Source organism: Thermobia domestica, chromosome 12, assembly GCF_964235325.1.
Source record: "Thermobia domestica chromosome 12, izTheDome1.hap1.1, whole genome shotgun sequence".
NCBI classification, from domain to species: Eukaryota; Metazoa; Arthropoda; class Insecta; order Zygentoma; family Lepismatidae; genus Thermobia; species Thermobia domestica.
Window position 1 is genome coordinate 39,368,748 of NC_137465.1, and position 72,089 is coordinate 39,440,836.

General features: G+C 35.4%; 1 long non-coding RNA gene across 1 annotated transcript; it reads right to left on the reverse strand.

The window, feature by feature from the left end:
- Positions 1-7,627: 7,627 nt before the first annotated feature.
- LOC145665694 (uncharacterized) lies at positions 7,628-46,288 on the reverse strand. The gene is made up of 3 exons (XR_014127599.1): positions 46,125-46,288; positions 22,796-22,865; positions 7,628-7,741 (listed from the first exon to the last, which is right to left on the reverse strand). It is a non-coding gene; the product is annotated as an uncharacterized LOC145665694 (long non-coding RNA).
- Between the last annotated feature and the right edge of the window lie 25,801 nt (positions 46,289-72,089).

The window sequence follows — 72,089 nt, forward strand, 5'->3', positions numbered from 1 at the left end:
CTGATTTCAGTGAACACAACCTCTCTAATAATGACTCTGTACAATGATTGAACATATGAAGCAATTGGTGTCCCATCTACGTCGTATTTTTCGATTTGTCCTTTTTAAAAAATCATTTGATAAAAACTTCTTTTATAGACTCGAAATTTGAAATTCCTTCTGTTGAAGAAGAAAGGCAACCACAATCAAACTGTTTTCAATTATTCAACTTTAAAAACGTTTCCTTCGTTATCGTTACTGCAGTTTTCTTTCAGTCCACTGGCGCAAATCCCGGGGGGATGAGGGGGACATGTCCCCTCCAATCTTGGAACTGGGGGGACTGTCCCCCTCAATAATCGGATTTGAAATATATTTTTGGGGAGAAATGTGATGATTTATGTACGATAGACACAAAGGAAAGTGAGACGAATAGGGATGGGCACGAGTCGAGCTAAAACTCGACTCGACTCGAAAGTCGAAGTGAATTCGAGTAGAGTTAAAGGTAATTTTCTCGAGTCGAATTCCGAGCCGAGTCTCTGTTTTGAGTTCGAGTTTCGAGTCGAGTCGAGCTTGATAAACAGCTCGCTCGTTTTAACTCGTTTTGAAATCATAGTTTGATTAGACTGGAAAGCGAAATCTATTAGAAATGTGAGCAGTAATATGGAAAATTTTTAGTGCTGCTCACAAGATGGGACACTCCACGCATCTCGTCTCGTCTCGATTAACAAGATGAAAATGGATTTTTATTACAAGACACCCTCAAATGCAGTGAGCACCAATGTAAATACCGGTATATACTGTAGTTCTTACCACCGAGACTGAGACCTGCACGGTCCAACTTTTGAGTCGAAGTAGAAGCCCAACCCAGATAGTGATGTTAATTGGTTCACCGAGCAACTCGAGCCGGCTAATTTGAGATGAGGCACCGACTCGGCTCAGGTGAGCCATCGGCTCGAGCCGGCTTGGTTGTGGTGAGCCATCAGCTCGGTTTGTTTCGGCTTGAACCGGCTCGGTTGACTGAGCTGTTGGCTCGGCTCGATAGTGAATGAGCTGTGAGCCGAGCCGCTAGAGCCGTTGAGAACCCCAAACGCGTGTCGAGCAGGTTTGAACATGTTTGGCCGGCGCTCTCTAACTTTTAACTATTTTTGGTTCGAGCCTGGATACTTGCTTCTCTGGAACTCAAACCCAGAACTTCGTGAACGGTGTTCTTGCCTCGTAGACTTCACGACTTCACGAGGTCAGCAGTCAACTAGTTATTAGTATTCAGATACAAACCGCCTATCATTCATGTTTATACACGGTGTTATAATAATAATAATAATAATAACAACAATAATAAAGTTGTAGTAGAAGCAAGTATTATTGATAATAATTATATTGTCTATGTAGGACATTTGAAGAAAGTACTTGAAACTACACACAGCATTTGGCTCGATTTAGCTCGTTTTGGCTCGACTCGACTCGAGTCAAATTCGAGTCGAGTTGCAGGAAATTTTTCGAGCTGAGTTCTGGAGTCGAGCTCAAACACGTCTGTTTCGAGTCGAGTCGAGTTTCAATGAAAACTCCCTCGAACTCGCTCGTGCCCATCCCTAGATTCCCCCTCCTCAGAATAAGTTTTAAATCTGTCCGCCTTCCAATATTGAACATTTCTTTAATATATATATATGGAAGCAGTCTTACCCGTCCCCCCAATGTTGAAGACAGATTTGCGCCGCTGTTTCAGTCTAAAGCTGCTTATCGTGAAACTTTCAAAACGGCCGTAAAATATCTATTATCGTTTGCCGCTATATATCTGTGCGAGACAGCACTGCCTGATCTTGTACCGGTACCCCTCACACTAGAGGTGAGCGTTCCACTATTGATCCACTGTGTCCTTTGATAATGAATGTTTGTGATATGTCATGACGAGTAATGAACACAATATCCTGTTTCAGTGAATGAAACAGAGAAATCTATCTACTGGACGAAACTTTTCAAATGCTGAACTCTTCAAACGTTTGCTTTTGTGACTTTTTTTTCTTTTTTTTTTACTTGTGGATCTCAGAACACAAAATGCAATACTTTCAGGATATAATCTTTTGCAAATGTACCACCATATACCAAACATTAATCATCTTAGAGAGGGCAGTCTTGTTGAAGGGGAGAAAGAATATAAATAAACTTATGTTTGTATACTTCGAACACTATTTCGTGTGAGGTTATTGAAAAGAAAAAGCTGAAGTTTCAAAGTAACAACGTAAGTAACACATAATTAATTTCTGTCAATATTCCTCTAGTTCAGGCTCGAAAAATCCTGGATGCCAGGTAGTCAAGGCGATTGAAAATAGGAGTCTGGCTCCTAAATAAGTTAAATCAAAAATAAAATGAAGGTCCCATAGGCGTGCGCAACGTGAGTGCCAGGGTGCCTTGGCACCCCCATTAGACAAACTTTTTTTTAAATGTAGAATTATTACAAACTGAGAAGAGATTACGTGTAAATTATTTCCCCTTTGCATGTGTGCCGTGCGTCGCCGACGCAGCGTCGGGTGCAATGACGCTATCTTTTCTTAGGGAAAGAGGGGGGAGGCGACATTCCATATGGTGGTACTTTAGATCTGGCACCCCAATGTCCTGCGCACGCTAGTGGAAGGCCCATGTATGAAATTCTATTATTATGGTGCCTAGGTTAGAGAACCGGCGGCCTAAAAATTCTCGAGCACTTATCTTGTTTATGATTGTCTTTCGGCAGCCTAATCATATGTCTGCCTCTATTCACTACAGCTTTCTTCAGCTTCAAACCACCGCGGTGATCACAAAAGCATTTCCCTTGTAGAAATACAGTAAAGAAGTAAAGCTCTATATAATACGATTCTTGTAGCATTAAGATAAGAATAGTTGTAGCAAATGTGTGGGGTGACCAATTGCTAATATGCAGAGTAAATAGTAGAAAAAATGAAAGGATGTAATAGGATATGAATATTTTTAAAGGGATTACGAACTTTTTGGTGCAGAAAGTGCTTATTTGTAGCCATAGTACAATAGCATGGAGATTCATGACAAATCTTCAAAATAAAGAAAAGCTACAATATGATGGCCTAGATATTCTCAATCTGTGCATGAACTGATATAGTGCTTAGACTCTAATATTTGTGATAATAGAACATTACAAATGACCATTAATGTATTTCAAACTAGGAAAATAGGTCTTATTAACATGTTACGTTTATATACAGTAAGTGCAGTACTTATTTTACCATTTTTCCTTTCACTACTCTACTAAATTTATTTGTAGTTTGCAGTAAGAAACTGTAATATGATAAGATTAACTGAAGCTTCCAATGCGACTCACAGAGCAATACGGACTTGTGACGTCACCCCAAATCCCATGTCTGTGCTGCCGTGACGTAAGCAGCTCTTTTGTCCATTGTTTGAAGCGTTGTATCTCCGTAACGAAAAAATATTTTTCTGAGAGTTTTGGTATGTGGTATATTGAAGACTAGTTCTACACGATGGTGTCTTTAAATTACAACCTTTGGTCAAAAAAGAAATGTCCATTCCCTGCTCTTGGTCTGTTAATATTGATCCTGAATACTTGAAAGTATCCACTTTATCGAAAATATTATTTGATATTTTGACGCATCCAAAATTTGCAGTATTACGATCCCAGTGAACTTCCATGTCTTTAGTTTTTTCTGCATTTACCTCTAAACCTGCAAACATTTAATAATGTCTTTGCATTTCTTTCTATTTTTCTCCTATCAGATTTACATAATCAACATACGCCATAACCTGGTGAATACCATTCAGCTCTAGGCCCTGGTTGCTTTTCTTCTGATTTTTCTTATAGCGTACTCGAAGACAAAGTTTAATAATAATGGAGATAACGCATCTTCTTGTTTCAGGCTATTCTCGACGTGAAAGCTTGTGGACAAGAATTTTCCTACCCGGACTTTACTTTGGGATTCATTTAAATATATCTTAATCTAATTAGGTTTTTCGATATTCCAAATTCTGCAAGAATGTTGTATAATATTTATCTCCTAATAGAATCGTAAGCCTTTCAAAAATCAATAAATAATTGTATTCTTATTTCTTTTCGAGTATTTGTCGAATGGTAAATGTCTGGTCCATAGTTGATTGATTTCGTCTAAATCCACACTGGTAATCTCGAATAATTTCATCCGCGTGTGGGATCAATCTTACTAATAAAATGTTTGAGAGGATTTTATAGGATGTTGACACAAGATAAATGCCTGGATAAGTATTACAATCCGCTTTGTCGCCTTGTGAATTGGAATAATGATTCATTCTTTCCACTTTTGTGCTAATTCCTCCTTGTTCTAGAGTTTGTAAGGAGAATGAGTTTGTGTATCTTGTTCCACAATTTTCCCCTCTAGCTAAAATTAACTCAGCCGGAATTTCATCTACACCCGGGGATTTGTGTTTATTTAATTTCTTTATAACAATTTCTACTTCTGTTCGACTAGGCTTTGAAATATATGGTTCTGCTGTGCATTTCCCTTTCCCCATGAACATTAGTTTTTGGCTGCGAGATGTCTTTCCATCTATTCAAGATGCTATCTGTATCATCATTTTTCCATTGTTCCATCATTTCTAGTATATACGAGGTTGATACCCTTTTTTTAAATTCGTTGATGCGTCTCGATTTTTATTCCTTTACTATTATCTTCAAATTCATTAATTTAAGCTTTCAAAAAGTCGCGTTTCTCTCTTCTAAATATTTTGGAAGTTTTCCGTCAACGAAAGTTAGTGTAATTATATCGTTCAGATTTTGTAGCCAACGCAGTTTCGCCTATTTTCCCTTCTCCGTTAGTTTGCTGCATTCCTGGTCGAACCATGATTTTTTCCTACGTATTTCCGCTTGCCCCAATTTTTCTCTTGCTGAAATTTTAATGCTATTCCTAATTTGAACCCAAGTATCCTCAACATTAGTGTTCTCAAAACCTTCTAAAAACTTGAATCTATTACATTTAAATCTGGTATTCCCCTCTCGCCTGGTTCCCCTCTAATTTCTTTAAACTTAACCTCTCCGTTTTTAGATGTTGAATACTCTCTTTATTCAACGATAATCTCTCTTGTTACCTCTACTACCAGATAGTGAGTGACCAGTGTTACAGTCATGTCCTCTGAACGAGCGAACATCAAATGCTGGACTGTCTTCTTCTATGTACTAAAACGTGATCAATTTGATTGTATATCGTTCCATCTGGCGAGGTCCATGTCTATTTATGAACGTCGAGATGTGGGAATTTTGTACTTTTCACGATAAGGTTTTTGAATGTTCCAAAGTTCACGAAACTAACACCGTTGTCATTACTTTCCCTTTGCGGACTTTCTTTCCCTATAACCGGTTTGAAAATATTCTCTCGCCCTACCTTCACATTGAAATTCTTTAATAGAATTTTCATATCATATCGCAGTACTTGGTCGAATACCTGTAATGCTTCTCCTTAAAAAATGTCATTTATATCGTCCCCTTATCTTCTAATAGGGCATGTACATTTAAAACAATAATATCACACCACCGACCCTTAAGAATAATAAAAAAATGTGTATCATTAACAAATTCAACCCGTTTAATTGCTGATATTGAAAGAATCGAAATTAAAATGCTATTTGTGTGGTCACATAAGAATAAAATTACAGAAGTTTACAATTATTACTGGAAATTAATGCTCTCACCCATTTCGAACGTTTTAAAAGCACATAGTTTCTAATATATTGACATTTCATTTCTTATTGATAGTATGGAATGTTACCAACAGTTGTACTGTAAATTTCCATAACTGATCTCCAAGTGGATCTGTATAACAACCAAAAGTAGTTTTGTCAAGTTAAACCGAAAGTCCAAAATAGGCCTCTTGAAAACAGCTCTTATTTATAAAAGAATACATAATGATCACTTCTGGCTGTTGCAATGGTCTGTCGAAGCAGCTTGATCTCAAAAAATCAACATAGTGTAACAACAAAAACTGCTTCTGTTATATGCAAAAAGAAAAAAGGAAGGAAAAGCTTTATGTGGTGAGTGTAGGGGGGCGCCGAATTCTACGTCGACCCAGGCGCCGAAATCTCTAGCTACGGCTCTGCTTGAACCACTCGACCGATCTCGTTCAAATTTTCAATATAGATGAGGGTCGGGCCTGGGATTGTTTTTATCATTTCACTTTGACAGTAAAACTAAAGGCAGGGGGAGAAGGGTGAGTTATAACAAAATAGATAAAACTTATAATTCTTGAACCAAACAACCAATTTCGATCAAATTTTTATTATAAACGAGGTTCAAGCCTAGGACATTTTCTATCATTTCCCTCTGACGGAGCGACGTAGGGTTAGAGGAGGAAGGGGAGATATACAAAAATTAATATAAATAAAAATAAAAGTGACTATGTTTGTGACTTATTAACTCTTAAACCACCCAACCGATCTCAATCAAATTTTCAAAATAGATAGGTTCAGGACTGGAAAGATTCTTATAGTTTTACTTTGATGGTAGAACCTATTGGGGGGGAGAGAGGGATAAATATATATATATATATATATATATATATATATATATATATATATATATATATATATATATATATAATTGAAAGTGACTGTATTTGTGACCTCGTCACTCTTGAACAACCAGATGAATATCGATCAAATTTTCAACATCGATGAGGTTTGGACGTGGGATGGTTTTTGTCATATCACTTTGATGGTGTAACTTAGGGAGGGGGAGAGACATTTAAAAGTGATAGATAATGACCGATATTAGTGTGGAATCTATAGTTTTCGGGGTCAGTGAAATGAACAGTAACACTTCCGATGCTGTTCAAATCGAAATTCCGCAAGTTGGAGGAGGGGGGATATATATATATATATATATATATATATATATATAATGATCGAATATGACGAATGTTAGTTTCGAATCGATAGTTTTCGGGGTCGCTGAGTTGAACACTGACACTTTTGATCGCGTTTACGTCCAAATTTAGCCCCGTAACTTGGCGGAGAGGGAGATGCATAAAAATGATCAAAAGTGATCAATGTTAATGTCAAATCCAAAATTTTCGGGGTCGCTAAATGAACAGTGACACTTCCGATCCCTTTTAAATCCGAATTCAGCACCGCAACTTGAGGGAGCGGAAGGAAGAAGATATATAAAAATGATCGAAAATGATCATTATCAGTGTCTAATTCATAGTTTTTGGGGTCGCTGAGATGAACAATGACCCTTCCGATGCCGTGCCCAGCACATGTTGGTAGAGGAGAAGATACATGAAAGTAATCGAAAATGAACGACATTAGTGCCGAATCCATAATTTCCGGGGTCGCTATGATAAACAGTAACACTTCCGACGCCCTTTAAATCTAAATTCAGCCACGCAACGTGGATGGAGGAGGGGAGAGAAACATATAAAAATAATAATCGAAAATGTCCGATATCAGAGAGCATTTTAGTAGCCTAATAGTAAAAAGAGACTGATTAACGGAATATATTACTATTTCTTTCTTACTTTAACCAAGTGAAGCGTGAAATTAATGCCAGTTAAGAATAAAAATAAGAAAAATTTCGTTATACAAAAACTGAAATATTCATATCATTTTGATTTTTTTTTTTTTTTTTTTTGTATTTAAAAGCAAAAAATTATTTTACCTTAACATCCATTGACAGTCCTTGGATAGCATTCATAAGTAAGCACTGACATAAAGGCGATACCAGAGTGATCTAGAGGATTCAGTGTGGAAACGTTGTCTTCGATTGCCCGGGAATCTTAAAAAAAAAAAAAAAACTCACAGCATATGAACAAATTATTTTACTTTGTACTTAACATTACTAAAGTTGTTTAAACTATGATATAATTGTTAATTAATATTACTTAATAATAAAAACATTGTAGTAATTATTCACAATTTAAAATAGTACTAAGTGTAAGTTGTTTAATGTACAAGCATTGTTTATGATTGAAAAACTACATACAGTAGAAACTCGATTAACCGTCACTTTCTGTTATCCGTCACTGCTCCGGACAGTACTGTACTTTAAATGTGCCGTAATTGACGCCGTGCGCCGTGCAGAGCACGGAATAAAGTGTAAGCGAAATGGACTGAAATAGTCATGCGACACTTCCGGTCATGCTAGTTTCCACACAAAAGAAGCAGAAGCAGTTCACTACCAGTTCAGTGTTATTCTTGTATGTAAGTACAGTACAGTAATTTAAATGCAGTATAAACATGTATTATTCACTTGTATAAGGTTATTTATTTCTTCCAGAACATTTTAAATCTACTTACTGTAGAAGTTTATAACGATATTTCTGTTATCCGTCTATTCGCTTAACCGTCATAGTCCCGGTCCCGGGGGTGACGGTTAATCGAGTTTCTACTGTATTTTGAAAAATGCTTTCCTTAATATTATTATACACTAGTAATTATAATTCAGAACTGAAATGCGGTGAAGAGTTTTAGCAAAACTGTGCTCTTGTGGCATTGCTGGAGGACAGTACTCAGTTTTATCTGTTTTTAAAAGTTTTGTTTTATTACAATGGAGAAGCGGAATGTGCTGTTCTGTAGGAGATTGACCAGTTTATATCGTTCAGAATTTTGAAGGTATTCACCTTACATGAAACCTCGTTGCAACTTGTGACCACCGAAAATATTCTCTTCAACTCACAATACTATCGACTATCGCCCAACATCGATGTTTAAGTTGGAGAAAACTCCAATGATGCACGGGTAAGTGTATTTAATTCCTATTTCTCTCTGCAAACTGTTCAGACAGAAGCAACAATGGGCGGACGCCGATGGTGAAGACAAATTTTCAGCACCCTAAAGCCACAGAAATCTGTTGCACACGATTTATGTTGCAGAATATCATGAATTCCTAATTTCCGTTCCATTTCCTCATAAAATGCAGATGTTCTTTGATAGAGTACAATCTGGAGTCCTCGAAGTATGTTCCATTCACTTTTACGTTTTTCAATCTTACGTATTAACAACAATCACTTATGCGGAAATATTTCCTAACTTGGAAGAGCATAATTGTATCGGCCTTTGCTATTGCTGCTACGGTATATTTGAACCTGAATGGGACAACCAGCAATGAGATGGATGTATGTTTCATCCACTGTGAGTAATGTCTGCTATTTGCATCCGAAATGTGCTCTTCAGAGAGTTTTCCTCAATTCGTTTTTATTCTGATGCATGGAGTAGATGTTGTCAATGACGACGCTAGAAGGAGGGGCAAATACCGTCCAAAAGCTTACCCAATCGCACCGACTGTACCCCGAACACTTATTGTAGGTACATTAATAAAGAACTGTCCTTTTCGATAGACATAAAAATAGCTCCCTTTCAGAAAGGTCCCTGCCCCATCTCCTATAATTTAAGGTGGCATCGTCACTGAATGTTGTACGAGGAACTTCGGTCCACACCTCAGCCTGAGTGTTTACAAAGGTCTGTGTACACAGTTAAAGATGCATTTGTTTTGCCATTTTCACTATTAAACAAATAAGTAAAAGAAAGGCATTTATTATTATGTACTGTAAATATGGTAAAGAGGAGACACATACAGACGATAATACATTTAAATATGATTATTATTTAAAATACCTCTATTTAATTACCTTCGAGAAAACCACCTCGAATACAAAGAAGGCACTGAAATTTTAAATAGAGAACTTCCTATTAAATGTATCTCTTATGTTTGTGCTCTTTACCATTCAATTTGATATATGGAGTGGAAATTTTTTACTACACTGAGAAAAATTCGCTATCCGCACAGCGGTATATCGTACAAATATACGCAATCCTTATCTTTACAACAGAAATCACTACGGAGCATATGTTATCCTATGCTACATAGGCACTGCATTTAGATGTTATATCATTCCGTTGCAGGATGTCTGACATCTAACAGTTTTCCGTATATAACATGGATATACTTATGTTACATTCCTCAGCTATATGTTATATATGTCCATTTGTATGTGAGATCCTGACCGCCTATATCGTTTCATACGGAAAGTACGTACACATGGAACACTTATACAGAAAGTATTATAAAACGTTTGTTTCCAGTTATGTATGTTTGCTGTACGTTAACCCCCCCCCCAAAAAAAAACTATAGGATTTACAAATTCAAAATACGATTTTACGTATGCCACATACATTTTTTCTTAGTGTACTACAGCTAAAAAGAAGCAATGAAATAACTTCCATAAAATTGTCTTTCTTAGAGGTAAACAGAGGTCTAAACTTCAATTCTCATCTGCAAGAATAAGACCTTCTGCAGTATTCCAAAAGTCAGATCTCTACTAAAATTATCCCTGCAGTCTTTACATTAAAACTATGCATCCATCCGACCCTATTTTCGAGAAGACTTCCGTCCCTGGAAACCTTAAAACTATATTAAAACCTAATATCGGTAGGAAACAAACTATACGCATTAAATGTAAATCATATTTTAAACAGTCATTCGAAATTTGAACCAATGCCACAAATTTTTTACTCTAGTGATGAGTTAATTGGGGAAATATTAAATATATTCCCTGTATCTGTAATACTGATTTGTAACAATAAGACCTTCTGCAGTATTCCAAATGTCAGTTCTCTACTAAAATTATACCTGCAGTCTTTACATTAAAACTATGCATCTATCCGATCCTATTTTTGAGAAGACTTCCGGCCCTGGAAACCTTAAAGCTATATTAAACCTAAGATCGGTAGGAAACACTTAAACTATACGCATTAAATGTAAATCATATTTTAAACAGTCATTCGAAATTTGAACCAATGCCACAAATTTTTTACTCTAGTGATGAGTTAATTGGGGAAATATTAAATATATTCCCTGTATCTGTAATACTGATTTGTAACAATAAGACCTTCTGCAGTATTCCAAATGTCAGTTCTCTACTAAAATCATACCTGCAGTCTTTACATTAAAACTATGCATCTATCCGATCCTATTTTTGAGAAGATTTCCGTCCCCTGGAAACCTTAAAGCTATATTAAACCTAAGATCGGTAGGAAACACTTAAACTATACGCATTAAATATAAATCATATTTTAAACAGTCATTCGAAATTTGAACCAATGCCACAAATTTTTTACTCTAGTGATGAGTTAATTGGGGAAATATTAAATATATTCCCTGTATCTGTAATACTGATTTGTAACAATAAGACCTTCTGCAGTATTCCAAATGTCAGTTCTCTACTAAAATTATACCTGCAGTCTTTACATTAAAACTATGCATCTATCAGATCCTATTTTTGAGAAGACTTCCGGCCCTGGAAACCTTAAAGCTATATTAAACCTAAGATCGGTAGGAAACACTTAAACTATACGCATTAAATGTAAATCATATTTTAAACAGTCATTCGAAATTTGAACCAATGCCACAAATTTTTTACTCTAGTGATGAGTTAATTGGGGAAATATTAAATATATTCCCTGTATCTGTAATACTGATTTGTAACAATAAGACCCTCTGCAGTATTCCAAATGTCAGTTCTCTACTAAAATTATACCTGCAGTCTTTACATTAAAACTATGCATCTATCCGATCCTATTTTTGAGAAGACTTCCGGCCCTGGAAACCTTAAAGCTATATTAAACCTAAGATCGGTAGGAAACACTTAAACTATACGCATTAAATGTAAATCATATTTTAAACAGTCATTCGAAATTTGAACCAATGCCACAAATTTTTTACTCTAGTGATGAGTTAATTGGGGAAATATTAAATATATTCCCTGTATCTGTAATACTGATTTGTAACAATAAGACCTTCTGCAGTATTCCAAATGTCAGTTCTCTACTAAAATCATACCTGCAGTCTTTACATTAAAACTATGCATCTATCCAATCCTATTTTTGAGAAGATTTCCGTCCCCTGGAAACCTTAAAGCTATATTAAACCTAAGATCGGTAGGAAACACTTAAACTATACGCATTAAATATAAATCATATTTTAAACAGTCATTCGAAATTTGAACCAATGCCACAAATTTTTTACTCTAGTGATGAGTTAATTGGGGAAATATTAAATATATTCCCTGTATCTGTAATACTGATTTGTAACAATAAGACCTTCTGCAGTATTCCAAATGTCAGTTCTCTACTAAAATTATACCTGCAGTCTTTACATTAAAACTATGCATCTATCCGATCCTATTTTTGAGAAGACTTCCGGCCCTGGAAACCTTAAAGCTATATTAAACCTAAGATCGGTAGGAAACACTTAAACTATACGCATTAAATGTAAATCATATTTTAAACAGTCATTCGAAATTTGAACCAATGCCACAAATTTTTTACTCTAGTGATGAGTTAATTGGGGAAATATTAAATATATTCCCTGTATCTGTAATACTGATTTGTAACAATAAGACCTTCTGCAGTATTCCAAATGTCAGTTCTCTACTAAAATTATACCTGCAGTCTTTACATTAAAACTATGCATCTATCCGATCCTATTTTTGAGAAGACTTCCGGCCCTGGAAACCTTAAAGCTATATTAAACCTAAGATCGGTAGGAAACACTTAAACTATACGCATTAAATGTAAATCATATTTTAAACAGTCATTCGAAATTTGAACCAATGCCACAAATTTTTTACTCTAGTGATGAGTTAATTGGGGAAATATTAAATATATTCCCTGTATCTGTAATACTGATTTGTAACAATAAGACCTTCTGCAGTATTCCAAATGTCAGTTCTCTACTAAAATCATACCTGCAGTCTTTACATTAAAACTATGCATCTATCCGATCCTATTTTTGAGAAGATTTCCGTCCCCTGGAAACCTTAAAGCTATATTAAACCTAAGATCGGTAGGAAACACTTAAACTATACGCATTAAATGTAAATCATATTTTAAACAGTCATTCGAAATTTGAACCAATGCCACAAATTTTTTACTCTAGTGATGAGTTAATTGGGGAAATATTAAATATATTCCCTGTATCTGTAATACTGATTTGTAACAATAAGACCTTCTGCAGTATTCCAAATGTCAGTTCTCTACTAAAATTATACCTGCAGTCTTTACATTAAAACTATGCATCTATCCGATCCTATTTTTGAGAAGACTTCCGGCCCTGGAAACCTTAAAGCTATATTAAACCTAAGATCGGTAGGAAACACTTAAACTATACACATTAAATGTAAATCATATTTTAAACAGTCATTCGAAATTTGAACCAATGCCACAAATTTTTTACTCTAGTGATGAGTTAATTGGGGAAATATTAAATATATTCCCTGTATCTGTAATACTGATTTGTAACAATAAGACCTTCTGCAGTATTCCAAATGTCAGTTCTCTACTAAAATCATACCTGCAGTCTTTACATTAAAACTATGCATCTATCCGATCCTATTTTTTAGAATATTTCCGTCCCCTGGAAACCTTAAAGCTATATTAAACCTAAGATCGGTAGGAAACACTTAAACTATACGCATTAAATGTAAATCATATTTTAAACAGTCATTCGAAATTTGAACCAATGCCACAAATTTTTTACTCTAGTGATGAGTTAATTGGGGAAATATTAAATATATTCCCTGTATCTGTAATACTGATTTGTAACAATAAGACCTTCTGCAGTATTCCAAATGTCAGTTCTCTACTAAAATCATACCTGCAGTCTTTACATTAAAACTATGCATCTATCCGATCCTATTTTTGAGATTTCCGTCCCCTGGAAACCTTAAAGCTATATTAAACCTAAGATCGGTAGGAAACACTTAAACTATACGCATTAAATATAAATCATATTTTAAACAGTCATTCGAAATTTGAACCAATGCCACAAATTTTTTACTCTAGTGATGAGTTAATTGGGGAAATATTAAATATATTCCCTGTATCTGTAGTACTGATTTGTAACAATAAGACCTTCTGCAGTATTCCAAATGTCAGTTCTCTACTAAAATTATACCTGCAGTCTTTACATTAAAACTATGCATCTATCAGATCCTATTTTTGAGAAGACTTCCGGCCCTGGAAACCTTAAAGCTATATTAAACCTAAGATCGGTAGGAAACACTTAAACTATACGCATTAAATGTAAATCATATTTTAAACAGTCATTCGAAATTTGAACCAATGCCACAAATTTTTTACTCTAGTGATGAGTTAATTGGGGAAATATTAAATATATTCCCTGTATCTGTAATACTGATTTGTAACAATAAGACCCTCTGCAGTATTCCAAATGTCAGTTCACTACTAAAATTATACCTGCAGTCTTTACATTAAAACTATGCATCTATCCGATCCTATTTTTGAGAAGACTTCCGGCCCTGGAAACCTTAAAGCTATATTAAACCTAAGATCGGTAGGAAACACTTAAACTATACGCATTAAATGTAAATCATATTTTAAACAGTCATTCGAAATTTGAACCAATGCCACAAATTTTTTACTCTAGTGATGAGTTAATTGGGGAAATATTAAATATATTCCCTGTATCTGTAATACTGATTTGTAACAATAAGACCTTCTGCAGTATTCCAAATGTCAGTTCTCTACTAAAATCATACCTGCAGTCTTTACATTAAAACTATGCATCTATCCGATCCTATTTTTGAGAAGATTTCCGTCCCCTGGAAACCTTAAAGCTATATTAAACCTAAGATCGGTAGGAAACACTTAAACTATACGCATTAAATGTAAATCATATTTTAAACAGTCATTCGAAATTTGAACCAATGCCACAAATTTTTTACTCTAGTGATGAGTTAATTGGGGAAATATTAAATATATTCCCTGTATCTGTAATACTGATTTGTAACAATAAGACCTTCTGCAGTATTCCAAATGTCAGTTCTCTACTAAAATTATACCTGCAGTCTTTACATTAAAACTATGCATCTATCCGATCCTATTTTTGAGAAGACTTCCGGCCCTGGAAACCTTAAAGCTATATTAAACCTAAGATCGGTAGGAAACACTTAAACTATACGCATTAAATGTAAATCATATTTTAAACAGTCATTCGAAATTTGAACCAATGCCACAAATTTTTTACTCTAGTGATGAGTTAATTGGGGAAATATTAAATATATTCTCTGTATCTGTAATACTGATTTGTAACAATAAGACCTTCTGCAGTATTCCAAATGTCAGTTCTCTACTAAAATTATACCTGCAGTCTTTACATTAAAACTATGCATCTATCCGATCCTATTTTTGAGAAGACTTCCGGCCCTGGAAACCTTAAAGCTACATTAAACCTAAGATCGCTAGGAAACACTTAAACTATACGCATTAAATGTAAATCATATTTTAAACAGTCATTCGAAATTTGAACCAATGCCACAAATTTTTTACTCTAGTGATGAGTTAATTGGGGAAATATTAAATATATTCCCTGTATCTGTAATACTGATTTGTAACAATAAGACCTTCTGCAGTATTCCAAATGTCAGTTCTCTACTAAAATCATACCTGCAGTCTTTACATTAAAACTATGCATCTATCCGATCCTATTTTTGAGAAGATTTCCGTCCCCTGGAAACCTTAAAGCTATATTAAACCTAAGATCGGTAGGAAACACTTAAACTATACGCATTAAATGTAAATCATATTTTAAACAGTCATTCGAAATTTGAACCAATGCCACAAATTTTTTACTCTAGTGATGAGTTAATTGGGGAAATATTAAATATATTCCCTGTATCTGTAATAATGATTTGTAACAATAAGACCTTCTGCAGTATTCCAAATGTCAGTTCTCTACTAAAATTATACCTGCAGTCTTTACATTAAAACTATGCATCTATCCGATCCTATTTTTGAGAAGACTTCCGGCCCTGGAAACCTTAAAGCTATATTAAACCTAAGATCGGTAGGAAACACTTAAACTATACGCATTAAATGTAAATCATATTTTAAACAGTCATTCGAAATTTGAACCAATGCCACAAATTTTTTACTCTAGTGATGAGTTAATTGGGTAAATATTAAATATATTCCCTTTATCTGTAATACTGATTTGTAACAATAAGACCTTCTGCAGTATTCCAAATGTCAGTTCTCTACTAAAATCATACCTGCAGTCTTTACATTAAAACTATGCATCTATCCGATCCTATTTTTGAGAAGATTTCCGTCCCCTGGAAACCTTAAAGCTATATTAAACCTAAGATCGGTAGGAAACACTTAAACTATACGCATTAAATGTAAATCATATTTTAAACAGTCATTCGAAATTTGAACCAATGCCACAAATTTTTTACTCTAGTGATGAGTTAATTGGGGAAATATTAAATATATTCCCTGTATCTGTAATACTGATTTGTAACAATAAGACCTTCTGCAGTATTCCAAATGTCAGTTCTCTACTAAAATCATACCTGCAGTCTTTACATTAAAACTATGCATCTATCCGATCCTATTTTTGAGAAGATTTCCGTCCCCTGGAAACCTTAAAGCTATATTAAACCTAAGATCGGTAGGAAACACTTAAACTATACGCATTAAATGTAAATCATATTTTAAACAGTCATTCGAAATTTGAACCAATGCCACAAATTTTTTACTCTAGTGATGAGTTAATTGGGGAAATATTAAATATATTCCCTGTATCTGTAATACTGATTTGTAACAATAAGACCTTCTGCAGTATTCCAAATGTCAGTTCTCTACTAAAATTATACCTGCAGTCTTTACATTAAAACTATGCATCTATCCGATCCTATTTTTGAGAAGACTTCCGGCCCTGGAAACCTTAAAGCTATATTAAACCTAAGATCGGTAGGAAACACTTAAACTATACACATTAAATGTAAATCATATTTTAAACAGTCATTCGAAATTTGAACCAATGCCACAAATTTTTTACTCTAGTGATGAGTTAATTGGGGAAATATTAAATATATTCCCTGTATCTGTAATACTGATTTGTAACAATAAGACCTTCTGCAGTATTCCAAATGTCAGTTCTCTACTAAAATCATACCTGCAGTCTTTACATTAAAACTATGCATCTATCCGATCCTATTTTTTAGAATATTTCCGTCCCCTGGAAACCTTAAAGCTATATTAAACCTAAGATCGGTAGGAAACACTTAAACTATACGCATTAAATATAAATCATATTTTAAACAGTCATTCGAAATTTGAACCAATGCCACAAATTTTTTACTCTAGTGATGAGTTAATTGGGGAAATATTAAATATATTCCCTGTATCTGTAATACTGATTTGTAACAATAAGACCTTCTGCAGTATTCCAAATGTCAGTTCTCTACTAAAATCATACCTGCAGTCTTTACATTAAAACTATGCATCTATCCGATCCTATTTTTGAGATTTCCGTCCCCTGGAAACCTTAAAGCTATATTAAACCTAAGATCGGTAGGAAACACTTAAACTATACGCATTAAATATAAATCATATTTTAAACAGTCATTCGAAATTTGAACCAATGCCACAAATTTTTTACTCTAGTGATGAGTTAATTGGGGAAATATTAAATATATTCCCTGTATCTGTAATACTGATTTGTAACAATAAGACCTTCTGCAGTATTCCAAATGTCAGTTCTCTACTAAAATTATACCTGCAGTCTTTACATTAAAACTATGCATCTATCAGATCCTATTTTTGAGAAAACTTCCGGCCCTGGAAACCTTAAAGCTATATTAAACCTAAGATCGGTAGGAAACACTTAAACTATACGCATTAAATGTAAATCATATTTTAAACAGTCATTCGAAATTTGAACCAATGCCACAAATTTTTTACTCTAGTGATGAGTTAATTGGGGAAATATTAAATATATTCCCTGTATCTGTAATACTGATTTGTAACAATAAGACCCTCTGCAGTATTCCAAATGTCAGTTCTCTACTAAAATTATACCTGCAGTCTTTACATTAAAACTATGCATCTATCCGATCCTATTTTTGAGAAGACTTCCGGCCCTGGAAACCTTAAAGCTATATTAAACCTAAGATCGGTAGGAAACACTTAAACTATACGCATTAAATGTAAATCATATTTTAAACAGTCATTCGAAATTTGAACCAATGCCACAAATTTTTTACTCTAGTGATGAGTTAATTGGGGAAATATTAAATATATTCCCTGTATCTGTAATACTGATTTGTAACAATAAGACCTTCTGCAGTATTCCAAATGTCAGTTCTCTACTAAAATTATACCTGCAGTCTTTACATTAAAACTATGCATCTATCCGATCCTATTTTTGAGAAGACTTCCGGCCCTGGAAACCTTAAAGCTATATTAAACCTAAGATCGGTAGGAAACACTTAAACTATACGCATTAAATGTAAATCATATTTTAAACAGTCATTCGAAATTTGAACCAATGCCACAAATTTTTTACTCTAGTGATGAGTTAATTGGGGAAATATTAAATATATTCCCAGTATCTGTAATACTGATTTGTAACAATAAGACCTTCTGCAGTATTCCAAATGTCAGTTCTCTACTAAAATTATACCTGCAGTCTTTACATTAAAACTATGCATCTATCCGATCCTATTTTTGAGAAGACTTCCGGCCCTGGAAACCTTAAAGCTACATTAAACCTAAGATCGGTAGGAAACACTTAAACTATACGCATTAAATGTAAATCATATTTTAAACAGTCATTCGAAATTTGAACCAATGCCACAAATTTTTTACTCTAGTGATGAGTTAATTGGGGAAATATTAAATATATTCCCTGTATCTGTAATACTGATTTGTAACAATAAGACCTTCTGCAGTATTCCAAATGTCAGTTCTCTACTAAAATCATACCTGCAGTCTTTACATTAAAACTATGCATCTATCCGATCCTATTTTTGAGAAGATTTCCGTCCCCTGGAAACCTTAAAGCTATATTAAACCTAAGATCGGTAGGAAACACTTAAACTATACGCATTAAATGTAAATCATATTTTAAACAGTCATTCGAAATTTGAACCAATGCCACAAATTTTTTACTCTAGTGATGAGTTAATTGGGGAAATATTAAATATATTCCCTGTATCTGTAATAATGATTTGTAACAATAAGACCTTCTGCAGTATTCCAAATGTCAGTTCTCTACTAAAATTATACCTGCAGTCTTTACATTAAAACTATGCATCTATCCGATCCTATTTTTGAGAAGACTTCCGGCCCTGGAAACCTTAAAGCTATATTAAACCTAAGATCGGTAGGAAACACTTAAACTATACGCATTAAATGTAAATCATATTTTAAACAGTCATTCGAAATTTGAACCAATGCCACAAATTTTTTACTCTAGTGATGAGTTAATTGGGGAAATATTAAATATATTCCCTGTATCTGTAATACTGATTTGTAACAATAAGACCTTCTGCAGTATTCCAAATGTCAGTTCTCTACTAAAATCATACCTGCAGTCTTTACATTAAAACTATGCATCTATCCGATCCTATTTTTGAGAAGATTTCCGTCCCCTGGAAACCTTAAAGCTATATTAAACCTAAGATCGGTAGGAAACACTTAAACTATACGCATTAAATGTAAATCATATTTTAAACAGTCATTCGAAATTTGAACCAATGCCACAAATTTTTTACTCTAGTGATGAGTTAATTGGGGAAATATTAAATATATTCCCTGTATCTGTAATACTGATTTGTAACAATAAGACCTTCTGCAGTATTCCAAATGTCAGTTCTCTACTAAAATCATACCTGCAGTCTTTACATTAAAACTATGCATCTATCCGATCCTATTTTTGAGAAGATTTCCGTCCCCTGGAAACCTTAAAGCTATATTAAACCTAAGATCGGTAGGAAACACTTAAACTATACGCATTAAATGTAAATCATATTTTAAACAGTCATTCGAAATTTGAACCAATGCCACAAATTTTTTACTCTAGTGATGAGTTAATTGGGGAAATATTAAATATATTCCCAGTATCTGTAATAATGATTTGTAACAATAAGACCTTCTGCAGTATTCCAAATGTCAGTTCTCTACTAAAATTATACCTGCAGTCTTTACATTAAAACTTTGCATCTATCCGATCCTATTTTTGAGAAGACTTCCGCCCCTGGAAACCTTAAAGCTATATTAAACCTAAGATCGGTAGAAAACACTTAAACTATACGCATTAAATGTAAATCATATTTTAAACAGTCATTCGAAATTTGAACCAATGCCACAAATTTTTTACTCTAGTGATGAGTTAATTGGGGAAATATTAAATATATTCCCTGTATCTGTAATACTGATTTGTAACAATAAGACCTTCTGCAGTATTCCAAATGTCAGTTCTCTACTAAAATCATACCTGCAGTCTTTACATTAAAACTATGCATCTATCCGATCCTATTTTTGAGAAGATTTCCGTCCCCTGGAAACCTTAAAGCTATATTAAACCTAAGATCGGTAGGAAACACTTAAACTATACGCATTAAATGTAAATCATATTTTAAACAGTCATTCGAAATTTGAACCAATGCTACAAATTTTTTATTCTAGTGATGAGTTAGTGGGGGAAATAGTAAAGATATTCCGTACATCTGTAATTCTCATTTGCAAGAATAAGACCTTCTGCAGTATTCCAAAAACTATCCATCCATCCGATCCTATTTTTTAGAAGGCTTCTGCCCCAGGAAACCTTAAAACTATATTAAACCTAAGATCGGTGGGAAACACTTAAACTATACGCATTAAATGTCAAACATATATTAAGTAGTGATTCGAAACTTGAACCAATGGATCAGATTTTTTCACTCCAGTGATGAGTTAGTCGGGGAAATATTATTAATTCACTACGCGCATTGTACTTTTTTGACCAAATAAATTCTGAATACTTTGAACAATAGTTTTTGATCGGCTACGGTGCATACTATGATCCATGTTAGGAGGACATAAGCATTACATATGCAGACTCCTAACTAGAGTGTTTTTTGGCATAATTCGCCGAAAAAAATAATATCACCTTATACACGTAGCAATCTTTGGTAAATGGAACAATGGGATCCATGCGACACATTAATGCAATAATTATAAAAATGAATACGATGTATTTTATCTCTTTATTGTTATAAACAGTTTCTCAAAACAAAATCGTGTCCAGTCAAAGATTGGCCTCTTTAGCTTGTTGGCCCTGGATATTTCCCAATCCATGTACCGTGTACTCACGCCCTTACTCGGAATTAAGACCTGAATTTGGTGAATATATATATTTTTTTCTCTAATTAACGTCTCTCTCGAAATACGGTTAAGCATCACTAGCATTCTCAGTGAGCGAATTTTTACCGTTAGCGCTATATGGAACAAGGCTACGACGATCCGTTGATTATCATGAAAACTAATAGGTCAAGTAAATAATAAACAATGCGAATGTTCATGGAAACTTTTGAAACTTCTATGGCCTATGGAACACAAAGATTCTATACCGCGCTCACGAAAGCTCTCCACTGAGTTCCATTTTTAGCCAACTGGATCCAATTATTAATAATACTTAAATTAAATTTAACTCATGAATACTGTATTATATAAATCATTGTTCACAAATTCTTGAAATAGAATTGAAGAAGAAATCGTTCAGTGAAACTATTAATATTATATCTTCATTTTTAAGAATAAGGTTATTGGATCAAAAGATCCAATATATTTCAGGCAAAAAATTTCTTGTAGGCCTTATATCTGGAGAACTACATATAGTGTAGTGGAATCAAAACTACCACTTAACTCAGTATGATGTGCTTATTCCGTAAAAAAAAATAAATAAAAAATAATAATAATAATAATAATAATAATAATAATACGAAAACTCGATTTAGGATCCATTCAAAGTTTTTGTGGCCCCTGATCCAAAAAATCCAATATATTTCTTTCAATTAAATATTTACTTGTAGGCCTTATATCTGGAGAACTACATATAGTGTAGTGAACCCAAAACTACCACTTAACTCTCCATGATGTCCTTATTCCGTAAAAAATAAGAAATCTCAATTTAGGGGCCATTCAAAATTTTTGTTGTCCCTGATCCTAAAAGTCTAATATATTTCATTCAACCAAACTTTTCTCGTACGTCTTATATCTGGAGAACTACATATAGTGCAGTCAAACAAAAACTACCACTTAACTCAGTATGATGTGCTTATTCCGTAAAAGATACGAAAACTTGATTTAGTGTCCATTCAAAAATTTTATGGTCCCTGACCCAACATCTAATTATTGGGCAATATCGCAATCTTTTGATCCATTTTTTGGATCATTCATAAAATTCTTGTTTTATTAAATAAATTAACAACTTGGAAAATCTGGATGTTGCTTTTACATAGCCTTAGCTTTTGGTATACAGGGGGAAATGGAAAACGTGTAGGTTTTATTTTCTATGAAATTTCAGCAACAATTTTGTTAGGGGTTTCTTCGGTGATTTTTTAATATATATAGGTAATATCAAGCTTACAATTATCTATAATTGTAGGGGGCAATAGAAAAAGAAAACTATTTCGTACTAGGGATATGTTGTTGCCCCTATGCTAATCCCCTAGTTAGAGATTGAGGTGGGTGGTTATCAAAAGTAACAACGGTGCTTCAAATATTACCAAACTGCATAGAAGTAATGGTGTCAAAATAAATTCCGACTTGTAGATTTAAACGCAATTAAAAAAATTTAGTCACTTATTTAATATATCTCAAATAATGTTAATTAATATATTCATCTGCTTTCAAGTTATACACCGGACAGGTGTATAATAATTCTAATAAGATACCGGCCACAATATTGATCATAAATTTTAAAAAAATGAAACAAAGCAAAACAATTTGCTCAATACTTTGTGGTAAGTATAAAATTACTTACTTTATGAAATATTGAGTTTCCACCAGATGTAACATCATCTTTGCTTCCGAAAATGTTTCGTAGTGAGTATCTAAAAAAAATATAAAAGAAGAATCATACTAAGAAAAGTTCGAAAATATATTGTAAAACTATCCCATATAGGTTATAGGTAGAGCGTTAATTAAAAAATGTGTCCGGAATCGACTCCCACTACCGGTTTTTTTTTAAAAATTTCCATTATAAAAAAGTATTTCTTACAAAATACTATACAAATAATCTCTTCAAATTTACAAGCTAAGTTATAGGTAGTCTTTAACCGTAAGGTCGCAGACAGAATATCTGCAAAGCCCCGAAACAGGCTAAGCAGAATGGAGTTAGGGGCCCAAAGCTCCGATGCAAGCAGTGGGTTGGTTAAGTGGCCAACAGAGGCCCGAAGCAGGCTAAGCGGCTGAGGTTAGGATTCCCAGTTAGAGCTCCGAATCAGGGTAAGCCAGGAGAAAGGAAAGGCGTAGTCCCGCAGCAGACTTGAGGCCTGGAGTTAGGTTACTAATAATGTTCCGAAGCAAACAATAGGAGGGGTACCAGTGAACTGGTACAGAATTCCCGATGTCACGGGGTATGGTATTACTAACTACGTACATTTGTAAAACAGCCTAAGGTGTCCAAACGGGCAAGAGGCATTTTGTTGTTGAACAGGGATTGTGAAAGTGGTAATGGAGAACACACAAATCGTAAGTGATTTTCCTTTACGGGTTCAAACTGAGACATTCTGCTCATTTAGCCTCGAAACACATGAACAGTGCATTGGGTCAAGAGTAGTGAATGAACACACATTCTGTTGAATTATTAAATTTCATGCCGGTGACTCGCGGCCACTGACCAAGATCATGTTTTAATGTTGTACTCAGAACATCATGGAGACTAAACTTCGGAAAAGTGTTCGTGCATATGCATACACCATACTTCTGTCGTTCGCGGCACCTAGCAACAAGGGTCGCTGTCTGGATATCCGTAGTTCACTTAGAGTAAGAAGTAACTTAGGGTTTCTGCAACTGATTGTAACTTCAGATGAAACGAATTTCGTACGACAACCGTAAACAATGAGGTTGGACTGTTGTCAATCTCCATCTGCAAGTGTTGTTGCTGATGATGTTTGTGGTCTATGGTGTTGATTTATTCTTTCTTCGACAAGTCGAAACCATTACTTCGGATCGTTTCAGTGCCGAACTTCAATAAATTCACCCTAATCATACACCAATGGTTTACTAATGTTATACAACAATTCATGCCAACATGTCGAAGGGAAGGCCTGCCTACCCACGACTGGCAGTTTTGCAGTAACTTTCTCCTATCTTCCGTATTCTTCAGATGTTCGTACAGCGGGGGACACTTCTAAATGGTACAGCCATACGGAGATTTACGGGTAAGGTGTACCATTTAGAAGTGTCCCCCGCTGTACCATTGACTCTTCTTCCTCCGGCAACATAATCACTTCTTGGCAAGGAAGAACTTCTCTGATGATCAGTACACGATAGACTACTCCAGAATTCTTTCGTCACATGTTGGCTGAGCAATGGTCAAAGCGTGTAGTCGCAGCCGAGGACTGCTTCGGCTAACTAGGTATTGTGGTTTCCTTTAGTTCTTTCCTTTGAAAGTAGCATGTGTCAGTTGGACGTTTCAATCAAACATCCCAACACTTAATGTTTTTAACTATTAAGACAAAGTCGCTTAATATTTAATAAAACAGAAATCTTTCCCAGTCTGAACAAATTATTCTTCATGCATCATAATAGGATGACCAGTAGATCAAGGTAGCACATGATTTGCTAACTGTGTGACTTAATACACCTAAAACTTTCTCTTATCAGATACAAGTTGGTCACTACAAAACATATCTTTATCAATCCAATCCAGTGATAGTTACTTCCTGAAGGTCTAAACATAATAATGGTCGTCAGCCACATATCTCTTTTCCAAAGGCTTTCAAAAGCACTTACGCAGGAATTTATTTCGGTTAAATCTACATACATGTCTGATTTTCAGTTAAATCCTCAATGTGTACTACGCATGATAGCATTGTCACAAATACTACAAATTTTATACTGTCGTTTCCAAAGGGGCGTGAGCAGGCCCGTGCTGGGATACTCATGAGGGCGGTGGACAAGTCTACTAAAAGGGCGCCCATCAAACGGGAATATATATATATATATATATATATATATATATATATATATATATATATATATATATATATATATATATATATACTTTGAAAGAAAGTATGGGTGCCATTTTATATCAAAATCACCACCAAATTTGTTTTAGTATTAACGTAAATAGCTAATTTGTAGAAACCTCGAATCGAAATCCTCTTTACTAGAGAAAAACTTTTTAGTTCCTTAATAACATTGTCAAATAAAAAGAAGCTAAATATATCAAAAACTTAATACAGCTCTACGGCCTATGGACACAGGAGGTTCAGTGCGGCGTTTACAAAAGCTGCATTGATTTCTGTCCTTAGTCAACTGGACCCAGTTTCTACTTTATATTCCAATCTCTGCGAGAACCACTTTAATATTGTCCTCACATCTGAGCCCGGTCTTCCTAATGGTTGTTTTCCTATTTGAATTTCCAGTTAGAACTTTGAAAGCTTTTCTAATTTCTTCCATTCTAACTATATGACCTGCTCACCTAAGCCTCCTAGACTTGATAACCCTAACAATGTTTGGTGAACGTATAAATTATGCACTTCCTCGTTATGAAGTTTCCGCCATTCCCCATTCTCGTTCCTCTTGGAGTCCGAATATTTCCAAGAATCTTGTTTCCAAGTACGTTCAGTCTGTTATTTTCCCTTAGAGGCAGTGACCATATTTCGCAACTATACAGCAGAACAGGTATGATTATCGTTTTATATTTTAAGCTGCAGAACAGAATTCCTGAACAGAATTCGCGACAACAAAATATTTTTAACTGAATAATAATACAATATCCCTGCATTCAGTTGACATCAAATTTCGTAGTCATTATAGTTTTGGTCTGTTAATAATGATCCTAGATATTTGAAAGTATCCACTTTGTCGAAAGTAAATATTATTTGGTATTTTAACGCATCCATATAATGCAGTATTACGATTACGACAAATTTCCATGTATTTAGTTTTCTCTGCATTTACTTCTAAGCCCATATCCCTAGAAGCGTTAATTAAGATTTCTGCATTCCTTTCTATTGTTCTCATTCCCTATTAAATTTACATCATCAGCATACACCATAACCTCGTAAATACAATTCCGCTGTAGGACCTGATTGCTGTCTTTGATTTTCTATAGAGTGTTCTCCAGAACAAAGTTAAATAATAATGGCGACAACCATAGGCGCCGACTTGATGAAAATATTGGGGGGCCAAAACAATGAATAAATATATAATCATATTCAGCCGTTTTCTACCAACTGCTGGATAAAGGGCCCCTTCCCTCCAGATCTCGGTCTTCTGCATCCGCTTCACTGCTAAATTCATGACCTGAGTCAAATTTGTGTGAACGCATTAAAACAAATTCAAGTTCAAATTCTGGGAACTTCACTGCACCACATTGATCTTCACTTCTCATATCAGTATTACCATAGTGTTGGTTGAAGCTTCAGTGCTCTATTAACTCTTTTAGGATTTTTGGTAACTTTTGTTACCATGGCGTACTATGGTTTTTGACCTCTCATTTAGGTTCTATAACAGGTACTTAAGTCGGGTTTTATTAGTCAAGTCAAGGATGGACCAAAGAACACCCCAGAAGCGTTTTTCAACCAGATGGTCATCTTGGCTGCGCCAAGTGGGTGCGGAAGGGCGTGACTTTTTACTTTTTCTAAGGCAAATTTCAAAAATTTTTTCACGCCTGTAGTTTTCACGATATCACATTAGAATTGTATATACCTTTGGATATTTCTCAATTTTTTCTGAGATCTCTACGTGAAGCCGAGTCCGGGCACGAGGGCCACAAATGTTCCGAGGGGCTGATTTTTTTTTAGAAAAAAAATCAGTTTTCCCGATTTTTCCGGTTCAGGAATACGATACGTACATGTGTGTGGCGCCGTTGGAAAGGGCTTGTTATACTAAAGAAAATAACGTTTAAGCCATGACTCTAGCCTAAATAGTAATGACGCAGTAAATTTTTATAAGTATATACGTATGTGTGTGTATAAAGAGAGAGCCTAAATTCAGACTTTCAACAATTTTTCTGCCCTTTATTTTTAAGATACAAGATTGGAATTTTGCACACGTATTATGTACATAACAATGTATTTTTGGGAAAAAAATCAGATCCCTACGTTAACCCAGGCCTAGGCCAGAGGGGCAAAATATTTTGGTTGGATTTGCAAAAATACTTCCGAGTTATCCCTAATTAACTGGTTTAGGTGTATGATACGGACATGTGAGTGATACCGTTGGAAAGGGCTTATTATACTGAAGAAAATGGCGTTTGAACCATGACTCTAGGCTAAATAGAAATTACGCAGTACATTTTTATTTTTTTTTATACCTAGGTATATATAGAGGAGGTTCGGATATTATGGAATACCATTTTTGTTTCGCTTGTAACTCAGTTAATAATTGCACATTGAAACAAAAAGGAAAACAAGTATACGCCTTACATATTTGGCTTTATTTATGTATATCTTGATAAAGAACTTTCATTACAGGGGTGGGTCAAATTTATAATTTGTAAAGAAACCACTTTGGAGGGTAATATGAAATAGTCGGGTAATATCGAATACAAATGCTATATAGAAAAGAAAAAAGTTTTCTGTTGAACATACAATGAATATAGTGACAATATATGAAAATTCTGAATGCCAAGCCATAACTGATTGTGATTACTTGCAAAAGTTATAAATATAATACTCTGCTTCAGGATTGGCACAGTCATTGTGTGCTCACATTAAACATGATGAACGCTGGATCCAAGCTCACCCCTCGTATCATCAGAAAATTTGCTGTAATAAAAAATACACTTAGCATTGTTGTCATCATAAATGTACATTTAATTGCCCAATACCGATAGATATTTTCGTAATCGGAATACCATACGGAATACGGAATACCATGCTTTTCTTGCGGGTATTCCATATTGCCCTCCACGCCAGATTGGAAACGAAAGAGATGTTAAACGCATTCGAAGGCGTATAGGATAATGACCCTTATCAAACTACCACTCTGTATATCCAAGGTGATAGTAAACAAAGAATTGTTGTTCTATTACATTTCAATATGAAACTATAGGTTGTAAACCACTTACCTGTAAAAGTATTCCTGAATAAGAAATCAGATTTTCACGTCTACCAACACAACGAATGTCACAATCACATGGAGTCTGACTGTAGAGCATCATGGGGACGTGAGGTAGTAGTTTCTTTCCTTTCCACTTAGAAGCAACACATCACAGGCGAGCTAATGAGGTATTCCATAATATTCGAACTTCCTCTATTTATATACATATATGAAAAGATGGGTCATCTTCAGACTTTCAAAAATTTCTCCCGACCTCAGTTTTCAATATACAAGAACAAAATTTTGCGCACGTATTCTGTATATAACAAGATTTTTTTAAAAGATTCAGATCCCTACGTGAACTCAGGCCCGGGCCAGAGGGGCACAAAATTTTCGATTTTTTTTTCAAAAAATCTCATGTTTTATCAATTTTTTTTATTTTTGGTATATAATACGGACAAGATAGTGGTACCGTTGGAAAGTATGATCTATCCTGAGAAAAACGAGATATGAACCACGATCCTACGATAAATAGTAAGGAAGCAGTAGCTGTTTGAGTGAAAGTCTAAAATTTACCTCAAAAAGTGGAAATCCTAAAAAGGTTAAACGCCGATTTGAAAACGGTGCTTTTTATCGAATAAGAAGGCTGTTCCTATAAAGGCACGACGTAATTTACGACAGAAATTCTTGCTCCTCTTTGGTAATTCTTCCTCAACTGAATTATAATGGGGGGCGAGGACCCCAACTTTAAATATTGGGGGGGCCAAAAGTGCCCTGCCCCCCCCCCAAAGTCGGCGCCTATGGCGACAACGCATCTCCTTGTTTCAGGCCATTCTCAAGATGGAAGCTCGTGAACAAGAATTTCTCTACTCGAATCTTATTTTGGGATTCATTTAAACATATCTTAATTAATTTACCTTTTTCGGTATTCCAAATTATGTAAACATGTAAATGTTTCCCTCCTATCCGAGTCTAAAGTCAATAATTGATGTGCCAGGATATTGTATTCCCATTTCTTTTCAAGTATTAGTCAAATGGTAAATATCTGGTCGATAGTTGATCGGTTTTACCTAAATTCGCTCTGATAATCTCCAATAAGTTCATCTGCGTATGGAGTCAATCTTGCTAATAGAATGTTTAAGATAATTTATTGGATATTGACAGGAGAGAAATGTTTCAATAATTATTACGATCAGTTTTGTTGCTTTTCTTCTGAACTGGAACAATGATTGATTCTTTTCACTTTTGTGGTAATTCCTCCTTGTTTCAGATAAGAAGAATGAGTTGGTATATCTTGCTCTACAATTTTCCCTTCCAGCTAAGATTAAGTCAGACAGGATTTCGTCTACACCCGGAGATGTGTGTTTCTTTAATTTTTAATAGCGATTTCTATTTCCGTCTGGTTAGGTTCTGGAATATACGGTTATGCTGTATGCATTTCACTTTCTCCACGAACATTAGTCTCTGGCTATGTGTTAAGCAAATCGTCAAAGAAATCTTTCCATCTATTCAAGATGTTATTCTGATCAGTAAGAACTGTTCCGTTGGTTTTCTTTAATATATAAGCACGAGGTTGATACCCTTTCTTAAGTTCGTTGATGCATTTATACATGTCCCGAATGTTTTTGTTTTTACTATTATCTTTAAGTCAATTAATTTTAGCGTTCAAAAATCGCGTTTCTTTGTTCTAAAAGTTTTGGAAGTTTTCCGCCAGATGACAATGAAATTTTATGTAGTTATTTTGATCGGAGTTTGTAGCCAAAGTTGTTTCTTCTATTTTCTCTTCTCTACTACTTTAGTGCATTCCTGCTTGAACCATGGTATGTTCCTATGTATTTCTGCGTTCCCCAATATTTCTTTTGCTGAAATTTTAATGTTATCTCTAATTTCAACCAAGAATCCTGAACACTAGTGCACTCCGAACCTTCTAAAACCGAGACTGTATTCGACACTTCAATCTGGCTCTCCTCTAACATCTTTAAATTAAACCTCTCCGTTCTCAGATATTGAATATTTCCTTTATTCAACGATAGTCTCTCTCTTATTAACGCTGCTACCAGGTGGTAATCAGTATCAGAATCAGCTCCTCTGAACGACCGAACATCAGTTGTACTAGACTGTTTTCTCCTGTCTACTAAAACGTGATCAGTTTGATTATGTGTTTTTTCATCTGATGAAGCCCAAGTATATTTATGAATGTCACGATGTGGGAATTTTGTAATCTTCACGATAAGGTTTCTGGATGTTGCAAAGTTCACGAGTCTAATGCCGTTGTCACAACCTTCCTTATGTAGAAATTTATTCCCTATGATCGGTTTGAAAATACCGTTCGTTCTACCTTCGCATTGGAACCGCCTAACAAAATTTTCATATGGTAATGGGGGAGATGATCAAATACGCGTTCTATTCTTTCATAAAAACTTTTTTTTAGAAAATCGTCATCCTTATTTTCTATTGGGGCACGTGCATTTAAAACAATAATATTACACTACCAACCCTTAAGAGAATTAAAAGAAAATCTGTCATTAACAAATTCAACCCATGTAATTGCTGATATTATTCGTTTGTGAACGGAAAGCCCTGTTCCTAGTTGGTAATTTTTAATTCGTTCCCCGTAAAACAACTATCTCATCTAACATCCTAATATCCCACTAGGTCCATCCTCTATTTCTAAACTCATTCGTTACAATTTTTAACGCGCCTGCCCTAAAGAGACTTCTTATATTCCATGTTCCAAATCTCATGTCGATTTTACTTTGCTGAGTTCGTGCCAAGTTATCAGTTCTAATCCGAGGATTCTGCCAATATATCTGAACAACTCTTCTTTTACAGTATGAGGTTGTTAGCCCCACATCAAATCCCCAAGCTGGAGGATCACCCCTTGCCGCTTGTTCGCTACTGCTTATTCAGTATATTCGCAGCTAACCTCTAAATCTAGACCTTCTCCTCGATCCACAAGCTGAGGACGCGCCATGTCGTGGTGACAGAAAGACCACATTTCACAGAAATTAATATAGCTATATTTTAGAAATACAATAGGTAGTAATTATCCGAATACTCCTTTAAAACACACAGGAACAATCAATGTGCTTGGATATATGGATGCGTAATAAGACTGTGAAAGTTTCGCTGCGTAAAAATCGTAAATTAGAAACTAGTGTCAATGTAGTATTTCATGAATGCATCGTAGTTTGACTATCCGAACTATTCTTGATGTATCACATTGTTTTGTTTTACAGCTACATAACTTTATAATATTTCTGTAAGTGATTATACTGTTTACCTGTTCTGTGCCAATAGTAACTGTATGAATTTATAATACAAAACTGAAATACAGATGAATAAAATTTTAAAAAAATATACAATGTGATATTTCGCAGGGCATCTTACGTAAAGGGCGCCTTGTATCCTTCACAGGTTCTTTATTAAGTCACTATTTGAATTTATTATACAAATCTAGTATACAGGATAACTAAAACCACGTATCTATAATGTGATGTTTCGTAGGGCGCCTTATGTAAAGGGCGCACTATACCTTTCACGGGTGTTTTACCAACAGTAACTATATGTATTCATTGTAAAGGACGGTGGTGTACGGAAGAGTGAATAAAATCGTTCATCTTTGATGGAGTTTCGCAAGGGCGTCTAATGTAAAGGACGCACTGCACCTTTCACGGGTTCTTTACCAATAAAACTGTTAAAATTTATTACTGAAAACTTGTACCTTTATTTATACTGTGATGTTTCGGAGGGCGCACCGGGACACGTCCCGGTGTCCCGGTGGGCCAGCACGGGCCTGGGCGTGAGTCTTTGTTTTTTGTAATTTAAGTATGGATAAGCCTAGCATATTTTCAGGGCACGAAATGGGTACATTTCTGTGAAACTTTCCTGCTGAGTGATAAGAAGTAAAGAATACATGGCAATCTATTTTATCCATTAAATTATGCGTGTGAGCAATGGACATTTTAAGTTTTGAAAAATAAATAAACACATAACAATTACTGTTTGAAATAATATAACTATTAATGAAAAGTAGCTTCATTTGTGTGTGCCGTCTTCAGTTTGAAGAAAGTCAGAAAGAAAACACTGTCCCGACTCCATTGGAACGTCTGGTAGCCTTAAGTATGAAGGTAGATTGTATAAGTCTAAGACGAGAATATTCATACAGTGAAATCTGTATATGTTGCCCATTATCGGTTCCATTTAAAATTAGCCAACTTAGGTGGCCAAGTTACAGAAAATAAGTGTGATTGGTATATTTTTAGAATAGTATTTTTAGTATTACTTGATTGTAAAATTTTAATAAGCAATGACATGACAGCTACTTTTAAATAATGTATTTAGAGTAATCATAACAATATACAGTACTAGAAAAAGTTACTATAGTATGTTTAATATACATGTATAAAAAAGTTTTCCTTTATTCTTTTTGGCATATATGCACATTCTAATTTTGCTACCTCTTGTTAATGAGCTACAAGTGTTTCTCTCGGAATAAAAGATATTTTGAGAAAAAACTTGAGGGAATTTATATCTCAAAACCTCCGCTGTCTTCCGACAAGCCGTCAAGTGCCAATAGTTGACAATTGAGATGGTTAGCTATAGCGAGAATTTTCCGGAATTACTAAAGCTCTCCACTGATGAAAGGAGCCGATATAGCTAATGGTTTTACCAAAACAGACAGGGTCAACAAATACGTACAACCATTTCCTCAATTCCTATACGTGCTTTTTCTTATTCATATCTTCCTTCTCCACCCCTTTATCAGGATAGTGCTCTTGCCTGATAGTGGGAATCCATGCTTCTTTGTCTTCAGTCACAGAACTTCTGTCTCTCATAAGGGAATACGAAAGAGTTAAGAGAAAAAACGGTATTTTGCGTGGCCAAGATACACAGGTAAATTTATCTTTATCATCATAGGGTAAACATTGATTCAATGTGGCCAACTTCCAAGATAGACAGGTGAACAACTTACAGAGTAATAAAAAACGAATGTCTTTATTGGAAAATGCAGGTTCAAGACGAAACAGGTCAATATGAGCAGGTGGCCAAGTTGAGAGGTTTTACTGTACACAGTCTATCGCATCAATTGGAAACACTGTGCTACTACTGTAAGCTACGAAATATGATGTACAAAGGTGTAACAATCATAAGATGAATTTCTTTATTTAATGAAAAACGTGGAGAGACATATCTGAAATTGTACCATGTTAACCACAGAAACCATTGAGGTCAAAAATGCATTCCAACGTGACACCAAATCGTCCATGCCCTTTGCTAAGAAATGTTACTCCAAGTTTCCTAACTAGGTAACTGTTGTACCGTTTTCAGTGTATCGAAACTCAGCCCATGGAGGCCTTTCTTTAGAGGTCAAAATAAACGTTAGCCGGAAGAGGTTAAATCAGGGCTATACGGAGAATGAATAAGAATTTCCTAGCTGCTTTCAGTCTGTCCACGTTTTGGCAGTACCGGTATATGTCCGCAGTAATGCCCATACCTTTCCCAGAAATTCAATGTTAATAACTTACAGACGGTTCCAAAACTCATTAGCCATTGTTTTCTTGGTAGATGTTGTGGCCTTGAATTTCATGGCCAGTGGTAACGACGAACGTTTCCATGTCATACTTTAGGCTTTTAATCCAGGTTTCCGTAGGGATATTGGAATTTCATCGCCCGTTATGATGTGATGAAAGACTTAATTTCTTTAGTGCGTATATCGTGTGAGGTGGATCAGGAAAATGCCCATTCAAAGATATGTTTGGTCCTTACTCAGATATTTTGGCATAGAACACGCACACACTTTCCGGAAGCCAATTTGGTCACGGAGTATGTGATACTCCTCACTGAACCATATGAGACCGATACTGCAACCACATTTCTAGGTACCAGACAGATTGATGTAAAAATCTGTAATTACCATCAGACTTTCCTCTCCTTATTATCTGTGATGTACAAAAAAAATAATTAGCTACACAAAACACTCAGATTTTAGAGAGAAATTCGCCTTTGTTTTTGAAACACCTTTTGATGATTTTAAAAAGCAATTCAGTTAAAGACTGATAAAAGTTTCTCTTCTGTTCTAAAAATTAGCTTTGATTGACTGATAATCTTACATAAACCATTACCTTATAGTTGAGATAATGTTGAGAAATAGATATCGAATTTCTGGAAAGATTGAACTTGGCCTTCCAAAAGTTCTCAATAAAATCTAAGAATATTTGAAAAGAGGATCAAATGTCGTTTGAAACAATAATAACTCATATTATTGTTTAATATTCTTAATTATGGAGAAGCCTCAATTGTGGTGTTGGAAATGGATCAGGGATATACATTTGTAACTATATCCCCTTTGATCAGCGCCGTAACTCAGATTCTTTTCTGGGGAGGCAAGCATTAATACGCGTATTTGGGCCCCCTAGAAAAGTTGTACTAATTCTTGGGCCCACTCTTTCCATCCTTTCTCTTACTCTTTATGAGCCTCCCGGATCCTGTGGGTTCTTCCGTATGGCAAGGTCTGCGGGGCCTTTAGTTACACCCCAGGGCCCGTTTCGTGCATGACAAATTAATTAAGTGGACAGTATTGACAAAGCTCGAAGCCATACGAATAAATATTATTTCCAGAGCCCCTTAGAGTAGACATATTTTACTGAAATGGGCCCATGACTCATTTTTGTTTTATTTACCTTTTATGTGGTGTTTTGTTTATGTAATTTAGTGAACTTATTCCATGATTCATTTATAATTTCATGTTCGTATCATATATGAAGTAAGCAAAATTTTGTCTTAAAGTAGGCCCCACTAGAACGGCAGGGAGCTTCCCTGGGGGGCAGTTGCCCATCACGCCCCCTCCCACAAATTACGACCTTGCCTTTGATAACAAAAAAACTAGGTATATGAATTTTTCTAGATCTTAATTCTGAAAGGAACGAGATATTAATTTTAGATATTCCACTTAGTAACTTAAAAATAAACATTTATTCAACTTACCTTAATATGTAGATAACAAGTTGAAAAACCATGAGTATAGGCCAGGTTACTATAAATGAGCTTCACGTTTCTGATTTCGACTCAAATCCTCGAAAATTTCACAGTCTAAGCATCCGTAGTTGCAAAATCATACTTGGTATCATCCTTCATTTATCTTCTTCATGGTAGCATCAGGTTTAATTTTTATTTTAATATTTGTATCTGTATTATTTTAGGTTCACCTCCGACCACTGCATTTGCAGAATATTCCAAATAAATGCTGAATCCAGTGAAAGGAATTCTAATCCAATCATTGCCTGGTATTTAATATATCATAGTAGACCCCAAATGACAAAAGTGTTGATGTATGTAACAACGGCATCAATATTGCAATATTGCAGTGAATTGGTATTTTTTTTCTGTCGAATGTATTATTTTCTTTCTCAAAGCCGGTATATTTTTGGATCAATGTTTAATTCACAAATATGACAATAGTCATTATTTTATTTTAGGTATTTCAACTAGTTCAAGAATGCGTATACGAATGACTAGTATAACATAGCAACAGTGCATTCTTTTTAATGACTAGAAAATACTCATTGTTGCTATTTTACTAGATAATCTAATGTATTACTCACAGTACAACAATTGCCCAAGATTCAAATTACTGGTACTTAAAGGAAGATATTTGTCAATTTCTAATTTTGTGTCCCATTCTCTGTACATAGTTTCTATCAAGGATGTTATAAATAGAGGATCTGCCCATATGTATCTTCATCCTATTAAATAGATGAAGCCAAAAAACAACCGAGCATCGACACGTCTGATTGGCTACTCTCGTTTCTGCCATCGACTGATTGGCTACTTTCGTTTCTGCCATGATTGTTGGCTCAAAACATTGCGATCCTATTGGGCGGAGTGGGCAGAGTAGGGGTGGCGAAACTGTGACGTATGGCTTCAAGATTTTGTTGTAAGGGCAAATCCTCTATTTTATAAGACCCTTGGTTTCTACAGTATTTTTATAGATTATGTATAGCTGGTCTCGCAATAATAGAAACACCGGAAATTGAAGTCACATATTTGGGTTGGCAACGGTCAGACGGCGACCACAAGGCCGGCTGTTGTAGTAATATGTTAGGGAAATAGGAAGCACGATGTGTGATGAATTGAGCAGACGGTGATAGTGGCACTCGGTTATGTCGTTGACGAAAATGTCAATTGTGTTGTTGACGAGTGGGAACGTGTGATATGGTCGAATGAATTATCATTCAGCATATTTTAAACCACGGGCAGGTTTTATGTCTCCGCATAATCGTGAAACGTGGTGGCACCACTGTAATGCTGTGGGCACCAATATCCTGGTTTTCAGTGGATTTCGTACTGACGGTTACGGGCTACGTTACTGTCCATGATTATGTCGCTATTTTAGGGGACGATGTGCATCATATAATCCAGATGTTATTTCCGGGTAATTACACTATATTCCGGGGTGATAATTTCCCATTCATACAGCTGGAGCTGTTAAGGTTTGTGATTTAAGGAACATCATGATATATGAAAGAATGTTCGGGCTCACCCAGTTCTCGAACCTAAACGTAATTGGACGTCTATGGTTCGTTTCTGAGACAAGAATCCGGCGGTTATTTGCGTCGTAATCCTCTATTATGGAATTGCATTTTTTCACGCGCTACCCTAGCCAACTATTTTTAAGTAAGCGGGTAAGGGTAGATTTACATCGAAATTGCACCACCCGAGTGTGACGTAATGTTACGTCGTATTATCATGAGGGTCAAGGTGGAGCAAAATGAGCCTGTGGAGCTTCTAATCCCATTCACTCGCTAAAGCTCGCTCAGCAATGTTTCGTAACGTAAATAAATCACTTTTTATGCATTATGTGCACAAGGGTAAATGAGTATTATTATCTTATTTTAATGGTACTAGTATTATGAAAATTAAAACAAAAGTTTTAAAAAACTGTCTTTGGCCCGGGTTTGAATCCACGTGAAAAACAATTTTCGTTACTACTGCGTCTTCTAGCACGCTCGGGCACAGGAACCGATAGCAGCTCTAATTTGGTTTGTGCTATATCTATGCTACGTATCGAAATACGGATAACTTCAACCAATCAGGGCCAAGGGCGTTCATCAGGGGGGCAAGGTGGGGCGATCGCTCCCCTAAGAGAAAATTGTAGTTGGGAATATTGAAAACCCAATAGAATTTTTACATTAGTTACAGCAAAATTTGAAACTATATTTGAAACGTCGCTTATACTTGCCCACCCTTGGAAACTACAACATGGGCGCCCTTGATCAGAACCGTGTATTTAGGTCGTATGTCTAGGGTCGAGCGTCATTAAAATATATCCCACGGAACTAGGTGAAGCACTGTGCGCTAAATAGTACTTTTTACAATATCTATAGCTCCATTTTACATCGCATGAGAGCTGCTGTAAGAGCGAAATGTGATTCAATGCCATATTAATTCGGTAATTTTTTTCGGTCATTTTAAATTGGTAAGTGAAGTACCTGTTTATTTGTTAAAAGACAAATCGTGTTACTTAATTTTCGAGCACTCGTCTCTTAACTTAACTAAAGTTTTGTAAAAAAAAAAACATAAACTCAATGACAATACAATATTGTCATATAATTGTCTCTCCACTTTATCGTTTTGCTCTAAAATTAAGAATTACTACTATATTAAGTTTAGATTGCGTATATCTGTAGGCAACGCCAGTTATTTAAAGATTATTTCAATAGGTGGCAGAGTAGTTCAGCACTGATTCGAGATCTTCGTGTGGAATCTTTAACAAATAAATAATAACTATTGCCTTCCACAAGTATTCTTTCATCCTTTTCTTATTAACCCTTTTGCAAAACTTTTCCGTGAAGTCTTGTAAAATATTCTTAGAAAATAAATTATGTAAGCTCACAGGGGAGGTGGGTGGAAAGAGGTTGCAACAGACGAGATTTTTAATACAAAAGTAAAATGTAAATACAGTACAACCCCTCAAATCCGAACCCCGGAAATCCGAAAACCCGGCAAATCCGAACACGTTCTCAGGGAAAAAGTTAAATACAGCTAGAAAATGAAAAAAAAAAAAAGATTTAATCACACAAATTTAGTTTTTTTTTTTTTTTTTAAGGTTTTAACATGTTTAGACTTAATGCTTATTCAGTCTTAGACGTTATAAAATACAGTTAAGTTTAGATAAAATAGGAAATAGTTTGCGTCTACTTACGTATTTCAAAAAGGCCAAAACAATGAAATCATTTTAGGTTAACTGGATTACGATTCACACGAAAAATTACAACACAAGATTAAACAAACACTGATTTTTCACTTGAAGTCAGTTATCTTTATCTGTCGAAGATTAGAAATTCAGTGACGAAATAAGTACGTAATATTATTTCCCGGGTAATCCGAACCCCCCGAAATCCGAACAGGCTTCAGCCCCAATTAGTTCGGATTTGCGGGGTTGTACTGTAATGTGTAAAAATTTTTCAATTCGTAAACAATTATTTTATAAAATAAATTTAACAAGAGAACATTAACTATTATACGAAATTAGGAATAAGATCTATGGTTAAACGCATTCACCGTGAATTAATGTTGAAGTGACGTTTGCGTTATCAACTAAAGCAGGGGGCCCACGGTGGGTGGTTCAGTGGTAGATTGCTTGCCTCTGGTGCATGCTGTCCCTGGTTCGATCCCTGGAGAAATAAGTTGTAGTGGATAATATCGTGTCCGTGAATTTACTCGTGGTACTCCCGTTTCCTCCCACATTCATATTCCACCAAATATTCCTTCATCATTCACGTGCCTTAATTATCCGTCTCCTTTAGCCTAAAGAGTATAATCGCGGGACATCAAACTGAAAAGATTTTTCGTTCAAGAAAAGATTCAAAAAACATGGGACACTAGCTAGAATAGATGGGACAAGAAACATGGGACGTACAAAAACTTTAGCTCTCAACTTTAGAAATAGCACCAAATACTTTTAGTCCAGTCCCATTTCTTCATTTGAATAAACAGAAGTAGGACACTTGCATGTGTGAATGTGTTTAATTTATGCTACAAACTCGGCATTACGGTAGCAATGTTCTAGAATACACAAGCAAGCTACGTACATATACATGATACGCACGTTCATTGCATGAAATTCTCCCTTCCATCGTGTGTGAGCCCTGGTTTGAATCCCTAGGTTGATGCGTTAGAGCATAGTTACTGTATATGCTACAAAGTATGTACAATACGATATGTAAGAGTGTACTTGCATGAAAAGACACTGTCGGAATACTGTCAGGAAAGTGTCCAGAAACATGTATAGTTCGGTTTGAACACGGATCGTCTGGTTGATAGTCACGTACGTATTAATTCCTTCTCCGCGCCTAGCAATGGCAATTCCTTGCTATTAGACACGTGTTTTGCCATCTGCCGTGAAATCTAGCCACGTTGTCATATTTTCACGGTCTATCGCCGAAACAAGGCCTCGTCACATTTTTGTTTGTTTCTTTGTTTTACCTCTAGTATCACCCTCCGTTCAGCATGGGCGGGAGTTTTAGTACACCCAATCTAGATCTACCTAGGTATATAATAGAATCCCGTCTTTTTACACGAAAACCCTAATGCTAAGTTAATGGCGTACCATTTGAACCACGGTCGTTCAATTTATTACTAGCATGTATATACCCTATCAGTTTTTTTTTTTTTTATTTAGGAAAACGTATTAAACGCGAATGACTGCTCAAAATTTAATGACCCTTTTACTGCCCCCCAAGAGCAATCCTATCTACGCCACTGCTTGTAAGATCATTCTTTTCTGTATGTAAAATATGGCAAAATTATTTTTTTAATGTAAGCTGTAATTTAAGTTAACATTCGATTATCCCATTCTATACATTTTCACGCGAACTAGGTTACACGGATATAAAAGTAAGTTCTAGAAAATATCTATGTAGTTATTGTACACTCACTGGTATACTGATGTCGTGACACAAAATTACAATTCAATATATTCGCTTTGCCCGAACAGAATTTAACGTTTTCTGCACATGATATGCGTAAACGCATTTGGATTTCTAAAACATACACCAAAATCGCATTCTTCCCCGCTCTAGTAGCTAACACGCTAGCCTTTTGTGTACACGGACATGCGTTTGATTTCCAGTGTTGAGAACATGCTGCAAGAAAATAAATAAATGTTCTCTGTTTATATTTCCTTTCATCCTTTCTATCATTCATTCTGAATGTCCGAAAGTTAGTAGTAACAAGTAAAAGTAAGAAAGTTCAGGGCCGTAACAATCAGTGGCGCAAGAGACGCAACACACCAAGGCCCCCTAACAAAAGAGTCCTGGCCTGCCCACCACTGTTTGAAGCTCATTAATATATTTTCTGAATATCTAAATTGCTCTTGTTATTCAAAACAGAAAAAAAAACATTTAAATATTAAAACAATTAACACAACTTATACAACATAATATACAATATCTTGCAGGACTCTCAAGCTGGGCTTTTGAAAGGTGAGGGAGGCCGCGGTGGCTCAGTGATAGAGCGTTCACCTCTGGTGCTTGGGGTCTCGGGTTTGATCCCAGCCCCCGCCAAGTGAACTTTGTGGTGGACAAACACCGTGTGCGTGGGTTTTCTCGGGGTTCCCCCGTTTCCTCCCGCTTTCTTCATTCCACCATTTCATTCATTACTCATCATCCCCGTCTCCTTTAGCCTAACCGGTATAACCGTGGGACGTAAAACTCAAAGATTGCATTTCATTTCATTTTGAAAGGTGAATAGCAAAGGCATCACTGAAACGATGATAAAGCTGATCAACAACATATTACAATAAATTGTCACTAGATATATTACTCATAAAGTGTAATATACATTTCGGTGACTTGAATGGCTCATCTTTCTTTATTTTCAAGGGACAAAAATACTTCGAAGGTATATGTTATGATTCACTCATTAATTGGGAACTGTATTATAGCTTAGGATAGATTGAATGTTAGATCCCTGGTAGATAGGACTAGATACGCATTTGAAGATGATACGTAGTCCAAGATACCACTTCACAAAAATTTAGGACCAAAGTCGGAAAATATGAATTTAGGATGTGCTTTTATTATAAAGGTAACCAAAACAGTTCTGCTCTTTTCTGTGGAGGTCTGTGTTCAATTGGCCCTCACAGAGTGAGTTGAATGTGAATGGAGATAAGGCGAAGGTCAATGTTGGTGTTGGTATATCCAACATGCTATCTGATTGTGGCACTTCAGTTAGTACACAGTGAACTTGCGTAAGGACAGAGTGAACATGGGGACATCCACAGAGCGTTATAAAGGCGTGTACGCTGTACGAGTTCAAACTGGGATCAAACGCCGCTGCAGCGGGGCGGAAGATATACCAAGCCTTTGGTGAGGGTGCCATGACTACATGGGCAGTGCAGTGGTGGTTTAACAAGTTTAACGACGGCGACGAAACACTCGAAGATTCATCATGCGCCAGAAGATCAACACATTGTACAAAATGAATATTTTCAGGCAGCAGTTGAGGTGAACATTGGCCAGACATGTGAGGAGCTGCGACTACAATGTAGTGTGAGTGGAGATAACATTCGGCAGCATCTCCATCATCTTGGGAAGCACTACAAGATGGGTCGATTGGTCTCACATGATTTGACTCCGAGCCAGAAGGCAACACGAGCAGACACCTGTGTTTCTTTGCTGTCTCGTCTGAGGAAGGAGCCATTTCTGGACAGGGTGGTGACATGTGGTGAGAAGTGGGTCCTGTATGAAGTTCCACGGTGCCGTCATCGCTAGGTAGCATCCCATGAACTGGTTTCAAAACAGCCGAAAGCAGCACTGCATCAGAAGAAGGTCCTCTTGTGTGTGTGGTGGACTGCTCGCGGCAACGTGAATCGGGAACTGCTGCCAGCTGGTCAGAGCATCAGTACAACTGTGTACTGTCAGCAGTTGAGCCGTGATCAAGAAAAAGCCAAAACTCTGGAGCCAGCACTTCTGAATCACAAAGGGGTTCTCCTGTTACAAGACAACGCTAAGCCCTAAGTGTCTAGGATGACCCAGAACACCATTCTACGCCCTGGATGGAAAACACTATTGCATCCGCCATACTCCTCGAACATTGCACCGTCTGATTGTCACCTGTTCCATTCCTTGGACAATCACCTTAGAGGACGCCATTCAAATCCCTAGTAGAGTTGTAAAATGCACTTGATACCCCTCTCCACTTCACGGCCCACCAAGTTTTACCGCGGTGGAATCCATGGAATCCAGAACGTTGGCAAAAGGTCGTCGATGTTGATGGGGAATATTTTTGATCTTCCAGGTATGTCTTAGGTGACATATCGATTCGAAGGTGGTGAGTGAAAAAGTTATAGAACTTTCTTTGTTACCTTTATAATTTTAAACTTCTTAGATGAAATCCTATGTGGTCCATAGGAGTACTTAAGCGGTGTCATCTGGTTCAAAGTATCTTCCCAAATTTTTGAAACAAAATTTGATAAAAGGCACTTTTTGAAGTTGAAATTATCTTAGAGGACGTATATCAGGTCTGGATTCTAGTCTAAGGTACGTACTTGTTCTCAAAAAGTTTGGAGCTAAATTTATTAGTAATTTTAATATTGTAAAATTTTCCTAGTGAAAAGGTAGGTAGAGCTTGGTAGAGTAAAATTATATGTTCGGAATCGTTTCCCACTAAACGTTTATTCTTTAAAAATCTACTATAAACAGTATTCTACTACAATAGTACAATAATGTAATTTCTTTGATATAAGGTAAAATAGGTATCCCTTTGACCTGACGGTCTTGGGAAGGATTTCTCAGTAGTGAAGTACGTGAGGAGGTGTAGGACACTCGCTGCTCCACTGTAAGCAGAGAGGGGTAAAAGATCCCGACAAAGCTCCATTGCAAGCTGGATTGTGATTAGGAATCTCTCGCTGCTTCACTGCAAGCAGAAAGAGAGGTATAGCCTTCTACAAGGCTGCACTGCAAGCCAGGAGGAGAACGAACCGTTAGCTCCACTGCAAGCTAAGGCTTTTAGTTAAGTGAGGTACATCCTGGGCTGCACTGCAAGCCAAGAAAGGGGATTTGACAAATCAAAACTGATGACTGTCCGTGGAATCTATACAGTTTACAGCATTCCAGATGAGGCGGTGGTTCTGCTGTTCCCTCGTCATGTGATCCGTGGTGTAACTGTAGTCACCGTCGTCTGCAACTTGTAGTACTCCAATGTAAGGCTTAGTACTCCATCGTAAAGTACACGTGGTCGTAATTTATGAATAGGAGCACGTGTAGAATATTTTGTTAACACAATCACATGTTGGGTGGGTGTTCATTAACATAAGTACGTGGTATATTACAATATCTAGTAAAATCGCACCAACGTCTGTCACACAGCTATGATATTTAGATCTATTGAGGCTCTTTCTTCCAGGAAAACTTTCAATCCCTTGTTCCGAATTCTTCGAAATACGTCATATCATAATGAAAATATTGGACACTAAGGTACTTTCGATGTATATTAGTCTGTTTATCTCACTTACGTTATTGCGTTGTAAAGCTAATGAAGTTCGAATGTTTCTGATACAATAGCATTCTTAATTTGTAACACTGAATAATAAATGCGATATTATAAGTTTTCGTTTCACATTTGGTTAATTTGTGCCGCTTTAAACAAATATGTTTATGTTGCTTTCGCAACACTTGTGGAACACGTAAAGCAATGTTTCTCTGCGGACATTTGCATGATATAAAATTTCAGCGTTTTCTTTCACTGTTAGTTTAACAGCTAACGTATCAAAATAATTGGTCCATCCTGTATATATCTACAGGAATTTTCATATGATTCATTTTTAAAAAAGATCAAACACGGGACGTTAAGTTGGATGAAAGAACTTCGTTGGAAAGTAAATATACAGTAGTATGTAGTTCGTTCTAATAATATATACCAGCTGATTTTACCAAATGTTTTCAGTAGGTCGTTACGCACAGAATATCATAGACATTCTCTGGTGCGTAGGGTCCCTGGTTCGATCCCAGCTCGCCCCAAATGGGTTCTGTGGTGGGTAAACCCTTGTTCGTGGGTTTTCTCGGGATTCTCCCGTTTTCTCCTACTTCATTCATTCCACCATTTCATTCATTCTCGTCAGCACCGTCTCCTTAAACTTTTAGTCGCCGGCATATGCGTGGGACGTAAAACTAAAATATTTCATTTCAATATCATAGAAGCCTTTGGCATGGGAGACCCGGATTCGATTCCCGGCGGGAGCTCATGTGGTTCGAATTCCACGTTAATCAGTAGGTTCCGTCTCATATAGCCTCGGTGGTGAAAGGGACGTTAAACTCAAAATCAACTCAGTATCATAGACATTCATAATGAATTACGCACTCTGATTTATTTCTTCCTTTCGGAGATAAACATAAATTTCAAATATTCAATACATCTATTTATGTTTACATGATAATGAATGCTATGAAAAGATAGAACGTTTATTTTCATTTTCCCCACGTTTATTCTTTTTTCCGTATATGTCGGCTGGTGAGTAACATGAAATGATTACATTTTCTGTCAATTTAATGATTGTTGTTGCATCTGTTGGTCTTTTGCTCACACGGTGAAGTTCTCTTATTGCCTCTCTTGTTAGATACTTTCGTGAACATTTTCTTTCAGTGATATGGTAGCCTATTTTGTGTGACTAGTTAAATGCTAAATCATTTGTCTATCTTCCTTTATTCATCGCGGTCCAAGATGAATCGGATTTCGTTTGCTTAGCTTAATACTTCTCTTACTTTTCTTTTCTACTCCTTTATAGGGTTGATTCTTCTCCAGCATCACATGTCGAGTATCTTCAGTTTTTCACACTGATTTTTGGAAGTGTCTATACTTTTATGTCATACGTAACAAGCAGAGACCAAGAGTATACATACATCAAATTCTGAGGTAGATGCAGGCTCAGTAATAGTGATAGCCACAGATGTGAGGAGTTCCTGGATCCATACCAGATCATGTTAGTTTATGGTGGACATTGTGTTCCTATTTGTGTGTGTGTGTGTGTGTGTGTGTGTGTGTGTGTGTGTGTGTGTGTGTGTGTGTGTGTGTGTGTGTGTGTGTGTGTGTGTGTGTGTGTGTGTGTGTGTGTGTGTGTGTGTGTGTGTGTGAATTATCCCGTTTCCTTCTACATTCTTCCGTTTCCAACAATTCTTTTACTAAAGGAAACACGTTGTTTAATTATTTGTCTGTTTTAGTCTAAAGGACAAACAAACCGAATCAGAAGAAAAAAAGAAGACTGTGCAGGGTTGGCAGCCATACAAGAATTTCCATAAAGGTAAAGAAAATTTAGAGTGAAACATAAGGAGCAAAAGTAAATATATTTCAGTATTCTCTTGTTTTAGAACAGAGCAATAAGTTATGGTAGTTTATTAATTTAACTCAATATATACATTACATTCTTCAAGTTTCTCTTTTATTTTTTCCCTCCTAATGCTTTTTGCCTACCAAGCAGCAGACTACCTCTTCAACTTGTGACGTTAAGAGAAACAGAGAGGACAGCGCCACTCTTTCTCGACATTGCCCGAACTGGATTCGCTGTTGCTCGTGCAGTCAATAGAATTTGAGTCTCATCCATGATCCTATAATTGATCAGTCGTGGAGGTAAGGTAGTATAGTGCGGGATAGCCTATATTGCAATGGTTGATTGATTTTGCATGCGGTTTGTACATCCGAAAACTACACCTGATTCAAACCCGGTCGTGGTTTAAAGTTCACGTAAAGAGTAGTTCTGTCCTTCATAACCACGGTATTGCATAGGAAGCAAAATAAGAACTTAAACACGAATTTCAATGGAGAATATAGAGAGAAGTACGTACCTACTTCCCTTATCTATGTAGCTACACTCTACTTATATACTTATCTATGTAGCTACTTATATACTTCAATTGTATATTACCAACTTCTATCTATGTAGCTACTTATATACTTCAATTGTATATTACCAACTTCTTATAAAGCCAAAAAACTAATTCTGAAGTTATATTCTGAAGAGCAATGTTGTTATTGGAAATAATAGCATCGTATCAATTTACCTTTTAAATAAGTGTTAATATTTTATGTTTCCTTACCTTATTATATTCCTATTCTGATCTTCAGCTGGAGTAAACTTAGTTCACTTGTTTGCACTTGTGGAAAGAACAAGGCAGCTTGGTATTCTGTACCATACTTCATTGGTTTGCAGTTTATATTAGAAATATAGGAAGATGTTATTAAAACAACCTTTCTTTTACAGTACAAATTGTAATATTTCCATTAAAAACATATTTTTGTACTTCACTAATTGTCTAAATAGCTACAAAATTTATAACGGTATGCGAATTTTTAAAAAGAGTTTCATTGTAGCATATAATCACGCTTTTTATGTTGCGAGGTTATCAATAATAACAATACAGATTGTTGGTAATGCTTAGCTTAGCTCATTGTATCCCGAATCAAAAAAAAAAAATACTCGTCTAACAATTAATTACTACATTTGAGTAAATAGCGTACTGTTTATTTATTTTTATCACGTAATGCAAGAAGGCGTAAAGATTATAAGGTGACTGCACATTTATTGTTCCTTAAAAAAAAAGTCTTTCCCTAAATCGCGTTCTAGCAGATTATGCAGATGATGCCTTGCAAAGTTGATTGTGTTTATCTTATTCATTATAACTTTGAAAATATTCAGCATGTATTATTAACACAAAACTGACCAAAGCACCAAATATATATTCAGTGGCGTATTTACGATTTTGTTTCAGGGAGGGCTTTGCTAACTTTCGGGGGGGGCTTTGCCTGAAAATGTGAAAATTCTGCAAGATATTTTGTATACTTTACTATAGTAACTAAGATTTCGGGGGGCTTAAGCCCGGAAGTCCCCCTAAATACGCCACTATATATATTAATAATATGTACTTGTGTGACAGTTTTCACCGCCTTCATCAGACACGTTATGAAAGATTAATCCAAGAATAACGACTTAAATATGATCAGAAAGTGAAAAGAAGATAGGCCCACTCTTCCCAGAGCCAATAAAAGTTTCCCTTCACTTCTTACATCCATCTATATAAAACGTTCCAACAATTCACACGATGTTCTGAATTTACACATCTTACTATCTGTAGTAATATTTACTCTTTTAGTTCTTTCCTTTCTATTTTGTCCAGCACTGAATTCCACAACTCATCAATCGTAACCCCGCTCGTCTAATTCGTAAATACATCCTTCCCGTATATTTTTTTTAAATATATTGAACTTCTGTATCATACTTCTCTTTCAACCTCTGCAGTCCTTCTATTCTTTCCCAATCTATTTCATGTCCTGTTTCTGTCACGTGTTTATTACTCTTCTTAATCTGACGTTGTCTTACTCTTCCTTGCGGATAAAATTTTCTTGACGGAAACTTCTGCTGTGAGCAGATTGGTAGGTAGGATATTTTTAAGGAAAAAAGACAGAAATTGATTCTCAGACTACTAACCAATTAACTTCTTGAAAAAACAAAAAGAATCATGTATAAGTTTGGACATCAAAGTTTTAAAAGATAACCCAAAGAAATATTTAGATAGAGTATAAGCTTCAAATTCATTTTCCTCATCTGGAACAAGTGTGGGAAAAATCTATCATTGTCCCAATTCACAGGAAAGTCGACAAAACTGATTGTTATAATTATATAGGCATCTCTTTTTTGACAATATCCTACCAAATCTCCTCAAGCATATTCTTAACAAGATTGATCCAATATGTAGATGAAATTATGGCAAATTATACAAGCGGATTTAGGCAAAATCGATCAAATATCGACTATATATTTACCATTTCTCAAATTCTCGAAAAGAAATAGGAATACAATACTAAGGTACATCAATTATTTATTGGTTTAAGAAAGGCCTATGTGTCTGTAAGGAGGAAAACATTGTATAACATTCTTACCGAATTTGGAATGCCCAAAAAGTTAGGTTAATTAAGATACGTAAATCCCAAAGTAAACTTTAAGTAGGAAAATATTTGCCCAGGCGCTCTCACGTCAAAAATTGTCTGACACAAGGAGATGCGTTGTTGCCATTATTAGTCAATTTTGTTCTAAAATACATTAAAAGGTAAATCAAAGATAGTAACCAGGGCCTAGAGCTGAATGGCATTCACCAGGTTATGGCGTATATTGATGTAAATCTGATAGGGGGTGATATGAGGGCAATAAAAAGGAATGCAAAAGTTTTACTAAACACTTGTAGGGACAGGTTTAGAAGTAAATGCAGGGAAAAATAAATACATGGAAGTTTGTAGTGGCCGTAATACTGCAAATTATGGATACTTGAAAATATCAATCAATACTTTCGACCAAGTGAATACTTTCAAATATCCAGGATAAATATTAACAGACCGAAACTATATCCATGAAGAATTAGATGTCGATTGAAAGCGGAAAATTCGTGTTATTATTCAGTCCAAAACCTATTGTCTTCACGACACAAAACGATAATGATGCCTGTTGTAATGTACGGTTACAAAACATGGTCGCTTACTTTGAGGGGAGGATGCAGACTGAAAGTTTTTGGAAATATAAACCTTAGGAAATATTCGGACCCAAGATAGACGAGAATGGGAAATGGTTGGAACTTCATAACGAGGAACTGCATAATTTATACGGTTTAACATTGTTAGTATCATTAAGTATAGGAGGCTCAGATGGGCTGGCCGTGTTGCCAAAATAAAAAAAAATAGAAATTCTTTCAAGATTTTAACTGGAAATCAAAATCGGTAAAGACAATTAGGAAGACCTAGGAGCAAATGGGAGGAAAATATTAAGATGGATCTCGTAGAAATAGGAATACAAAGTAGAAATTGGGTCCAACTGAAAAAGGATAAAAGTCAAAGGAAGCTTTTGTGAATCTGGCATTGAACTTCCGGATTCCATAGGTAATACAGTTAGTTTAATTGGCTAATACTTAGTCGAAGGAAGAAAACACACCAAACTACTTCCCAGTTGTAAGGCTAGACTTTTTCTAGACGGTGTGTATGTCCCTTAAATACGTTTTAAATCCTACAGTTAGGAGAAAGACGCTATGTAGTTATCACCTTTATTTTTTTGCACTACAGAATAAAAATATCAACTTTTGACGCTGTCTCTACAAGGAAGTACATATGTATATACAATCACAAGAATACATCCTAACAAGGAATGCAGCAGAGATCATTTTATTTAATTCCAGATTGTACCTTCAGATGTCCAGTTCACCTCATCGTGGTCTCAGAAGGGTTTAATTTCTTTTTAGCAAAGATACCAATTCAGCATGTACGTCGCGTATACTTAACGCAAACCGACCTTAAATTAGTTCCAACACTTGCACTATGTAACGGGATGCTATAATCGTCTTGTAGTTTGGATATTTATAGACTTCTTCTAAACAGGTATATTAATAGAAGTACCAGCCGTAATTCCTATGATTAGACCTTGGAAACAAACACATACAAGTTGACAACATAATAGCATCCATTGGCATGCACACTTCGACACTACGTAAGACATCATATCCTCTTCAGATCAACAACGTCCAATAATTACGAGCATTTATTTAATATTATTTGAATTACTCTTATTTGCTGTAAATAAAAGTATCTACGAAGTACATTAACATGAGCTTTAACGAACTGAATTTACCCAGCTTAATAATAGTATCTCATTATAAAACATGCAAGTTTAGTAATCGTTAATTCTACGTTTGTGCTGGTAAGTGCTGGTAAGTAAGTATAATAAAACAAAACAACCGGAGCATCTTGACGTCATATCTGGTTACGGCAATCATTTGTGCTGAAAAACGCCTGAATATGATCTCCTTCCTGTTAAAATTAACGCCGTTATAATAAAATAGAACGCCTTTGTCAATTTAACGTCAAATTGCCCGCAACATTTATTCAAAAACGGACAAATCTAAAAATTTCTCTACGGCAATTGTTTGTGCTAGAATGTACCCGGTTATCAACTTTCTCCCATGTAAAATAACAAGAGTTTGATGTCGCTTCAATATCGTATCTGGTATATTCTAAATAATGAAATAAAAAACTCGGTTTCTTTTATGGGAAGGTTTCTGGTGTCCAAAGATTATTACGTTAAAATTAACGGAGATTTTTTTTTTTTTTTTGAAAAGCGTCATGTTGGCCGGTAAATTTTGAAAAAGAACCGATTTGAGAGTTTTAATACGCCAATCGTTTATGTTATGGTAAGTATGTCTGCTTATTTTACATTTATCTGCAATATGAAATAAATAAGAAACGTGTTGCAGCTTTTTGTTTTTTCCGTCATTGATCAATTTTATTATGAAAACACTTAACGTTATGTAGTGTTGCTACAGTGTAAAGAAAAATAAAACAGCCTTTAAAGCCATTTTAGTACAGATATTAAGGGGGAAATGTATCAAGTATGTGTGTTTGTAAAGTGTGATACGCGTGTCCAAAAGCGTTCATTCTCCGAAAATAGTATTTAGTATGACATACTTAAAACACTTTTCTTGGCAAACACTTCGAAAACAGTGATGACATACAATTTGCACATTTTGTATATACATACATCTGGGACATACTTGGAAAACACAGTATCTATAAGGGGTCAACTGGAGGTATTCAAAGAGTGTCGATAATGTGTAGGTACAGTGTCCTACTGTGTCTAAAAGTAGTTTCTGTATTTTTTGCAGTGTTCATTTATGTTAATTTAACTGATTATTCTGCAAAATTATAATGTGTTGCAAATTTAAAATGGCGTTAAGCTGGAGCAACGGCTATTGGGAGAAATCAATGTTTGTACGAAATACTCGTCTTAACCGATATGTGCCATAAGTGCGTAAACTCGACCCGTACACTTAAAGCACTAAAACTGGGACTTGTGTCTTTAGTTACTGCATTGCTTGTGAGCCAAAATCCTATTATCTGTGCTTTATTAGCTCCGGACATATTGGCAGATGTAAAAACTGGATTTATTATAGTCATCCACATACATTTTGTTTTAAAACTCATTTAATGACGTCAATATGATTGATTATACCGTTTTTATAATACAGCTTTTAATCAACGTGACTTTATAAAAACTTGGTTCGAGCAAGGTACTATGTTCAAAAATTTATGTCAATCGATTCACGACCGAGGTGAAATCGCTATAAGCTCACAGTCTTTTATTTTAATACAGATAAAGAGGTGTCATATTACGAAACTTCTTATTTCTTAGTCGAAGATATACGTCAGTCTCATTGGGTTTTCTACAAAATTACAAACGTACCGACATCTAGCCTTCTCTAAACATGGCATTCATATACGTTATTTTATGATAGCATTGCATAATCGGCATTCGTTTTTCTATATGTTATATAATAATAGTAGAAACGTCATTTATTGAAAAATTCTATTTAACTAAACTAGTAGAAATTAAGTGACATATTATAGTGTCGAAAGAGTCAATTGCTTTATTTCAATGTAAGCGATTACTAACAAGGGAAGGTCCCACAAGTTGTCACTTAAATCTGATTGCCACACAGCACACCTGATAGAGCATCATGAGAAATGAAAATGAACGAACTTGCTATGGATCAGATGGATAGGAACTACGGGGCTTCAACGGGGCATATATATATATATATAAGTTCAAAAGTCCAAAATACTGTATTGTATAATGGAATTATATATGTTTAAAGTAAATATCTTGAAAACCGTTAAAGCAATCAAGCCGAAAGGTGTACAATATAATGAGAGCAAAATACTATATCGAAAGCCACAAACAGTGTTCCCATAGGTGAAGGAATGTTGCCAACTCAGCATAAAAGTATTTTGTTTGAAATAACACCATATACAAATGTGCACAGATTTAAAATGCACTATTATCACTAAATATAAAAGTGAAGTGTGATGCCACAGTGTTGCACACTATTGGAGCTACGTGTGCTGAAAATGTATATACAATGGAGAAGTTTGATAGTGGCAACAAAGGGTAATAAAGGAATGCATTAGAAAAATGTGAGGGATATGCATTACACTTCCGTAGCCCCGGTGAATAAGCAGACAACTCGGAAAACAAAATGTTGCACGCGAAGAAAGAAACCCATGTTTTCTAATTCTGTTAACTGGTTTTCCAGATTATCTTATCCAGATTTGGTACAGTACTTTCTTGCTTTATGTCTTTCGTATTAAGTGATTTATTCTTTTACTTCCTCTCCTACACATCATATGATTATGTTACTGTACACTGTAATATTACCATATTCACATTGAAAATATAATTATTTTATTACTACCTCATTGTACTATCCCAAACTCGGGGTTGCATTGTACCGTATATAGGACACTCTGAATTATCGGTGTTATTCATAATATGAGACCCAGATTAATCTTTGTTGCCACATATCAGACTTCTCCATTGTACATTTTCCGCACATGTACCTCCAACAGTGTGCAACACTGTACCACTACACTCCGCTTTATGTTTAGTGATAATAGTGTATTTTAAATGTGTGCACATTTGTATATGGTGTTATTTCAAACAAAATACTTTTATGCTGAGTTGGCAACACTGCCTCATCTGTGTTTGTGGTTTTCGATACAGCATTTTGTTCTCATTATATTGTGCACGTTTTGTTTTGATTGCTCTGACACTTTTCAAGATGATCACTTAATATATATATTTCCTTGATATAATTTTTTGGATATTCAAATGTTGAAGCGCCTTAGGTCCTATCCTTCTGGTCCATAGCACCTTAAATTTTGTTCATTTTCATTTCTCATGATGCTCTATCAGGTGTTCTATGTGGCAATCAGATTTGAGGGACAACTTGTGGGACCTTCCCTTGTAAGAACAATCAACAAAGGGAAACAACAGTTACCAGCATGTTGTAATACTTTAATATAGATAATAGATGGATAAGGAAACATGTAACAAACTTTTGATTACTATTGTCATTAAACACTTTAAAGCAGTGGTTTTCAACTTAATTTCTATAACGACCCCCATTTTATCACATTCTCTTGGCAGCGAACCCCTTATAATTTCTGGTTTGTACGAGCTTGTATGGGATTTTTAATATACCTATTGCGGAAATCTCACGATATCCATCTATTTTTATAATAGTAGAATCCATTTCTTGTATATAGTGGATACAGTAACTTCCCTAAAAGCGAATGGATTAAAATTAAGTTTGGTCATTTCATTCATATTACAAATATCGAATCCGATCCGTCATACTGTTTCAAAATGGAGGCCGTTTGAAAATTTTAAAACTTCATAACCCCCTTAATTTTGTTTCATGTGATAAAATATAAAGTAACTTCTGATTTTGGCTAAAGAACTTGGACAGTTGTTAAAAAGTTACTGAGTATTTTAAATGACTTGACAGTGTGCGTCACGAAGGTTGAAAGGGACATGGCCGCACTAGTGAAATTACACCATGCTCAGATATCTCATTAGCTTTCAATTTCAATTATATTTCAATATGAAGGTTTTGTTGCATTTGTATTTTTATGTTATTTCAATATGCAGTTCTCATTAGTTTCATATCGTAAGTACCTATTTCATTTAAATTGATATTTTAACAACTCTGCGCCTGTTGAAAATATTTAGTAGACTTATTATTTGTTGTTCTTAATAGTATGTATAAAAACAAAAATATGCCTATCAGTACAAAATTCAAAATAATATTTGAAAATATTTTCCGGCATTAGATTCTAATTATATTTATCGCTTCCGCTTATCTTCGCGACCCCCATGAAACCCTCTTACGACCTCCTAGGGGTCGCGATCCCCAGGTTGATAAACCCTGCTATAAAGTAATTATGTTAAATGTACTTCAGAAATGTGAGTAAACTTCAAAGCACGTCTCTATTTTATAACACTTTATCTCATATGGCTATGTTCACTAGCCACAATATGACGATAAAGTTAATTTCTGGGCACTGGAACATATGGTCAGATTAATTGGTTGTATAGCGAATAACAGCTAATTAAAATTTAATTTGATTAGGTTGTTATATTTGTTTTTCTTATTCCTAAAGTTGCAAAAAAAGTAATATTTTTTTTTTTAGATATTTCTAATACAGCCCTTAAAAAAATGAGAATGTTTCAAAATGGAACAATATAGGCGAGGGTATTTCACCTTTACAGAATAAGAGCATCGATAATAATTGCATCATAGTTAGAAACACATTCCGGTGGAGTATAGATTATTTTTTAAAAAACAACCAGATAAATACGTTAATTTAAACTGTGATTTTTGTACTGGAAACTACGATAGCTTAACAAAATTATCAATCCTTTACTCCAAACTGATTTCCGACCAGGCTGTAGTGTTAATGATCAATTACTTCGACTCACCAACATGATCGCCAATTATTAAAGCTCTTCAAAGCCTTCATGTTTAGTTTTTATTCGATCTCGAAAAGGCATTTGATAAAATCAGGCACCTAGCACTTCTTCACAAACTTCTGTCTATCCGTTTTCCACCCACGTGTTTCCGCTTCATCTTTAACTTTCTAACCAACCATCTAGGACCTATCTAAACAAGGCATAATTTCAGGCTTTCCATTGTCTCGACTTTCATGTCTGCTCTATGGTGTTGATATACTGTCCCTACCTCATAATGTCCATATATTCCAGTACGCATTCTGGTTATCTGTTGTTTTTGATCATATCGTGGGTAAACAGCTTACACATTTGAAATAAATTTTGGAGCATATTACCTACCTCAATCTGAATTTTATTAGAATAACTAACTAACTCTATAGAATATGGAACCCTAAGATTCAATGCCGCATTCACAAAAGCTCTGCACTGACTTCTATCCTTAGCTAACTGCATCCAGTTTCTATTTTGTATTCCTATTTCTGCGAGATCCATCTTAATATTGTCCTCCCATCTGCGTCTAGGCCTTCCTAATGGTCGTTTTCCGATTGGTCTTCCAGTTGAGATTTTGAAAACGTTCCTATTTTCTTCCATCCTGGCTACATGACCTGCCCATCTTAGCCTCCTACATTTGATGACCCAAACAATGTTTGGTAAACCGTATAAAGTATAGTTCCTCGTTGTGAAGTTTCCGCCGTTCCAAATTCCCGTTCCTCTCGGGTCTGAATATTCGTCTCAGGATCTTCTTCTCAAATACTTTCAGTCTACGTTCTTCCCTCAGATTAAGCGACCATGCTTCGCAATCATACAGAACAACAGACATGATTATCGTTTCTCTATATTTTAAGCTTCAAATTCCTAGACAGAATTCGCGACGACAAGAAATTTGGAACTGTATAATAACACGAATTCCCTGCTTTTAGTCAACATTTAATTTCTTCGTGAATATGGTTTTCGTTTTTAATATTGATCCTAAAAATATTTGAAAGTATCCACTTTATCAAAAGTATTATTTGATATTTTAACGCATCTATCATTTGCCGTATTACGATTTCGACGAACTTCAACGTATTTAGTTTTCTATGCATTTACTTCTAAACCTATGTCCCTGCAGGCGTTTAATAAGACCTCTGCATTTCTTTTTATTGTTCTCCTATCATACCCTATTAAATTTATATCATCAGCATATGCCATAACCTGGTGAATACCATTCAACTCTAGACCCTAGGTGCTATCTTTAATTTCCCTTATAGCGTACTCCAGGACCAAGTTGAATAACAATGGCGGCAATACATCTGAATTTTGTTATAATACTTAGATAAATATGGTATGATAAGTGAGTAAAGAGTCAGATAAGTCAGAAATATGTTATCTTAAGAGTTTTCAACATTACGCTTTCTTTTTGGTTAAACGTCCCTCGGTTATGCAATGAGGCAAAGGAAGACAATGATGATAAAATGGATGATAATGGTGGAAAGACGAAAGTCGGAGGAAAACGGAGAAGCCGAAAACTCCCACGTACATGGTATTTGTCCACCACAAAGCCCATTTGGTGAAAGCCTCATAATATATTCATTATTGAAATGCACATCACAAGGGGGAAGGGGTACAAATACAATTCATAAACCTATTCTCCCATTGCAAAGAACTGGCATTTCAGCTACTTTGTTTTTAAGCAAGTTTATTTCTATAGAACATCCCATGTTCATTGTGAGAATGTATAAGTGTGAGGACGCTTATTCTTAAGTAGTAATTGGTTTGAAGTTAGATCTCGTTGTCCTATTGGTCTATGTTAGTTAAAGGGGTCCAGATTTATTTTCAAAAAAAATGATAGAATTTCGTTTATTTCTGTTAATATAAGGTTAATTTAAGTTAGGTTAGGTTAGATTCGAATAGATTAGGCTAGGGGCTATATTTATATATTTGCACTTGTATGTTTGAATTCATATTCCCCTATGTGCACTTCCGGTAAGTACATATAGTCTCTACATGATTTTGCTTTCTCATTTCTACTACAATTCCATTCAGGGGTAAAAGTGAGGGGGAACGCCGGGGGCGTCCCCCCACTTCCAAAAAATATCTACGGCGTTCCCCACTTCCTAAAAGATACAATGGGTAAAGATAGACACGGGGGACAGCATGACATCATGCATCCCTCATCCTTTTTAGATCCAATTTTACCACTGATTCCATTCTTAAATGACACAAAAATCTATTACAATTCCGTTACTTCAACTCATTTTTCCTGTATATTTTCTATTTTTTTTCACTTATTTCTGGTCCCCTTCAACTAAACATAGCCCGTCTTATTTTGCTACATTTTAAGCATTGAAACATTGCTTCTTTAAAGTGGGCCCCTGAGACAACGGTGCCGATTTCTCTGTAACTTTGGGGGGGGGAGGCATTCATAAAAAAGTACATATTACAGTAAAAAAATACATATTTATATAAATACATGAGGGCAAATGAGCTTTGGAGAGCCCGAGCCCCCCCCCCCGGCCCCCCATGATCGGCGCCCTTGCCCTGAGAATCACATCATTACTACATTTTAAAAAAAGTTGGATTTCAGCCATGAAAAATTATAACAAACGAATATTATTTTGCTCCAGAGATGACAGGAAATAAACTAATATACTAAATTTAAGTAATTATAATTGCAGTTTAAGCACGTCATGAATTTATTTTACAAATAATTTCTTAAAAAAGAAAGTTTTATTCGGCTGTGATTCTTTTTACGAAAAATCTGTAAATAATTAGCAAACAATTATTTATTTTAATATCATGGAGGAAATTGAGAGAACTGTAATAGTAACTCGAAGTAATATCACATAACTATTGTGTCTTGGCTCTTTCGGAGAGTACAAACTTGAATTACGAACAGTGCTGCCAATTCTGTGGGAAAAATTCTATTTTATGGTATTTTCTACTTTAATTTTTCCGACTAAAATAAAGGAATGTTTGTCGATTTGGCATCATATTTGGGATTTTCGCATATAAAAAGCACAGCAGCAAAATTCTCTAGAGGTGAAAAGTAGATGTAATGAGTGAAAAGCGTGAAATTAGGTTACTTCTCACATTTTAACCAGAACTATTTGTTTTATCTCGAAAGTTCGCGCTACTGAAGAAATGATTTCTGGAGTGTATGATAATAAAAAAATTAACCACCAAGGAACGAAAATTGTGCTCAGTTAAAGTAAATGAACAAACGAATGAAAGAAAAAGAAACAAGAATTTTAGGAAAACCAAAAATGGACCAACCGATTGCGATCTTGGGCAATAATTAGTTTATGGATCAGGGGGCTACAAAATTTTTGAACGGTCCCTAAATCAAGTTTTCGTATTTGTCGCGGAATAAGAACATCATATTGAGTTAAATGATAGTTCGAGTTTGGCTACATTATATGAGCTCTCCAGATATAAGACGTACAAGAAAATTTTTGATTGAAAAACATTGGATCTTTTCATGCAAAAATATCAACCGAGAAACAAATGTTTGAAAGAAAGTGAAGTATCAAACGTGAAACACAATCAACTTCCAAAGTTTTTTGCACGAAATGTGTGAAAAACTTTGCTAGCTCCGTTAGGCTCAGTACGAGGTCATGGCACAAAGACATGAAAGACATTCTACATTTCTGACAACAAAAGATAATTCTTTTCGATTAATTAATATATACACAAATTAATTTATAGTCATGGAAGATCAAATTATTTCGTTTCACATATTATTATTATTATTATTATTATTATTATTATTATTATTATTATTATTATTATTATTATTATTATTATTATTATTATTATTATTATCTTGTAATTAGTATAGCATGGGAAATTCAAAAGTGAAATGGGACTTTATGATTCTAGAGATGGGATTTTATAAATTTCAGGTTGTGATAATTAATTGAATTTTCCCATGAGAAAGAATTGAAATGCAAATGATTCGTTCGTAACACAAAACTATTTACTGTATTCATATAGAACGATTAACACAAAATACTCTGGGCCTTGTACATAGTAAATATACTTAGCTTCACCCGTATGCACAATGAAAGAGACCATAGAGATAGGTGAAAAGAACGGTTTAGAGATGGAATCACTGTCACCTGTTGACTCACTGGAATCTTTTCTTACTGCCTGAACCAAAAACCAATGACTATTGCTTTTGTTTCCTCTTCAGGATTTCACGGAAATATGATATTGCATTATTACAGTGTTCGTAGTTTCAGGAATATTTCCCTAATCTTGAGAAATTTCATAGATAAATTTAGCAAAAAGGGAAAAAAGGAATTTTTCGATAAAAAATATAAAAATCCAGGGAAATCTCGCGCCGACAAATTGACGAATATAAATGCCTCAATTTTTCTTTGTTCTTCAGAAATAAACCAAAATAATAGCAATAGTTTGTGTATATTCTGTGTAGGTATATATGTGTATATCTCTTCAAAGTACAATATCATGATTTAAACCAATTGTTTGCTGGGTGTATATTTTTGTTTAAAAAAAGGAAAACGTAAAAATATAGAAGCAAAAAGCAAATAAATAAAACAAATGTGGTTGGCACTTCTTTTAATATAGCTAAATTAAAAGATCATGAAGATAATTCGGTACTCCGATTGGATTACCTTATTGATAGAGGGAAGGACAGAAGGAAAACCAGGAAGAGGAAGATCAAGAATAAAATATCTAGATGCAGTTAAAAAGAAGAAACCTTATCAAAGTATAAAAATCCTCTCCCAATGGAAAGAAAAGTTTTAAAATTTCCATGTTCTCCACCAACCTACTGTTGAGGTGAGAAAGAAGAGAAAATTAATCTTATCATATAACTTCTGTCATAGGAATTGGATTCTTAACAAACTAGAGAAATTTTGATAAGAAAAGGGAAAATTTTGTGTCAGTCGAGGGAAATTTTCTTGCATTGTTATTGAAAATATTCATTGTTCGCACTGTTGGAGCTTTGTTCGAGTGGTGTTTTTCTACAAAATTTTGCATTGTTTCTCACATTTTGCACATCTCCCAAATGTCACTTGAAGTTAGAGATTCTTCCGTCTTTTCCTTGTCCTCTTTCTCCTCAGACGAGATGTCTTCAATAATCTCCTGCTATTGTTCAAGATAGAGTTCGTCAGTAGTCAGCTTCTGCACATGTTTCTCCACCAGTTCTTGAATATCATCCTCATTCTCCTTCAGTCCCAAATTTTTCCCCAAGGACACAATGTCATCGAAAACTGGCGGCTTCTCTAAATGAGCAACACACTCAACGACAATTTCAAGAATGCAGTCAGGTCACAGTTTTCTCCAAGCAGAATTGAAGATTCTCCTGGTGACTCCGTCCGAAGCTTTATCGATAATCTTGAAGCAGTCCTCGATACGGAAATGATTTTTCTAGAATTCTCGGGCGGTAAGATTTGTTACTTCTTTCACTTAAAAGCATCGCTGACATAGTGCTTCGGTGTAAAGGTTAGAAATGACCTGTTGATCCATTAGCTTCAGTGGTGGGGTGATATTGAAAGGAAGAAAGATGACCTTAATCCTCCAGTAAGTCGTCCTCAAGACCTGGAGTACACAAATCACTGATACAAGCATGTGTCAACTTCAGAAGTATTACGTCACTATATGTGTTTCACCGTTAGGAGTACGTAGATCAGTGATAGAAGCATTTGTGTCAGCTTCAGGAGTATTACATCACTGATAGAGTGTGTGTTTCACCGTTTGGAGTACGTAGGTTACTGATAGAAGCATGTGTGTCACCTTCAGGAGTATTACGTCACTGATAAGAGTGTGTGTTTCACCGTTTGGAGTACGTAGGTTACTGATAGAAGCATGTGTGTCACCTTCAGGAGTATTACATCACTGATAGAGTATGTGTTTCACCGTTAGGAGTACGTAGATCACTGATACAAGCATGTGTCACCTTCAGGGGTATTACGTCACTAATAGGAGTATGTGTTTCACCCTTAGGAGTACGTAGATCACTGACAGAAGCATTTGTGTCACTTTCAGGAGTATTACATCACTGATAGGAGTATGTGTTTCACCGTTTGGAGTACGTAGAAGCATGTGTGTCACGTTCAGGAATATTACGACACTGATAGGAATATGTGTTTCACCGTTAGGAGTACGTAGATCACTGATACAAGCATGTGTGTCACCTTCAGGAGTATTACGTTACTGATAGAAATATGTGTTTCACCGTTAGGAGTACGTAGATCACTGATACAAGCATGTGTCACCTTCAGGAGTATTACGTCACTGATAGGAGTATATATTTCACCCTTATGAGTACGTAGATCACTGACAGAAGCATTTGTGTCACCTTCAGGAGTATTACATCACTGATAGAGTGTGTTTCACCGTTTGGAGTACGTAGGTTACTGATAGAAGCATGTGTGTCACCTTCAGGAGTATTACGTCACTGATAAGGGTATTGTTTCACTATTAGGAGTACGTAGATCAGTGATAGAAGCATGTGTGTCACCTTCAGGAGTATTACGTCACTGATAGGAGTATGTGCTTCACTCTTAAGAGGTCACTGATAGTAGTATGTGTTTCACTGTGCGAAGTTTATATGTTACTGGTAGTAGTATCTGTGTCACTGTTATCGGTATAGCTGTCACTGATACAACCATGTGTATTAACCTTAGGAATAAATGTGTCACTGATAAGAACACTTATGTCACTGTTATGAATATGTATGTCACTATCGTGATGATATGTCACTGTTGGGAGAAATGAAACAATAACAGATACAGCTCTATTTAACAGTGTGTATTTTCCATATAGTTCATAAATAAAAAATCTATTCTAGTACAGTAAATATTATCAACTGCATCAGTTTGACAACAAACGCTATCCTTTTTAAATTCATATAAATCGGTTAATCTTGGTGTTTTCATGAGTATTCACTAGCATGTTGTTCACCATGCATTGAATGATATTTGTGTTATCTTTGGAAATGGGAGAGTTATTCAAAAATTAAACCTTAAGTGTTAGTCATAATGTTGGAATATGGTGTCATTATCCATACTGTATAATTTTATATTGCTAGTGACATAGTAAAGCTTTTAGCAATGGTATGATTTAGCATTATTTTCATCTTAAATGATGGTAAGTTTATTGTACAGTATTATTTTTTTATGTTTATAAGGAAAAATCTTTTTTGTCATTTTTTTTAAAAAAAATACACATAAGGGTTTACACAGTCTCAATGAAAAAATTAAATGATTTTGTTTTTGTAAGTTCAACGTCCCGTAGTTATGCCATTAGGTTAAAGGAGATAAGTAGTGAATGAATATATGGTTACTTCTTGTGCTGTCCTGCGGGAAATTCAACAGGAAACCACGTACAGTAAAAGCACACGCGCTAGATATTAGACCAATGGCAATGGACTTCAATTCGATGGGTTATATATATATATATATATATATATATATATATATATATATATATATATATATATATATATATATATATATATATATATATATATATATATATATATATATATATATATATATATATATATATATATATATATATATATATATATATATAATCTTTGAACATTTCTTTCTCGTTAGACAATAATAATATTGTTGTCCCTTTTTCAATGATGAACCTTTATGAGGTATTAAACCTACAGTTTAATTTTAGGGCTCTAATTGCTTAAGGTTTCACCGGGAATCGAACTTTAACTTCCCACACAAAAGACGGAAACTTTAATTTTGATATTTGGTCATCAGTTAGTACTCAGAAGTTTTATATTAAACTAGCAGAATGCACTTTCTTCGCACGGGGAGAATACATTTCATTTTGGACATAAAGGGTGCCGAAACTGTTACCAATCAACTTAGAACCCCAAAAACTATGAATTCGATACTAATATCAGTCATTTTTAATTATTTTTACATGTCACTATCCCCTCCTTAAGAGTACTAATCGGGGCTGAATTTAGATTTAAACGACATCGGAAGTGTCACTATTTGTGAGAGCGACCCCGAAAACTTTGGATTAGACATTAGGATCGGTCATTTTCGATTATTTTTAATATATCTCCTTACCTCTCGCTCCCCTAACCTGCACCGTCAAAGTGAAATAATAGAAACCATCCCAGGTCCGGACCTCATCTATGTTGAACGTTTGATCGAGATCGGTCGAGTGGTTCAAGAGTTATTAAGTTACAAATAGAATCACTTTCATTTTTGCATACTGTATATACAGTAGATTATTAAATTGATAAAAGGATGAACAGTATTTTCCTAACTTGGCAGTCAATCTTTAATGCTATGAAAAATTTTGACATTTATAAATATACTCCAGAATATTTTTGGTTGCGCGTAAACTGGCAGAGGGAGCGCATTTAGCGGCAAGTTTAGACAACAAATTGCTGCGTTTCGCTGTGACAGTTAGTTGGCGCGCTATAGCCGCGGTAGTGCCCATGTGCACAATCTGTTCGTCGAATTAACAATACAGTGACAACAGAAAAGCTTGAAGAATAACTTGTAGGTGAAATTTTGCTACAAACTTGTAGAAACATTGACAGAGACATTTCAATTGTTTTTCAAGTCATTCAAGGTATCCTCGTCAAAATATCAACACTCATAGGTCGGTCAAAGATGAAGGTAGTGTTGGTTGTGTTTTTTGATGGAAAAGCTTTGTTCATTATGAATTTGTCATATGGTCACATAGTAAACAAATAGTTGTACCAGAACATTTCAGCGCAATTCAAGGATATTGTGCGCAGGAATAGATCTGAATTATGGGAAAACTAGACTTGGATGGTTCATCGTACCAATGCAGTGCACGTTACTCACGCTTAGCTCCTCATTTTCAGTTATCTTGCAAAACATCAAACTCTTGTTGTCCCTCATTCACCATATTATCCGGACCTACCCCCAATAGACTTTGTACTGTTTCTCAATCTTAAAATCACTTTGGAATGACGTCGTTTCCAAACCATAGAGAAGATTCAGGACAATGCGACAAGAGACCAGAACGTGCCTTCCAGGAAGCTTTCCAAAAATAGCACAAACGTATCAGAACAGTTTGTTGCCAGTAAAATGGACTACTTTGAATAGGACAGTGAGTAAAATGTTATACAGTGAATAATAAAGATATTATAACAAAAGTTTGGTTTCTTTCTGAACACACTTCGTTTACCCTCATCAAATTAAATTAAATTAAATCTTTGAGTTTTACGTCCCACGGTTATGCCGGTTAGGCTAAAGGAGACGGTGATTATGAGATATAAATGAAATGGTGGAATGAAGAAAGTGGGAGGAAACGGGAGAACCCCGAGAAAACCCACGCACACGGTACCCTCATCAAGATTTCTATTATGACACTGTAATTTTACAATATACAATTCACAACCAGAAACTTAGATATTTAATTTTTAAAAAAATAAATGAAATTTTTGAGTTTTACGTCCCACGGTTATGCCGGTTAGGCTAAAGGAGACGGTGATGATGAGAGATGAATGAAATGGTGGATTGAAAAAAGTGGGAGCAAACGGGAGAACCCCAAGAAAACCCACGCATACGGTGTTTGTCCACCACAAAGTTCACGTGGCGGGAATATTTAATTTAAGTTAGAGAGGAATACAGAAATGGTAAACAAGTGATGTATTGAAAAAATGAAATCTTTGAGTTTTACGTCCCACAATTATGCCGGTTAGGCTAAAGGAGACGGTGATGATGAGAGATGAGTGAAATGGTGGAATGAAGAATGTGGGAGGAAACGGGAGAACCCCGAGAAAACCCACGAGCACGGTGTTTGTCCACCACAAAGTTCACTTGGCGGGGGCTGGGATCGAACCCGGGACCCCAAGCACCAGAAAGTGATGTATTGAAAATGAAAGTGAAAGTTAAGAAGCCTCCTTCAAGGGCGCCGATTCTGGGACGCCGGAGGGTCCCGGGTCACCCAAAGCTTATGTGGGCGACCCCATACATTTTTATGAATATGTATTTGTTACTGTTATATGCATTGTTATGTGTATTTCTATATGTATTTTTAATGTTATGTGTATTTTTATGCATATACAATATTTGGCATAATTTGAATTAAATTTGTCTTAAAATCCTGGATATATGCCTTCTTAGACCCTTGTCTACAACCACACATATCCGAATGGGCTCTCCCAAAGTTACAGAGAAATCGGCGCCCTTGGCCTCGTTATGTATGTATACTGACATACGTGGTTGTGAGCTTGAGAACCACGAGTTATGCTAGACCTTGCTTACTCCTCTGTTTGAACGTACTTGGATTGCTGGTTTCAGCATCATCACTTTAAAATGGCTTATTTTCTTGGAGTAACGTTTATTTATTTATTTATTTATTTATTTAGAAAACAACACAACAGGCTTAATGCCTAATTATAGTGTCGTATAATACATACATATGCATATATACTTTTACCCGTACAATTAATCAATGCACTTCGAGTGTCAGGTACTCGGTAATCTTGTTTCTAAATACATATTCTGGCATACTGAATATATCTAATACATCAGTTTTATGACTTAATTCATTGTAGGAGTCACACATTCTCCACAGCGGAGATTTACTGTGAATATTTGTTCGTGCCCTTTCACAGAAAAATATACCAGTATTCCCTGGTCTTGTTCTGCCTGTTGGAACGCTCAGATATATTTTCGTGAGTAGCTCTGGACAGTCAATTTTATTATTTAATACTTTATATAAAAATAGTAAATCAAACATCTTTCGTCGATTCGTCAACGTTAGGAAATTCAAATTCCTTACTAAGTCCACGTAGGGAATCTGTTTGGGATAGAAAGCTGTTTTCTTGTACGTAAGCATTTTTAGAAATTTAAATTGTATGTTTTCTATCGCTTGTAAGTATTTATTTACATTCGGTGTCCAAATAACGCACGCATATTCTAATCGGGACCTTACGTACAAATTATAAAGTTTAATGAATGTTGACTCGTTTCTAAACTCTTTACCCATTCTATAGATAAAACCGAGGTTTCTGAATGCAGCGTTGGAGATTGCATCAATGTGATGAGAGAAGGTCAATTTTGAATCAAAAATTACTCCTAAATCTTTAACTGAATTTGGTTTACACAGAGATATGCCATTAATTATATACAGATGATTGATGGGATTTTCTTTCCTTGAGAACGATAAAGACTTGCATTTAGAGATATTCAATGAAAGTTTGTTTTTGGCACACCATTGCCCAACACCCTGTAAATCCTGCTCGAGTTGTGTGCAGTCATCTATTGTGCTTATTTTAGAATATAATTTGAGATCATCGGCAAACAACAGAAAATGAGAGTTTTTAACATAGGTTGAAATATCATTAATTACAAGAAGAAATAATAGCGGACCTAAATGGGATCCTTGAGGAACACCTGATAATGTGGTAAATTTCGTGGTAATATATCCCTTGTAAGAGACAGCTTGCTCTCGATTGCACAAGTAGGAAGCGAAGTACTCTATTGCTCGTTTAGAAAAATTGAAAGATACCAATTTCTGTAGTAGCACGTCATGGTCAACTCTGTCGAAAGCCTTACTGAAATCCGTATAAATGACGTCCACTTGACCGCCTTTGTCTAACTCTCTTGCTATGTAATCCGTTATTATTGCTAGATTGGTTGTTGTGGATTTATTCCTTAAAAATCCGTGTTGATGTTCAGATATGACAGGCTTTACATGGTTTAAAATTCTGTTGTATAATATGGTTTCAAGAACTTTTGCAAAGGGAGATAGGATGGCTACGGGTCTGAAGTTCTCTATCTCATTCCTGTTTCCAGATTTAGGAATAGGGCAAATGAGACCTTCTTTCCATTTATTCGGAAATATATTGGTTTTAATGGACATATTAAAGATAATGTGGAGTGGATGCTTGAATATATCTAAACAGCCCTTCACCACATACGGTGGAATGTCATCTATACTACAAGATGTTTTGGGTTTCAGCGCTTTAATAGCCTGCTCAATTTCTTCTAATTCTATTTCCTTTATATGAAAGGTGTCTAATATACTACATTCAGAATTATTTGTTATTAGATAATCTGTGTCGTATTTAGCGGGTACACTACTATATACTGACTGAAAATAATGCGCGAATGCCTGAGAAATTTCTTTGTTATGTTTTAACTCGTTACCATTATATGTTAGAGAATCTGACGAAAGATGCTTGGTTTTACTTTTAATAAAATACCAGAACTGCCGTGGGTCTTTTTCTACAGTAAATTCAGAATGTGAAATAAATGCCTTGTACGCTCTCGAAATTTCTGATTTAATTTCTTTTCGTAGTTCCAGGAACTGTTCCCGATGGTATGCGATATTATTTAGCCCCTCTTTCCACTTTTTACGATGGTAAGATTTCCGTTTGATTTTTTTGATTATATCATAGGTAAACCAGCACGGATAACTGGCATTGACGTGCTTTTTAGCAGGGACGCATCGGCTGAATACGTTATAAATCATTTCGTAGAATTTTGAAACAGCACAATTAACATCATCATTTTGAGAAAGGCAATCCCAAGATAAGTTTGATAATTCTATATATAATTTTGTGAAATCAGCCCTTTTAAAGTTGAAACCAGTTACTTTAGGAACTTGCTTTAATTTAGTAATATGATTAAGCGTTAAAGACACTAGAATTGCTGGGTGATGTCTATCCTCTCGAACAAGTGGATACTCTTTGGAAACAACTACATCTTTGATATTAGAAAGTACTAGGTCTAATGTGCGGCTATTTGTGTTTTGTATGTCGTTGAATGATGATAAATTGTATAAGGACATAAAGTTATACACATCTTTACACTTGGTTGTTGAGGACATAAGATCAAAACAAGAATTTGTAATTTCTGCAATATTAAAATCTCCGATGCAGAGAATTGTGCTTCCTGGTGGACAGTTACTCTCGATAAATTGATAAAACTCTTCGTAAATTTTTAAATTTGAATCCGGTGGAATATAAATGGCACAGACAAATACATCTAAAGAATGTAATACTAATTTAACTAGAACACACTCTAGATTTGAATCGCATGAACTTACATAGTACACATTATATTTTTTAAGAATAGCTATTATTACTCCACCCCCTTTACTCTTATTAACTAGCTCAAAATTTCTGTCCTGACGGAAAGCACAATATCGATCATCAAATATTTCAGAGTCTGAGTAACTAGCAGTTAGGGAACTTTCACTAATGACTACTATATCGTATGTATTCGATACAATACTTGTAAAGAACTCTTGACTTTTTGAACCTCTGAGACCACAAACATTCTGGTAATACACTGAAAGTTTAATAGTGCGATGCTGGTTATATGGTACTGTTATATCACTATTTAATACATCAGTTTTCATAATTGAGTCTGACCTTGAACTTTTCACGGCGCTTGACAAGTTCACATTGTTTGACACGAGAAATCTATTTTTATTTTCATTAGCAGAAAACTGTGTTGTACTTACTAGTTGCAGTTCCTGTAAACCTGTTTCTCACCGATTGAAATTCGAGTTCCGCTTCAATGGGATCTGCTTGGTACGGCTACTCCCTGGGGTAGTGAAGGGGGGAGAACTTCTCTGTACACTGACATCTTCGTCCAGACCTGCCTCAGGCTCTTCGGCGGCAGAAGGATTGTTTGGCACGTTGGAAAGATTTTTATCGCTATTTGTCATTTCCTGTAGTGAAAACTTCTTCCCATCGATGCACGCATACCGGAATTGCAAATAAGCATAACACCCTCGTTGTCTAGCTTCCTTAACATACGTTTGAAGGGCTTTGCGTTCTTGTCTAACTTTAAAAGAGAAATCCTCACTAATATAAATTTTGGTGCCCCTTAATTTATTCCTAGATTTAAGAATTGCTTCCTTCGTTTTATCTCGCAAGAACTTGCACACTATAGGACGACTTTGACCACTGACTTTTCTTCCTACACGGTGACTTCTTTGAATATCATCATCCGCCAAATCGATTTTTAATCTATCTTTAATCACATTCCGCACTTTGTTTTCTGTTTCGTCCCACGATTCACTTGCACTTTCCTCGACGCCATAGAACACTAAGTTCACTCTTCGAGATCTATTTTCCAAATCTTCGATTCTTTCTTCCAAATGACTTGAATAGGCCTGCAATTGATTTATTTCACTCGATAATTTGTCAATGTTGTTCTCGAACCTTTCAAGCCTTTCAATCACTTTAGAAACAGATTCTTTCACTTCACGTATTTCTTTCTCAAGCGATTTATGAGAATCATGCAAGCCACGCAAAATTTCTTTAATTTCCGCAATATCGTTTTTCTGAGACCTGGAGTCAGGACCTGGATTTCTTTCAACACCACCAATCACAAGCACTAGAAGAATCACCACACCATAGACATAGTAAGTTTTGGTCGTTTTGATTTGATCTGTACGTTCTGCATAAGAAGGATCTTTTCCGCAGTATCTATTATTGAACAGACCAATTGAGGCCCGCCAGAAACTTAGCGAGACACCCATTTCACGCTTCGGTGCACACGGGAGCTGCTTGCACGTGCGTCTTCACTCAACGAACACATACATTCGTAAGTTTCCCTTTCAATATTCCTCTTTGGATATTTTGGTTTTTGACTAGACTGAATGTGATTTAGGTTGGTTTCCCGTTAGGCATATGTACTAAAACCTAACCACTGGTGTGACAGCCCTTTCTTGGGCTGAACCACTCCAATGCCATCTGTTAGCGATCGGCTGAACTACGTCCAATCTAATGACGAACACATGGTCAGTGCATTGCGTCACTCTATCTCTAACAGGCATATTAGGAGCTTTCAGACCCCCATTTTGCCTCACGACTCTGAAAGGATGGAGTGAACATTGAGATACACCGGCCGGGAATCAGATCCGGGGTCACGCGGACATGAAGCAGCCACTAAACTACGGGGTCCCGTTATATATGTACTATATATAAGAAATATTCACTAGTAACTACCAAATTACATTTATAAACGTTTGATATATTTTAATAGTGACTTACATAGTATTTATAAACAACAAAACACCTCATTGTTTATAAGCAAACAATTGTGGCTCTTAGAGAATGATTTAACACTTCACAAAATACTACCTTTAAAAATAAATAAAGGTTTAAACAAATGATTGCGAGCAAATCATGAGCTAAAATTACCCGCATTCCGGTGCTGTAGTGTTGATTTCTTTTAAAAGGACGGAAAATATATTGAAATTCCTTTCACTTCTGGGTCGCTTTATTTCTTTTCAGTAAGCCTTAGATTATTTGCATTAGTCAGAGAAAGAAGGTAAAAAAAAAAAAGTTTTAAAAAATGGGTCGTGTTTGATTGAATTTCTGCAGTAAAGGGTGAAAACTGATCTTCAGAACTCGCTTGGGGATAGAGAAAGGGGTTGTTGATAAGAACAAGAAAAGGAAGAATAAAAGATGAGACACACACAGAGAGAAAGAAAAAAGGTAATTTAAAAGAAAGATAATTCTTTCCTTTGCTGCTGGACCTATCTGAGCACCATTGTATTGAGAGACTGCGTCTGGGCTCTCTCTCTCTCTTTTTGTCGAGAAGAAAATTTGCATGTGAATGGAGTTTCCATGATGGACTTTCGTCCCAACTGCTAGAAGACTTCGTCCGCAGTACCTACGGAATCTTCTCAGCTTGTCTCCAGAGTCCTTCGGCTCCGCATTCTTTCTGATTCTTCAATCATTCGAAACATGAGAAGAAAAGAAGCACGCGATTTCTTTTCTCCTTCTTGTAGCAGGACTTGTATGTATGCATGTGAGAGATTTAGTGAATACGTGCGGAGATAAATGAGCACTGAACCATCTATAATGCAAAAGAGATACTAAAACCAAGGGAATAACATTCATAACAGTGATGTCAATCAGCTGGGCTTCGATCACAGCTCTGCCCAGCTGAGTTAGATCTACCTTGAGTCAGCCCATGATGTAACATTATGTTCGTTTCGCACCAGTAATTTAGTAAGTAAATTCTGTCCCAACAAAAAGCCCTAATTAATGTGTCCCAAAACGTACTTCATTTTAAGAAAATGGAAAATATTTTTACATACCAATACTTACATCAGGTAAATATTCTGATTTAAGATTGAAAAATAATGTGTTTTGATATGTCCTTTCCGACTTTCTCAGCCGCGCCACAGTCTTTGGATGAAATTCATCATCACTTTTTCAAGCATATACCTATCGAGGTAACTAATGACACATTCAATTTCCTCCGTAAGTTTTTGCACTGTTATATTATCTTGTGTGTGTGTGTGTGTGTGTGTGTGTGTGTGTGTGTGTGTGTGTGTGTGTGTGTGTGTGTGTGTGTGTGTGTGTGTGAAATCTGTGGTTTCAGGAACATCCAAAGTTCTGATCACTGCTGCAAGCAACTACTCGGCCCGGGAATGTCTCATGACTCAAAATAATTAATGTCGTGGGAGGAGTGGCAAATAGAACCATCTTGTTAAAACCACATGCGTTCAATATCCTGACAAAAATCAGTTTTGTTGTCCACATATATAAATACACTTTCGTTTGAGGCAAAGGGGGGTTTAACTTTATCAGTGAAGTTGGCCAACGCATATCGTTAAAATCGGGAAATTCCTGAGCTAGATGATTTCTCATTCCAACGAGGAAATGTGTCAGGTATCTTGGGAACTTTGCCAAAAGGAAAAGAATTAGAAGAGATCTTCCTCTTGTAGGCAATTTATGAACTATTCGGGATAAAAACTTTCAATTAATAATAATAATAATAATAATAATAATAATAATAATAATAATAATAATAATAATAATAATAATAATAATAATAATAATAATAATAATAATAATAATAATAATAGGAAGATTATGAAGAAGATAATAAATATAAATTTGAATGAGGCAGTTCGTTATAACAATATTTCATTGTTAAATTTTAAATGTAATATTAATAATGTAAGAAAGACATATATATACAGAGTGTCTATAAAAGAACTCCGGGGTTTTGAGGCAAAATATTTTAATTAAGTAAAAAACGTACATACATGTGTTATACATGATTGGAAAACTTACATTTTCAAGTTTTGTTTTTAACAATTTAATAAAGTTCAATATGAGCCCCGCCGAGGTTTTGAGGCAAAATAAGTAAAAAAAAAAAAAAAAAACGTACATACATGTGTTATACATGGTTGGAAAGCTTACATTTTCACGTTTGTTTTAACAATTTAATAAAGTTCAATATGAGCTCCGTGAGTGGCATGGCACACATCGTAACGATACTCTATCTCTTGCCATGTCCTGACCAGCATGTCTAGGGGGCCATAGCGCGAAACGCAACAATCCACACGGCACGGCACTGATTCACTGACTACCGCAGCCGCTACGTCGTCTCAAGGTCAACGCTCCGCAGCGCTGCCACCTGTTGATAAAAACATTTCCAATTAGTATGACTGAAACTTTTTGAGCTAGTCGTTTCAGAGAAATTAACTAAATTTTGCTCTCTTTTATCGTTAATAAGATATGATTTTTAAAAACCCCGGAGTTCTTTTATAAACACCCTGTATATATATATATATATATATATATATATATATATATATATATATATATATATATATATATATATATATATATGTGTGTGTGTGTGTGTGTGTGTGTGTGTGTGTGTCTTTCTTTAAAATACAAAACAAAATATCAGAAATAATATACATTAAATGTAATTTTTCACGA